Genomic DNA, 72,089 nt, shown 5'->3' with positions numbered 1-72,089 from the left:
TATCTTTTGCCACTTGTACTATACTCTTCTTCAGTACTTGAGTTCTTGTAGTCTCTGAATACAATATAGTATCAAAAAATTGGAATAATATTGCAAAATCTCTGGTCTAAATTATGCATTAGAAAATGTTTGGTTCTTGGTTTCCAAGAGGGCTCACACTATTGTTGGGCAGCCTGGTTTAATTTTGATTTAAGGTGAATCTTATGTTGAAAAGATCCAATAACTTAGTTGCAAGGATCCTAAGAACCCCAAGATGACCCATGTATTATAGACATAAAGGATGTTTTCAAGGAAAGAAACAAGATGGTGCTGGAGTAGGCGGACGTACCAACATCTACCTCCCAGAACCAAAGTGGATTACAAACTAATTTGAAGAACTGTCATCTGGAAAAACCAACTTTGGACTAAACTAAGAGGACTCTTCAACCAAGGAACACTGAAGAAACCACACCGAGACTGGTAGGAAAAGCAGAAATGCGGAGAGGGCTGCCCAGCTCCCCGGAGCGAACGGCAGCAGGGAGAGACTTGCGTGGCGGGAAGTGAGTTTAGCAGAGGGGGAAGAGTCCTGAGCCGCAGGAACAAAGCCCCAGCCTGCAGCCCCAGAGCCCAGAAGAGGCGTAAGGACAGTATTTAGCTGGAAACAAGTCAGGATACTGTGTGTGAGAAAGAGTCTGATTTCTCAGACCTAGGATCCATCTTAAAGGGACCGCGCAGAATATTTCTCTCACAAACACTCTCCTGGGGCTCCTGGGGATAGGGAGAGAGGATAGGGAGGAAGAGATTACACTCTATTCCTGTTACTCTGGAAGAGTAACAGGAAGAGAGTGTAATCTAGGAGGCACAGGGAGAAACATTTTGGGAGATAGCCACCTTAACCCCTGGGACGAGTCACTCCCAAAAGCTGAAGTGAATATTTCCCCCCAAAACAGCAATACCAGCAAAGGGAAGCAGGAGAGCAGACAAACAAGCTCCCCCGCGGCACTCAGAGCAGAGTCACATAGAAGGAGGGAGCTTTTGGGTCTACAGTAGTGAGTCTTAGGGTCCGAGCTGCAACGCCCCCACCCATGCGGCTGAGGGTGCGCCGGAGGGCGGGCGGTTCTGCTGGCAGGGGCGGAAGCCAGCTGGCCACCACTGGGCTCAGGTGAGAGCTCAATCTTGCCCAGTTGGGGAGAAGGGGACGTGCAAAAGTGGTCAAGCTCAGCTGCCGGCAGCCTGTAATCCAGCCTGCAGGAGAAGGGCCGAAACCCCAGAAAGGGTGGAGACCAGCCCCTGAGCAAGGGCACAAGAGCACAGCCTTGCCCCGCCCGTGCAACCCAGGCTTGCGTCCGACTTGGTAGCCAGCTCCTCCCGTGGAGGTGGAGCCAAAAGCCCAGAAGAGGCGGAGTTCCACTACTGAGCTGAGCTTGGGTACGCAGTCCTGCCTGGCGGTAGAGCCAAGGCTAGCAGCCATTCCTCGAGCAGGCTCTTCCTGCAAGGGCAGGGCGAAAGCTTGGAAATAGGCAGAAACCCGCAGCTGAGCAAAGGTGCTCGCCAGTGCCCTCAGGACCAAGCATAACGTCACACACGGGGGCGGGGCAAAGGCCAAGGCCACCAACACTTGTGCACCTGAGCGCGTGATCACAGCCACTCCCGTGAAGAGAAAATGCGGAGGCAGAGAAATACAACACAAATAAACCAAGAGAAATCCCCAGAAAAGGACCTAGGTGAATCAGATATAACCAAATTACCAGATGCAGAGTTTAAAATAACGATTGTTAGGATGCTCAAAGATATTAGAACAACCATAGATGGCCATTATGAAAACCTCAATAAAGAGATAACAAATATAAAAAAGGACATTGAAATAATAAAAAAGAATCAGTCAGAAATGACAAATACAATATCTGAAATAAAGAATACAATAGAAGGAATTAAAAGCAAGATGGATGAAGCAGAGAATCGAATCAGCGAGTTAGAGGACATGATAAATAAAGGCACAGAAGCAGAGCAGAAAAAAGAAAAGAGACTCAAAAAGTCTGAGGAAACTCTAAGAGAGCTCTGTGACAACATGAAAAGAAATAACATCCGCATCATAGGGATTTCTGAAGAAGAAGAGAAAGAACAAGGGATAGAGACTTTGTTCAAACATATCATAGTGGAAAACTTCCCCCAATTAAGGCAGGAAAACATTTCACATGTTCAGGAAGCACAGAGAACTCCATTAAGGAGAAACCCAAAGAAACCAACACCAAGACACATCATAATTAAAATACCAAAGCTAAATGATAAAGAGAAAATATTAAAAGCTGCTAGAGAAAAAAAGACTACCACCTACAAAGGAGCCCCCATAAGGATGACTTCTGACTTCTCAACAGAAAAACTTGAGGCCAGAAGGGAATGGCAAGAAATACTCAAAGTAATGCAGAACAAGAACCTACAATCAAGACTACTTTATCCAGCAAGGCTATCATTTAAAATTGAAGGAGAAATAAAAAGCTTTACAGACAAAAAAAAACCTCAAGGAATTCACTGCAACCAAACCAAGGCTGCAAGAAATGCTAAGGGACCTGTTGTAAACAGATCAAAGGAAAAAAAGAATATAGCAAAAGAGGAATATAGTTTTAAAGAAAAAAATGGCAATAAACAATTACATATCAGTAATAACCTTAAATGTTAATGGATTAAATGATATGATCAAGAAACATAGGGTAGCTGAGTGGATAAGAAAACAGGACCCATACATATGCTGTTTACAAAAGACACACCTTAAATCAAAAGATGCACACAGACTGAAGATAAAAGGATGGAAAAAAAATATTTCCTGCAAATGGAAATGAAAAAAAAGCTGGGGTAGCAATACTTATATCAGACAAAATGGACTTTAAAACAAAGACCATAGTTAGAGATAAAGAAGGTCACTACATAATGATAAAGGGAGCACTCCAAAAGGAAGATATAACCATTATAAATATCTACGCACATAATAGATATTTGTGAATATCTAGGAGCACCTAAATATATAAAGCAGACTTTGATGGACTTAAAGGGCGAGATCAACAGCAATACTATAATAGTAGGGGATTTCAATACCCCATTAACATCATTAGATAGATCCTCAAGAAAGAAAATTAACAAAGAAACAGCAGACTTAAAGGACATATTAGATCAACTCGATTTAATAGATATCTTCAGAACCTTTTACCCTAAAACAGCAGAATATACATTCTTTTCAAGCGCTCATGGTACATTCTCTAGAATAGACCACATGTTAGGGCACAAAAGCGGTCTCAACAAATTTAAGAAGATTGAAATCATATCGAAGCACTTTCTCTGATCACAATGGCATTAAACTAGAAATCAACCACAACAGAAAAATTGAAAAATATTCAAACACTTGGAAACTAAATAGCATGTTATTAAATAACGAATGGGTTAACATTGAGATCAAAGCAGAAATTAAAAAATTCCTAGAAACAAACGATAATGAGCATACATCAACTCAAAATTTATGGGACACAGCAAAAGAAGTCCTGAGAGGGAAGTTTATAGCATTACAGGCATACCTCAAGAAGCTAGAAAAAGCTCAAATAAACAACTTAACCCTGCATCTAAAAGAACTAGAAAAAGAACAGCAAGTAAAGCCCAGAGCTAGTAGAAGGAAGGAAATAATAAAGATCAGAGCAGAAATAAATGACATAGAGGCTAAAGAAACAATACAGAGGATCAATGAAACCAGGAGCTGGTTCTTTGAAAAGGTAAACAAGATTGATGAACCTTTAACGAGACTCACCAAGAAAAAAAGAGAGAGGACTCAAATAAATAAAATTAGAAATGAGAGTGGAGAAATAACAACTGACACAACAGAAATACAAAATATTGTAAGAAAATACTATGAAGAACTGTATGCCAAAAAACTAGACAACCTAGATGAAATGGACAAATTTCTTGAATCATATAATCTTCCAAATATCAATCTGGAAGAATCAGAAAACCTAAACAGACAAATTACAACAAATGAGATTGAAACAGCTATCAAAAAACTCCCAAAAAAGAAAAGTCCTGGGCCTGATGGCTTCACAAGTGAATTCAACCAAATATTCAAAGAAGAACTAACTCCTATCCTTCTCAAGCTATTTCAAAAAATTCAAGAGGAAGGAAGACTTCCAAACTCCTTTTATGAGGCGAGCATAATTCTGTTTCCAAAACCAGGCAAAGACAACACAAAAAAAGAAAATTATAGGCCAGTATCCCTGATGAACTTAGATGCAGAAATCCTCAACAAAATATTAGCAAACCGGATCCAGCAAAATATGAAAAAAATCATACACCATGATCAAGTGGGATTTATTCTTGGGAGGCAAGGCTGGTACAATATTCGCAAATCAATCAATGTGATTCATCACATAAACAAAAGAAAGGAGAAGAACCACATGATAATTTCAATAGATGCAGAAAAAGCTTTTGATAAAATCCAGCACCCATTCATGATCAAAACTCTCAGCAAAGTGGGAATACATGGAACATACCTCAACATGATAAAGGCCATCTATGACAAACCCACAGCCAACATCATACTCAATGGGCAAAATTTAAAAGCAATCCCCTTAAGATCAGAAACAAGGCAGGGGTGCCCCTTTCACCACTCTTATTCAACATAGTTCTGGAAGTCCTAGCCACAGCAATCAGACAAGAAAAAGAAATAAAGGCATCCGAATTGGAAAAGAAAAAGTAAAACTATCATTATTTGCAGATGATATGATATTGTATAGAGAAAACCCTAAAGTCTCAGTCAAAAAACTACTAGACCTGATAAATGAATTCGGCAAGGTGGCAGGATATAAAATCAATAGTCAGAAATCAGAGGCATTTTTATACACTAATAATAAACTGTCAGAAAGGGAAATCAAGGAATCAATCCCCTTTACCATTTCAACCAAAAAAATAAAGTACCTAGGAATAAATCTCACCAAGGAGATTAAAGACTTGTACTTGGAAAATTATAAAACATTGATAAAAGAAATCAGGGAAGATACGAATAAGTGGAGGCATATACCGTGCTCATGGTTAGGAAGAAAAAACATCATTAAAATGTCTATATTACCCAAAGCAATTTATAAATTCAATGCAATACCGATTAAAATACCAATGACTTACTTCAAAGATATAGAACACATATTCCAAAAATTTATATGGAACCAAAAGAGAACACGAATAGCCTCAGCAATCTTGAAAAGGAAGAATAAAGCGGGAGGTATCACACTTCCGGATATCAAGTTATATTATAAGGCCATTGTACTCAAAACAGCATGGTACTGGCATAAGAACAGGCATATAGATCAATGGAACAGAACAGAGAACCCAGAAATAAACCCAAAGCTCTATGGACAACTGATATTTGACAAAGGAGGTAAGGAAATACAATGGAGTAAAGACAGCCTCTTCAACAAATGGTGTTGGGAAAATTGGACAGCTACCTGCAAAAAAATGAAACTAGACCACCAACTTACACCACTCACAAAAATAAACTCAAAGTGGATAAAAGACTTAAATGTAAGCCGTGAAACCATAAGCATCTTAGAAGAAAACAGGCAGTAAGCTCTCTGACATCTCTTGCAGCAATATATTTGCTGATTTGTCTCCACAGGCAAGTGAAATAAAAGACAAGATAAACAAATGGGACTTTATCAAACTAAAAAGCTTCTGCACAGCTAAAGACAATAAGAACAGAATAAAAAGACAAACTACACAATGGGAGAATATATTTGACATTTTGTCTGATAAGGGGTTAATAACCAAAATTTATAAAGAACTTGTAAAACTTAATACCAGGAAGACAAACAATCCAATCCAAAAATGGGCAAAAGAAATGAATAGACGCTTCTCCAAAGAGGATACACAGATGGCCAATAGGCATATGAAAAACCGTTCAACATCACTAATGATTAGAGAAATGCAAATTCAACCACAATAAGATACCACCTCACACCAGTCAGAATTGCGCTCAGCAATAAAACAACACAGAATAAGTGCTGGCGAGGATGTGGAGAAAAGGGAACTCTCATGCACTGCTGGTGGGAATGCAGACTGGTGCAGGCACTGTGGAAAACAGTATGGAGATTCCTCAAGAAATTAAAAATCGAACTGCCTTTTGACCCAGCTATACCACTGTTAGGAATATACCCCAAGAACACCATAGCACTGTTTGAAAAGAAGAAATGCACCCCCATGTTTATGGCAGCATTGTTTACAATAGCAAAGATCTGTAAACAGCCCAAGTGTCCATCAGAGGACGAGTGGATTAAAAAGCTTTGGTATATATATATATTGTACTATGGAATACTACTCAGCCATAAGAAATGATGACATCGGATCTTTTACAACAACATGGATTGGCCTTGATAATATTATACTGAGCAAAAGAAGTAAATCAGAAAAAACTAAGAACTATATAATTCCATACATAGTTGGGCCATACAGATGAGACTCAGAGACATGGACAACAGTGTTGGGGTTACAGGGTGGGGGGAGGAGAGGGAGGGGGTTGGGGGAGGGGAGGGACACAAAAAGAAAAAAAAAAGGATGTTTTCAGAGATTTTGCTCTCACCTCCCCACAGAAGGTTAGCCTCAGAAAATAAAAATTCTGCCCAATCTATTTTGTGTTCCCCAGACCTCATACTCAGTCAAATTCTTCTTAACTTGTTCTACTATTTCTAGTCTTAGTCTTTGTCAGAAGTAAAAAGAATAGAGAGAAGGATAAAATACTAAGGGATTATAATTTTGTAATAATATTGAGCCTGCAAAGACCTAGGGCTAGATGAGTGGGTGAAAAAGAAGAAAAGGAAAAAAGAAAAACAATTAAAATTACTTAGCTTTTTCTTGAATCTCAGATCTTTCCTCATTTTTTTATAATTTTGGCAATGTTTTTTACTTTTCAAAACCTATTTCACTTAATTAAAATAGACCATTTGGTTCTTTAAACAATCCTGTGAAGGAAACAGGTGTTATTCCTTCTAGTATAGAACTTGGTTTTGAAAATTATTTTAATCAGTGGGAGTCCCCATTTCAGTAAATTTTTATAGGCAGCCACAATCCATAAAAATGATACTAGTGGAATTATTCTGGTTCAACTGAGGGATTTTGGTGGTGGATTGGAGTTGAATTCCCTTGGCCTCTCTCTAGCTTTCTCTTCGTCATCCTGCCGCAAACCGTGGAATACCTTTGTAGAACTAAAGCAATACTGAACCTGGCATTTTGATTTAATCCCAAACTTGTTGAAACAAATATGGTTTACTTGCCTGAAGATATCTTCCAGCTAACACTGCTCATTTCTAATCCAATTTAGTTCTTCCTTGTCTCTCTGCATTTTCTGTTTGCACAGCTGATGCTCCTACTGAATGTCATTTCAGACCTTTCCTCTTGGTAGACTCACATTTGGCATAAAATGACATCTTAGGTCATGATCAGCAGTGTTATCCATCCATTTATCTATCCACTATCCACTTTTTTATTTATTCACAATCTATCTAACCACCTTCTATCCTTTTATTTTTATAACTTATATCCATTCCCTCTTCTCTTTCTCCCCCATCCATTCATCCATGTTGTCAGATATAAAACATTAGAAAGAAAGGATAAGGTATTCCAAGATTATGGTATATATATCATAATACACATCCATCCAGTCATCCATACATCCATCCAGTAAAAAACACAAAATATCTGCCCTCATAAAGCCTAAATATCAGGTATAGACTATGACTGTCATTTGATTATATAGTAATAAATAAGTAGGTGTCTTCCATCACTGGGTAGAATGATGCATATATTTTAAAAAGTACATTAACCATAATTCTATTCCTATTTTCTGAGGCTTCTGTGAGGATTCAAGAGATAAAAGATGCCATCGGAACAAATACCACAATTAATGCTCTCAGTAGTTTACAGTTATGGTCCTAAACTAAAAAACCAAAGCTGCCTGACCAGGCGGTGACGCAGTGGATAGAGTGTCAGACTAGGATGAGGAGGACCCAGGTTTGAGACCCCGAGGTCACCAGTTTAAGTGCGGGCTCATCCAGTTTGAGCAAAAGCTCACCAGCTTATACCAATGGTTGCTGGCTCGAGCAAGGGGTTACTCGGTCTGCTGAAGGCCCACGGTCAAGGCACATATGAGAAAGCAATCAATGAACAACTAAGGTGTCGCAATGAAAAACTAATGATTGATACTTCTCATCTCCCTCCGTTCCTGTCTGTCCCTATCTATCCCTCTCTCTGACTCTTCTTTGTCTCTGTAAAAACCAAACCAAACCAAACCAAAAAACCAACAAAAAAACCCAAAGCTGACAACTGAAGTTCAGAGTACTAAAATTCCATAATGATCCTCCAGAGAGAAAGACATGGAAGAAAAGTTGTGCCCAAAATGATTTAGTCTAAATAAAAAAGAGAAATTATTTTTGGCTGTGATAGTTTCCTCTGTCTGTCTTCAGAATGGGGATGGTTGGCTATTATGGGTTGACAGATGAAACTGAAGAAAGCTATGAATTTACAAGTGGCTTTAAAACATGTTTATATGGTGATGGTAGGAGATTTGACTTGTGGTGGTGAACACACACAAAACAATATACAGATGATGTATTCTAGTATTGTACACCTGAAACCTATATAATTTTATTAACCAATGTCACCCCAATAAATTCAATAAAAATAAAAAAAAATAAAGTTGTGCAGCACAGGGAATTGAAGTGCTTTGTCTACTGCTTAGGATCACTGTTGAAACTTGGATACTTACAAATGCTGGGAAAAGCTTAGGAAATGAAGTAGTTCTGTAGGCTTCGTTTCAGGAAAAAGACCTGCCCAGACTCTGGATGGAATGTCTGATAGGAAACAACGTATTCCCTTGCTACTTGTGGAAATGCCACTTGATAATGAGTTTTGACCCAATTTCTTTCCTCATAACAGCATAATAATTTCAATCACTGGGGACACATTCTGAAACCTTTTTGAAAAAGTTGTTCTTCTCGATTAAACAAAAATGCTTCCTTAATCCGACATACACAGCATCCCATTTACACAGTACATTTTACTAATAATTCCAGTGGTCCTGGCCCCACAACAATTTAGATCAATTACTGTTTATGGTTTTTCTGCGGCTTATTCCTGGATATGTTACATTGTCATAAAATGCTATTTGCATAGTATTTGCAGAGCATCTATATATCTTCACCTAGATCAGTGATGGACAATCTTTGGAGCTTAGTGTGTCAAAATTCATCAAAATACCAAGCATAACTCGGGTGGTGTGTCACTTTGAGAAAAAACCCCATAATTTTGTGATATTTATAGTTTAAATAACAAAAATGTATAATTGTAATATATAACTGTATTTAATAAACCAAATACTAATTATTTAACTTACTTGCTTAGTGACTTCTTTGTTCATCTGTCAGTCGGTTTCTTTTGTTGGTCTTGATATTATTTAACTTGTGTGGGGTGCCGTGAACTAAGATAAGTGAGGGGGAGGGGGAATTCTTTAACTAACCTGCCTATTAGTGACTTTTTTGTTGCTGAATTTCATTGGCTAAATCTTCAATTGAAGGTTGGTATTTTGTACACTTCAAGCCCAAGCAAGCGCTACTAACTTCATCTGTCAATCTGGTTCTTTTGTTGGTTTTGATATTATTTAACGCTGAGAATAAGGTCTCACAAAAGTACGTAGCAGGAAAAATTGTGAGTAAAGCCATTGCTATATTTTTCAGGGTGCTAAAAGTGTCCGGTAATCGGTTCTAGGCACTCCAAATTTCCTGTTCATAGTGGCACTCCTCTTGATTCTCCAAGTGGCACCTTTCCAGATTCTCAAGCTTTGACCTCAAGTTGACAAACACCTGGGCCCAGATGCTGTCTTGAAATTCTGCAAGTTGCATCTTATGTAAATTAAGATGGCTGCTGCTATTTCTAATGGCGGGAAACGGCACCCATAGCACAGGCCCTCGCCTCTCCCAGCCTCCCCCTCACTTATCTCAGTAATGATGGTCAATTAGAAATCCACAACACCCCAGAACAGTAGATTGGATGATGATTGCTGTGGTTATGTGGTTGCTGGTAACGGCGATCACAGGGCCCCCAGAGATGCGTCCCCCTGTGGCATTCTGCTGCTCCCTGCTCCGTTGGTGGGAAGTGAGGTCAAAGATCCCCTAACGGCCCAACCGGAAGTCCCAGAACTAGACGCTCTGTGCCGGAGTTCTGTTGTTTTGGTCTACAGACATCTGGCACAGAATGTCTACACTACAGCAAATGTTTTATCCTTGGCTACTGCACCTGGCCATGCAGGAGCCGAGGATGAAACGTCCTTCTGGGCATGTGGCCTCACACTTCTCTGGTATGCGGCCGCATGCGGCCACGTGTCATCAAAAATGGCTACACGTGTCAGTGCTGACACTCGTGTCATAGGTTCGCCATCACAGACCTAGATTGGTTCCCTCACACTCCCAGGCTACTTTCAAGTCAAAATATAATCAATGGTATTCTTACGGCTGTTACTTCCTGACTGAAATTTGGTGGTGTTTTCATTTACTCATTTATTTTATTTTATTTTGTCTTCTCCTAATAACAGAAGGGGAAATAGGATAGAAACACTGAGCATTCACACAGTAAGAACACTTAAAATCATTACTTTTGGCCCTGGCTTGGTGGTAGAGTGTTGGCCTGGCGTGCAGGAGTCCCGGGTTCGATTCCTGGCCAGGGCACACAGGAGAAGCACCCATCTGCTTCTCCACCCCCTCCCCTCTCCTTCCTCTCTGTCTCTCTCTTCCCCTCCCGCAGCCAAGGCTCCATTGGAGCAAAGTTGGCCCGGGTACTGAGGATGGCTCCATGGCCTCTGCCTCAGGCACTAGAATGGCTCTGATTGCGGCAGAGCAACACCCCAAGATGGGCAGAGCATTGCCCCCTGGTGGGCATGCCGGGTGGATCCCGGTCGGGTGCAGGCGGGAGTCTGTCTGACTGCCTCCCTGTTTCCAGCTTCGGAAAAATACAAAAAAATAAAATAAAAATTATTACTTTTTTTTTTTAAAATAAGTTGTTTCTCAGAATGTACAATGATGCTCATTTCCGTAAAGGCTGCAAGGTCAAATTTTGAAAACATCCTCTAATTTTAATTTATATTTATTTGGAAGAAAGAATTTAAAAGGACAAAGGAGTACAAATGGAGAATGTCATCAGAACCAGTGGGATATAGTGGAAATGACTAGATTTGAAGCCAGATAAGAGTTTGATCCTGATGCTCTCATTACTTGTGTGAGTAGCCAAATCTCAACCTCTCACAGCCTTTTTCTCATCTGTAAAAAAGTGACAATTAAATGGGCCAGAAAGATGACAGAAGTGTTTTTTCGTTTTGCAAATAGATAAGAATAATGAATCAGATTGCTTTCATATTGGTTTGTGACCCAGCCAGCAAAAAAGAAAAAACAAACAACAAAAAAACCAGAATAAAGGATCTATACTATATATTTAAGACACAAAATGGCAGAACTGGATCTTGGATCTTGTTCCCCAGGAAAACTAGAGGTCACAGTTCTAGTGTGTGTGAGGAGTTCCCCCTTTCACTTAGGCCGGCAGTGTGAGGGGGTCACTTCTGTAATCCTGTTCTTACTTGGTTCTCTAGCTCTGTTTTTGGCTGCTTCTCAACTGCTTTGTATTTACTTTTTTTTTTTCATTTTTCTGAAGCTGGAAACAGGGAGAGACGGTCAGACAGACTCCCGCATGCGCCCAACCGGGATCCACCCGGCACGCCCACCAGGGGCGACACTCTGCCCACCAGGGGGCGACGCTCTGCCCACCAGGGGGTGATGCTCTGCCCATCCTGGGCGTCGCCATGTTGCGACCAGAGCCACTCTAGCGCCTGGGGCAGAGGCCACAGAGCCATCCCCAGCGCCCGGGCCATCTTTGCTCCAATGGAGCCTTGGCTGCGGGAGGGGAAGAGAGAGACAGAGAGGAAAGCGCGGCAGAGGGGTGGAGAAGCAAATGGGCGCTTCTCCTGTGTGCCCTGGCCGGGAATCGAACCCGGGTCCTCCGCACGCTAGGCCGACGCTCTACCACTGAGCCAACCGGCCAGGGCCTGTATTTACTTTTTGCTCCCTGCCTAGTGGATGTCAGCACCTAAAGTTTCTCCTGCATCTTTTTGCATGCCCCTCCCCCACCTTCTGGATAATCTCCTTTGAATATGATCTGACACAATTTGTCTAACTCAGCATTTCCATGGCTTCCACTGGCACCCACATCCAGAAAATACTCAATTGTATCTTCAGCCTGTACTCATAGTCCTGATGTCCTACTGGGCTCCTCTGCTTGCATATCTTAGAGGAAATCTAAAGGCTTTCAGTCCAAGCTCAGTCACTAAACGTAATCCTCTTCAAATATAATCCCTTTTAGTGACTGGAACCATCATTTTATTTTTTGAATCTAGAAGTTTGGCACTTTCTATACATTCTTATCTCCTCCAGCCTGGCTCCGGCTACCTCTGTTTCCACTCTGACTCTTACCCAAATTCCTTCTCTATTGCTGCTGCAGTCATTTGTGTAATATTCAAATTAAATAATACAATTTTTTTTTGTCTGAAACACTACTATGGTTCTTAATTACCCTAAGGATTAAGTCCATATTTCTTTGTAGGCCCCTCAGACCCTCCACAGTTGGGCTGCTGTCTTCTGCTTTGCGGTTGTGTTGCTGACTCCTTTGTGTATGGCAAATACTGGGCCAGTGAACCCAGTTCCTTGGACTCAGCATTTTTTCTCTCTCTTCTGAGCTCCCCCTTCTTTCCTCCTATTCTCTCTGCTTTAAATGCTTTTCTCTCTTTTATTCCCATGGCAAACTCCTTGTTTTCAGAGCTTACCTCAGAGTTTCTTGTTTACTAGACTCTACTTGGCTGATTTCTGTTTTCCTGCAGCCCTCCCAAAATATTTCTTTCATAGCATTTGTCTGGCTCTTCTGCACGTGCTGGCTAGTTTTTTTTTTACTCTTTCTCCTTCCATCTTCAGAGACTCTTCTTTTATTTATCCATCTCTGTCCCAAGCAAATTGCCTGACACATACTAGGAGCTATATAATACTTTTTTAAAAAAAGTAAATTTATATAATAAAATATTATCCTGAGACATGGTTTGCTTGCTTGCATGGTTGTTTTGCAACTGTGTCATTATTAACATTTTCTTTGTGATAAGGTAGTGTGCCCAACTATATACGTCAAAAGTCCATGTGGGAAGTAACTATGGGCTGTGCTTTTTTGTACGCTCTCATTATAAGCAAATCAAACTCTCTCTCTCTCTTTTTTAGTGAAGGAATGAATGAACATCAAGTGACTAAGAAGGATGCAAATAGACTATTTCACAAACTGGTCTGAAGCTTCAACAAACTATTGTCAGTCTCCTCTCCCACTGATGTTGTAAATAAGAAGACCTGAGAAAGAATTTTATCTCTGTTTATTCTCCAGCTCATCTAGTGCTGAAGCTGCAGAAGTCGATGCATTAGTAGATGAAGTAACTGATGGACTAAGATGGTATAATACAATAAATATCTGAGGAGGAGAAACACAAGTCCAGGGTAGTGTAGGCTTTGTTAATCAGCATTGATTATAAAGAAGACATTTGAAGCAATATCATTTCCAAAGAAGTGGTTGAACATACATAAAAGGAAACAGGTCTTCCTGAGCTGTGTTGACCAGGCTTTACTGGGCTCAGTTTGGGTGAGTTACAGAGGGGTCTCTGTAAAGCCAGTATCCATGGCCACCATCATAGCCACCTGGACTGTGCAGGTTCGCATTAGATTCGGATAGTTGGTAATGAAACAAGAGAGCCAAGAACTGGTGGGCCATCATCTTTAATCCTAGCTTGCACCCAGCAGGCAAGTAAAAACACACACTGGGCTCCAAAACCCACTCATTCAGTGCTCACAAAGCTACTGACTTATTCGAGTTTCCTACAATCAAAAGTTTCTAACCTCACCAGACTTATTCACCTCTGTTCCCCATCTCTTCTCTGCACAAACTCTGCACAAACTGGCTTCGCACTCAGCACTCCACCATCTTGGCTGCTTCTCCTGGCCACCTCCACGTGGCCTTTGTCTGCTCTCCTCTCTAATGCTAATCTCTGGAACAGAGAGAGAGAGAGAGAGAAAGAGAGAGAGAGAGAGAAAGAGAGAGAGAGAGAGCTCCCCGTCTGCCCTACTTTATAGTGCAGAAATCAAAACCTTTAATTCAATATACAAAATAGGGAAGTCTGTAATACAAAGTCACTTATCTGAGGCATGATAGTATTGCACCACTCCACATCAAAGAGGGTTGGAAAGGCCTAGGCCTAAAACCAAGCCCCAAGCTACAAGGATCCTGCCTGCCCACAGCCCGCCCCCAACACACATTAATATCACCTGGGTGACGGGCTTCCACTTAGGCAGCGCCATCTTTAACAAAGTGAGCATAATATATTTTATCTGCCCAACAGTCTCTGATGGTGAAAGAAGGCTGCCTGCTGGGCTGAGTTGGCAGGGAGCTGTGGGAGCCATTACCCAGAGCATAGACAACATAGATAATCCACATGGTAGGAACTGTTTTCACAGATCTCTTCAAACACAATTATGTGGATCAGAAAGAGAAGTTTAAGCTCTCACAACACCTTGACGTCACAAAACCATGAGTAAATAGAATTACAAAGTCAAAACGTGATTCAAAAGGAATCCATGTGATACTGTCTTTCTCGATAAACACTGCAGAAAGAAAACTGTATGATAAACCATATTGTTTCAACTTTCTCCTTAGGGATTTTATATCCCTATGTTTTTATGTAGAAAGATGGGATTAAGAAAAAGCTCTGCCACTGTGACTACTGAATCCCCGGTAGGGATGTGTCCACAAGGGGACTAGGCAGAGAGGAGCTGTGGGGAGCTGGGCTGGGCTGGCTGCATTTTCTGATGACATGTCCTGGAGTTGGAAAAGCTCTGCCACTCCATACTGCCTCAAGCAACTGTCAATTGCCTAAGATTCTCCCTCCAGGAATTGTTCCCTTGGGTTAAAGTATGTTTTTAGAAAGTTCAAGTTAAATTATAAAACATTAGCAGGGATGAGCAGCACATTACAGGCATAAAGACCTTAATGCAAATTTTCCTCAACGCATTTTACAAAATATTATTTTTAAGGAATATATGTAAATTAAGGGGTCTATGTTAAAATAATCTGGGTTAATCAGAAACAAATCCTCTTCTTCCTCCTTCTCCTCCTCTTCTATCTCTTTATCGTCCCCCTTTTTTTAATGATGAATTTCCCAAAGGAAAATGTGTAGAATGAATTTTCAGAAAGAGAATATAATCAACAGTCTTCAAAACTTATTTGAACTTGAAAAGCTGTTTATTTGTGTGTTCAGAGAAACACAGTTTGGAAAATCCTGTCTTTGTAACAATTAGGTTGTCACACTTGGGATATGTGGGAAACTAAGATTCTGAATCTGAATGAGGTAGGAGGTGCCAAGAATAGACCTGAACTTGTCTATTGCAAGAAAGCACTGGGCACTTGGGAGGGGACTCGCAGCACAGTTCAGAGGACTGAGGAAACAAGCTTTTCTTAGCTCCCAACTTAAGCCTTATGAGAGAAGCCAGAGAAATGGGTAAGTAGGAAAACACAGGAGTTAAGTATTTGTTAGGGACTTCAGTTGCTCGTCTGATTTTGAGCTCAGCTCAGTCACTGTATGATAAATCTGATCTGACAAGACCTGGTTTAGGGATGGGTTTGAATCTTCTCCAGATCAACAGGCCCTTTTGGGGAGCTGATTGACCTTAAGTTTCTTGGATTTTCATAGGCCTACATTCTTCTGAGATGGCTTTGGGATCCTAATGTTGCCTTTAAGATTGTAGGCTGTGCAGAAGACAGACAAGCAGTATGACATAATAAATAAATTATGAGTTTGGGCCTTAGGAAAAATAGGTCCTGAATTCCAGACACATGTTTAGTCTGAGCTTTGCCATTTGCCTGAGAGATGATCTTGATAAATTACTTTAACTCTCTTGCTTCAGTTCTAGATGAAATGTGAATATACAAACCAGGGTCTCAAGATTTCACCTATTAAATAAAAGCATTACACTAGATAACCTGTAAAATGATTTCTAGTTCAGAGGTACTGAGTTAGATTTTATATATCTATATTAATATCTGTATCTATTTGTATGTTTGTATATAGCACATGTATATGTATGTGCATATATATACATATATAAATTAAATGGTTCATCAAACAATATTTTAGTAATAAAAATATCTCTAAATTGCTCTGATGAATATACTTTATTCTGCTTACATCTCAGGTGTATTTTGAATAACTGTAACAAAAACACAGACTCTCAGAAAGAAAGAAGGTAAGATCTATTAAAATGATTTAAGTAAGCAGGGAACTTTTAAGGTTTAAGTATCTAAATGTAAAGTTTATTCTTTGACTAATATATAGCTCAATAATAAAATTCTGAGTGATGATTCTTGAAGTTTCTGATTGAAAACATTTAATTTTTTAGGTTTGACTTACCTTAAATATTTGTAATAATGGTTGTGTGTCTCAGCGTCCTAATTTTTGTTTGTGTGGCAATATTTTTGCAGAGCTCCAATTACAAATGCTGTCTCACTCATTTACAAATGATCTTATGAGATAAAGAAGGGTGTATTTGCATATTTCTATTTTGCTAGATGTAGAAACAAGGGTATATAACAGCAACTCTGTTGGAAACTTTGAAGTTAGAGATAGGACTTGAAATTAAGCCAAATAATATAGTTCTTCTGTTTTCCTAATCTTTGATAAGCCAACTCATGAGTAAAAACTCAGTGCTTTGTATTAATCATGAAGAAGATGATTATAAAAATATTGCTTGAATTTCTTACTTTGATCAATTCAACCTGCTTAGTCCAAGTTTCCCATCCAATTAAAAAAATAATAAAAAGACAAGAGCCAGATTCAGGATTCAGGCAGACTATTCTCCTTTCTTTATTCCCAATCACTTGATACTGTTGTAAAAACCTTAGAAAATGCTCATTAGAGTCTTCTCTCATTGCTGTTTCCAGTCATTATTTTCATCATACTACACATGGATTGTAGAAACAGTTTCCTAGGTTTATCTCTGTTTTCAGCTGCATCCTTTCCAGTTTACCCTGCATACCATTACCGAGGTAATATTCCAAAGATTCCCCTTTTGTTTGGTCACTCCCCTCAAGAACTTTAGCCTAAGCCTTCCGTTTGATTTTGAGGCTTTCCGTATGTGAAACTTGTTTTAGTCAGCCTGGGCTGCCATAACACAATGCCATAGGCTAGACATTAAACAATAGAAATTTATTCCTCATAGTTCAGGAAGCTGGGAAGTCTAAGATCAAGGTGCCAACATGGTAGGATTTATCTGAGGCCTCTTCTTGGCTTGCAGGTGGCACTATCTCTCCGAGTGTTCACATGATCTCTTTGTAGGGAAACAGAAAGCTCCAAGGTCACTTCTTATAAAAGCACTCATCTTATCAGATGAGGGCTCCACCTTTATTACCTCATTTAACCCCTGTTACCTCCCAAAGACTCCATTTTCAAATATCACCACATTGGAAGTTGGAGATTCAACATATAATTTTTGGGAAGACACAGAAGTCAGTCTATAATGAGCTCCTTAGTGTCCTTGTTACATCCTGGCGAGATAGGCCGCAGCAGACACAAAGTGAATTTTATAAGTTTTATTGCAGACCTGCACAGGGACTGCAGGCAACCCATGCAAGGGAGCACTGCAGCCCCCCAAACCTGCGCAGGGACTGCAGGCAACCCACACCTCCGAAGAGACTGGAGCACTGCAGCCCCCCAAACCTGCGCAGCCAACAAACTGTGCAGGGACTGCAGCCCCCCAAACCTGTCAAGGGACTGCAGCCCCCCCAAACCTGCACAGGGACTGCAGCTCCGAGCTTCTAAAATGGCTCCTTTTTATAGGGTGGCTGTCTAGGATGAGCAAGCATCATACAGAAGCTGATGTGGCTGTTAGTCATTGGCTAGGGAGGTCGTGCGCAGTTACGGGGGGGGGGTATTACTCAGTGGAAAATTTCAAACATAAACTTCTGATAAGGGTCTCTGACTCAATGCAGGATGTTGCTGAACTCTTTGTTCTCAGTGTCACAGGGACCTTGTACACTCTTGGCAGCCCCAGCATGTCAGTACTCCCTGAATCTAACATCCTCAGTCTCATTTCTGTTTCTCCTGGGTGGGTACCCCCCTCTCCAGTTTTCTCACTACCCCCTTCCCCATGCCCAATGATTTTTACCTTTATGCTTTTGCATCTGCTGCTTCCAGTCCCCTCTCCCTCGATTCCTTTCCTACTCCTCTCATTCAGACTTTCTTCTTCCCTCGTACTTTCTCAAGTTGCACCTGTTGCAAAAACCACTTTCTAATCTTCACCAATTCATACTAATAGCCTTTTCCCATAAACTTGTACAATAGTTACACCATAATTTAGCACTTAATCTTTCTATAATTCTTTTATAATATTGGTGAAATATCTTATTGGGATTTATACTGTATAGGCTGTTTTCATACTTATAGTCTCATGTGAGACTCTCAAAAACTCTGTGATATAGAAATTATTATAATATATATTTTATACATAAGATAATTGAGGCTCAGTGAGGTTAAATGACTTGCCATGGTTATAAAGCTAGTAAGTCAGATTCCAATGCTATTTTCTGACTCTAAGATTCGTGGTCCATCAACTCCTTCCTTACTCCATCTCATTAATCTTTATACAGATTTTCTTCTTTCTCATTTATTTTAATTTAGGTCATCTTGTGTTCTATGTATCATTATAAGCTAAATTTAATTCTTTTTGGGGGGTGGGCAGAGAAGAAACCAATACAAAATTTCCTTGAGGGCCCTGGCCGGTTGGCTCAGCGGTAGAGCGTCGGCCTAGCGTGCGGAGGACCCGGGTTCGATTCCCGGCCAGGGCACACAGGAGAAGTGCCCATTTGCTTCTCCACTCCTCCGCTGCGCCTTCCTCTCTGTCTCTCTCTTCCCCTCCCGCAGCCAAGGCTCCATTGGAGCAGGGATGGCCCGGGCGCTGGGGATGGCTCTGTGGCCTCTGCCTCAGGTGCTAGAGTGGCTCTGGTCGCAACATGGCGACGCCCAGGATGGGCAGAGCATCGCCCCCTGGTGGGCAGAGCGTCGCCCCATGGTGGGCAGAGCGTCGCCTCATGGTGGGCGTGCCGGGTGGATCCCGGTCGGGCGCATGCGGGAGTCTGTCTGACTGTCTCTCCCTGTTTCCAGCTTCAGAAAAAATGCAAAAAAAAAAAAAAAAATTTCCTTGAGGTAGTTGAGTGTTTATTTAGATTGAGTTTCTTCCCATTAAATCATTAATTAGGTAATTCTTTGATAAATCGTAGTCTCTCCATCTAATAAATGAAGAAACTGATAGAAACAAGAACTTAATTTCTGCATTCTACTTATGAGATTAGAAAATAACTATATTTTCAAGTAAAAATGTAAATAAGAAGCTCTTGGCAAAAGTAATGTATTTATTAAAAACAATAATAACAACATATTTTTGTTTTGTTTAATTGCAATGCATGGAACTAATTTCTCCAGTGCCTGATCTCAGAATATTTTGGCCTCCCACACAGAAGATGAACTCTAAGGTTGTAGTCATTAGGTGGGGGCTGAGGGAATGTGAAATAATTTAATAGTGGAAACCCACCAATCACACCTGACCCCAATCTGTCCAGACATAAGTGCAAAGAAACCGCTTACAAATTCTTTTAGAGTGATACCAAATCAGAAACATTTAATGTGCACTGAAAAAAACCAGGTTAAGAATCAAATTCAGACATGTAGAGGTGTGATATCTATAATGAGAGCCAAGTTAGAAAAGGGTTAGCCCTTAAAATGGCCAAATTAAACAAGACACAATTGAGGGTAACTCATCCCTCTAGGCACCTATAAACCTACACGTGGGAACTTTTGAAAATGAAGTTAGCACCGATTGTGTCTTATTTTGCTTGGCTATTTAATGGGCTAACCCTTTAGGAATTTGGCTCTGACTAGAGATATTGCACTTTTATATGTCTGACTTCCCTCCTCAACTCTCCTTTCTTGATGTATATATATAATTTTAAAAATCAGATATGGTGTTACATTGTTAGGTTTAATAAGAGTTAAAGATAAAAACAAAATATGAAAAAAGATCAAAATATGTTGAAATAACAGTATAATTAGACTGCCAAGGACACACTGCTTTCTTTCTGGTCTGCTTCACAATTAAAGGCTGAATTGCATAGTACTGGTTAAGGTCAACAATGAAGCTGCTTGGGGAAATTCTTAAACCTAAGCAAACTAATTTACTGCCTCCACTCTAAGAGGCAGTCATGCTTAAAAGGGAGAGCTGAGTAAGTGGCCACAAGGAGGCACGTGTTGAGAGTCACACAGTAGACAGATAAATGTAGTTAAATCCTAAGATGGCTCCTGTCTAATTTGTTCAGTGTTTGAAGCTAATATATTGTGTGTTATTACTGAAGAGCTGGCAGTTCCTGGGGCTGTGTGCATAGGTGGGAAAGAGGATCTTGAGAACATTTTGAAAAAATTGCTTTCAAGGGTGTTTTCCTACTATGTTCTGTGCTGGACCTGTCAGCAAACTTCTCATGCTTTGAAGTTGTAAATTTAAACAGCTACTCACCAATGCAGTGCTGACTGCATAGATTATCAGGGAAATTTCATGGCATTTGATTAACTTGTTAATTTTTATTGCAATGCAATAAGGAAGGCATCTCTGCTGAAATCCCTTAAGCACCCAGTTCTGAGCCATTATCCCAAGTGACCTCATATTGAAATGCATTTATATAGAAAACTATATTTGGGGGCCCATAACCAAGTAATGATACTTTACAATGCTTTTAACAAGGCATTCAGTTTAAAGGAACACAAAGTTCAATAGGTTAAGATAAATATTTATACTCTTACGATATTTGAATTTAGGTCCTGCAAATTGCTATTTTCCCTTTTAACATTTGTTTCTCAGCATTGCTATGCCTTTGTGAGAAATGGCCTGACTTAATTTTTGTGGTCTGACTTAAAGTCTTATTCAGGGGTTGATTCTGACACAGAGCTGGTGGAATGGTATTTCCTACTGTCTGACATTAGGCAAAATTCAACATGCTGAGCTCAGGAGAGGGTGTCATATAAATGTGCATTTTAATTCTTGCTCAACCCTCTGCTGTGCAACTAAGGGTAATTCTCTTAAAAATTTTCTGGCACATTTTATTTGGCAGTTTAATGCTGAGGTAAATGTTGGCAAAAGAACTAACAGCTTCTGTTCCAGCTTCCCCATGGTTCTGTTCCAGGTCAATCCCAGGATTCTTGCATAATCTGAGAAGTTTCTGCTAGTCTCCATCATTGCTGGTCAAGGAGACCTCTGGGATGCTTCCTTAGAACTGTGCTAAACCCATGTTCATTAGATGACTAACTTGGCAATCTATTCTTCTCTGTGGAAATTTCATGGATATATCTATCCATTACTGAAATTCCTAGACGAAGACACTATTTTATGATTTGACCAGTCACTTTTTTGTGGGTGTGTGTGTTTTTTTTTTAGAAAACTGAGGCTAGCTTTGCTAAGTGTCTGTTCTATTAGACTTTGTCTATATTCCCCAGGACTCACTTCTAAAAATCAAAGGCCTCTTTGAAGTTGCTCAGTCTATTGAATTACTAAATCTTTACTTTTCTCTTTCTCTAAACCCCCCGCAATTTTTCTAGTGTCACTAATGGTCTTTATAACTTTATAATTGGTTTCTCGTTATAAGAAAACTGGTGGTTATGTCAAAAGGTACGTTGATAGAGAATTATATTATTTTGGAAAGACTCTTCATGTAGAGTGATGAGAAGCTAAATAAAATTTTATGCATTCATCAGATATTATACAACTGCTTTGTGCAAGGTGCATAGTAGATGAATATTTACATTTATATTTTAGAATAATCTAGATATTATATATGATTGATTGAAATGTACTTTATTTGGGCAAACATTGTGATTCAACTTATGTGTAAATGGATTTCCTAGGAGAAATGAATTTATTGCTTGCATTTGTGAAAAGCAGTTTTGATTTAGAAGAGACAGCAGAAAGAACATTTTTCAAGGAGGATTAGGGTGGCAAAAAACAGTGAAATAGAAGTTTAAAAGGGCAAAATCAAGTATGTATTTATGGCATAGGAACTATAGCTAACTGACTTTAGCTAAGATACTATATTTGATGTCTTAAAAATGGGAAGAGTTAGATAATGATGTTGGAGAGGTGCTCTTATAGAATACCTTTAAAACCATTATCAGGAAGTTAATTTGACCATATCAAATTGTTAAGAGGTTGATTTTAAACTCATGCTCAGATCAATCTTCTGGAATAGCAATGTTTTGTCTCTTTGATTTGCTAGTCTATAAATATAAAAGATAACCTATAGTATTCTAGAGAAAGACAATTGATATACTCCCAATGCTTTTTGCACAATGCCTAGAATATAATGTTTGTTCAATAAATTATAGTCATGTTCAGAAGAAGAGATCTAGAGTAAGTTTACTTCCTGGGCATAAGAAATATTTGCACATACTTGTAGTTGATTGGCTATTTCTCTTTCACTGACTTAATTATACTCTTCATATTTTGAAATCTCACTCTTAATCAATTTATAAAAATAGAAACTTTTCTTAATAGAAACTACCTTTGAGCAGTGGTAAACAAGATGTTAAAGTCTGCATAACAGAGAAACAAATTATGCATAGGAATTGTGTGCAGTGACTTAGAAAGAAAAAAAAAAGACAATTTTTAACCATTCTTGATTCTTTAATTGTTTTGGCATGTGCAAATCAAAAAGTCACTCAGGCATGCGAATTTCAGCATCCCCAGAAGACTGCCACTTGGCCGTTCAGATCCCTTTATAGTATACCTCCACGCTACAGAAAAGACTTCTCCAGCACAAAGCTAGCAAATGTTGTTATATTTGAAATGACTCAAGGTGGTTTTGAACTTTTCCACTGAAATGTATGTCATGGGTGAAAGACTTGAACCAGGACTGCAGTGAACCGTAAAATCATCTCCAGAACCCAGCAAATTGTTCATAACTGAGGTTAGATACCCATCAAGGATTACAAAGTGATATTTGACAATAAAGACTTATGTAGTATCATTAGTTTGGTTCTTTAAGACTGAACATGCATATTATAAATGTTTCCTTTTTTTTTTTGTTTTGTTTTTATTGCCTTCCCATACTTTTATGAGTTTGGAAGACAAACTTCAAAAAACTAGTGATAAGAGTCAGTAAATTTTCTTCAGAGAGTTTAGTGGGACAGTTAAGATTTCTTAAACAAATAATTGTTTCTTGCCACAGACATGGCTGTTCTTTCAGTTATGGATGGAAGGAGACTACTAAGAGCACCACGACTATGACAATACAAAAAACAATACTGGAAACAGCTGATGATGCTCACATTTTACAGATGCAGCAACTGAGGCTGGTGAAGGATGAACAACCAACCCAGTGTCATACTGCTACTTCTAGTACATGACAAAGCCATAATTTGATTGCAGGTCCTTTAGCTCTCTAGACCAGGGGTAGTCAACCTTTTTATACCTACCATCCACTTTTGTATCTCTGTTAGTAGTAAAACTTTCTAACCGCTCACCAGTTCCACAGTAATGGTGATTTATAAAGTAGGGAAGTAACTTTACTTTATAAAATTTATAAAGCAGAGTTACAGCAAGTTAAAGCATATAATAATAATTACTTACCAAGTACTTTATGTTGGATTTTCACTAAGTTTGGCAGAATAAATCTTTATAGAACAACTTACTATAGTTAAATCTATCTTTTTATTTATACTTTGGTTGCTCCGCTACTGCCCACCATGAAAGCTGGAATACCCACTAGTGGGTGGTATGGACTAGGTTGACTACCACTGGTTTAGATGCTGAAGACAAAATCACTTGTTCAGCATTAACTGGTATTTCTAAAAGAATCATTTTATCTTACACAACACATACCAATTGACTAAGATTCAGAAAAGTGTTTAATTTTCAGATTTGGTTATCTCATTATTCTCTGTTCCCATAGATTTTATTGTCCTCATTATCGTTTGGCACTTCCCAAGGCTTGTTTGGTTAGTTTTCTTTTTCTTTCTCCAAGCCTTATATAGTTAGGGCTTGATTAATATTTGCTGAATAATAGTATACAGTCATGTGTTACATGACATTTCAGTCAACAACAACAGACTATACATGTGATGGTGGTCCCATAGGATTAAAAGGATGCTGAAGAATTCCTATTGCCTAGTGCCATTACAGCTGTCATAACCTCATAGCTCAACACATTACTCACGTGTCTGTGGTGATGCTGGTATAAACAACCTATGGTGCTGCCAGAAGTATAAAAATATAGCACATACAATCAGGTACAGTACATAATACTTGATAGTAATAATGAACAACTATGTTACTGCTTTATGTATTTACTATACTACACAGTTTATCACTTTAAAGTGTACTCTTTCTACTTACAAAAAGTTTGCTGTAAAAGTGTGCCGTGTTAAGCCTGCAGTGGCCTCATATATCTCATGTTTACCACATTTCTTAATTGCATACTTCTTTCTTGTGCATGACTTAATCTTATGCTGTTTTGTAGATTTAGTGTAGCCTAAGTGTACAGTGTTTATAAAATCCACAGTAGTGTTCAATAATTCCCTATGCCTTACCATTCTCTCACCACTCATTCACTGACTCACCAGGGCAACTTTCAGTTCTACAAGCTTCATTCATGATAATCGTCCTATACAAGTGTACCATTTTTTAAACCTTTTATACCATATTTTTATTGTTTCTATGTTTAGATACACAAGTTCTTACCATTGTGTTACAATTGCCTCCAGGGCTCAGGACAGTAACATGCTCCTTGGTGATAGCCAGAGAGCAATAAGCCACACCATATAGCATATATGAGTGGTAGGATATACCCAGTGGTGGGATTCAAATAATTTAACAACCAATCCTCTGCCCTAATGACCAACTTAAGTATTAAAAAACAATATACTGAAAGGTAGTTTATTATTTTGTGCATTTAATACTTAAATAATAACAATAAAACAAGTATACAAAACTAGATTATGTTATAAGAGTTTTAAAATATTAATAAAAATATTAAATAATACATGACAGAAACAATAAAACTGTTATTTAGGATATTTCCATATTGCTTCTTGATTGGCCTCCTAACATGCAATTTTTTTCACCTATGGACAGAATTAAACTTTACTACTGGTGCTTAGAATACACTGTTACACAGATGAACATTAAAAAAGAGTAAGGAATGTAAATTTGTGATTTCCATATTGAGAGAGAACCCTGATTACAAGTGCCATTCTAACAACCAGTTCACCAAACTCAACAAAAATTAGGTATCTGGGCCCTGGCCAGTTGGCTCAGTGGTAGAGCATCGGCCTGGCGTGTGGGGGACCTGGGTTCGATTCCCGGCCAGGGCACATAGGAGAAGCACCCATTTGCTTCTCCACCCCCCCTTCCTCTCTGTCTCTCTCTTCCCCTCCTGCAGCCAAGGCTCCATTGGAGCAAAGATGGCCCGGGCGCTGGGGATGGCTCCTTGGCCTCTGCCCCAAGTGCTAGAGTGGCTCTGGTCGCGGCAGAGCGATGCCTGGGAGGGGCAGAGCGTCGCCTCCTGGTGGGCAGAGTGTTGCCCCTGGTGAGCGTGCCAGGTGGATCCCAGTTGGGCGCATGCGGGAGTCTGTCTGACTGTCTCTCCCCGTTTCCAGCTTCAGAAAAATACACACACAAAAAAAATTAAATTAGGTATCTGTTCTGCCGAACCGGTGTGAACCAGCTGAATACCAGTGTTTTTCAACCACTAGAGCTAGTCCACCAGAAATTTTCTACTACCTAATTGTGTGAGAAGTCATTTTCAGCCTCATCACTAGTAAAAAACAAAGAAACCAAATGGATGTCAATGCAATGCTTTGGCTCTCAAAATTACAACCTCAGTGTTTTTGCAAAAAAGCAACAGCAGATTTTGCACTAGCTTTACTTGAATTAAATATTGCTCTCTAGAAATTTCAGTTGTGTTTTATTAAAAATATATAGTTTTTTACTGTTTGGTTACTTTAAAAAATTTTTATTTTATAACATTATAATGAAAAGATAATGCATAAAATACTAATAATGGTTTTTATTTCTGCATAAGCCATCCCAGAAATAATTCTATTTTCACCTATTCTTAAGTGTAAAAAGGTTGAAAACCACTGGGATAAGACCATCTAGGTTTGTATAAATACAACAGCGCATTTAGTTATATCATTTTATGTATCAAAGTTTCCTGGGAAACAAACAAGCATTTATCTAGGGTTCATATAATCCTTGGAAAGAGGTACAAGTAATGAGAGCAGTTACCAAAGGAAGAACTGTATAATTATGCCTGTGGGTGTGTGCATGTGTCTAATTACTACAAGCAGGATCCTGATATTTAAGGTAAAGGTGTTTTTCACGATAAACAACTCTATTCTTGCAAAGGCAAACTGTAAAGGAAAGAGCTTTTGATTGTGACTCTAGTATGAGTTGTCTGTCTTACTGAAGCTTGCTTACCTTTGTTTATTATATTCACTTTTGACAATTCAAAAAAGGCCACGTGTAGTAGTTAAAATCTATTCAGCAGCTTCATTTCCCAACACAATCTGCTTTAAATACCTCGTCCCTGCCCCACCTCTTCTACAACTCCCTTTTCAAGGACTCAAGCATTTTATAGACTTGTAAAGAACTGTATTATAGCTGCTGATGATGATGATGACATCAGTCATACACCTGAAGTTCTGTTCATTCCATACTCTAGCTTATCTCTTTTTTTTATGACTTTTTTTTATTGTCACTGGGATTACTGAATCATAAAACTAAGGGAAAAATTATTCCATTTGAAATTATCTTTTATATTATTTGGAGGTTGAACCTATATTTTGAATCTTCATAACATATTGGCTAACCAGTCATACAAATAACTTTGTGTTGTATCACAAGGCATTAGAGTATTTCAACCTTTCTTGCGTTCTCCACAACAGTAAATAACCTCCATGGGGTTGGAGATATTAATACTCAATCCTATAATCTTAGCATACAAAGCAGTGCCTACCTCATAATGGGTGGTCAGTAATATTTGTTAAGTAAAAGTCTACGAAAACCTATTATTGAAAATAGCAACATGTGAAACATTTTGCTTCTCCAATTTTTCTCCACTTACTTCGCTCCTTCTGTCTTTTCTTTGACTTTACATGATCCCCTATACCGGTGTGAGTGAGCATCTCCAATATTTATTTCATGGTTCTATGATCTTCATTGAGAGTAAATAAATAATTTGTCTTATTAAATTAGATTTAATGGCTTTACTTTTACAATATTAATGACTCTAATGTCTACATTTTCAACTCTGATCTCTCATTTAAGCTCCAGTTTTATACCTCTAATTGCAATAAGACACTACTACTATGAAGTAATAGCTGTCCTCCAAAGTTGTATCCATTAACCTAATTCCATTCTTTTTATCAATAGCATTTTCCAATTAAGGCTAGTTTGAAAATCTGGAAGAATCTCCTAATCTTTCCTCTTTTTGATTCCCTAAATCCAAATCAGTTAAAATTTTAGCATTAATTCAAAAGCCTCCTAAATCCAGCCTTTCCTCTTTGTTTTCATTACTATATTTCAATACTGGTCCTCATTTTCTCACATCTGAACAGTTGTATTAGCCTTTTGGTTTCCCTTTCTTTAGTTTATCTTTCTTCCCAAATCTGGTGTACCTAACACTTCACTGCATAGTCAACGAATCTTAGGAATCAAAGACTATTTGTTCAATGAATGAATGAATAGATTAAGACATTATCATAATGTGCCTTTGATAGTTAGTTCATAATAGTCACTCCCATCCCAGTACATCTCAACTCAGACTTCAAATCTGTCTATAATCTGATCCCAATTTTTGTCTACTCTTTCCAACTACCTCACTATCCCAGGTAGGTTTTCCTAACCAGGTCAGAATCAAGTTTCTCTAGCTCTGAAAACTACCCCTCATCCCACATTTTACAAATGCAAAATTTGCCCTATTACCTCCATGAAGAAACGTCTAGAGTGACTCGTGCCCCTCATTAGCCATCCATCTTCTCTAAATTCCTATAACATTTCCTGTACAACAGTAGTAAATTTTGGCATTCTACTCTGCAACATTACTTCATTATTTCTTGCACATATGTCTTCTTCCCTCAGCAAGATTTACATAATCCTGGAAGACAGATACCATGTCTTAAGTTCTTTGGTTGACTGACTACAATGATGTAAAGGACTAGGTATTTTTTTTTAACTCTCTACATACTTTATCTTAACTTTGTATACTTCCTGTGGAGAATAAAAATAAAAAGGAAACAAATTTTAGAATAGAACAAATCTACACATAACAGGCTCTTGAAGGAGAGAAAACTCAAGTTCTATACCAACTGATTAACATGAAGCATATAACTCAAGAAGACGTTTATTATTAAAGCTTTCTAAATACTTACATTTATAGCCATGAAATGGGAAAAGTTTTTAAAAATCATAATTAGAAAGAGAATAGTTTACTTTTTTATTATTGCTTCCCAAAATGCCAAAATTGACTTACTGTTTATTTACAGTCAATTGAAATGAAATATATATATTTACTCTTGTTCTTATATAATAAATATCTAGAGAAATTTATTCAATTTGAGGGTTTCCTTTATACTTAAGAATAACAAATCTGCACAACCTGTGTTTAAAAAGCATCCAGTAATAATATCAAAAGAAAGACAATAAATGGAGAGAAAAATCAGATATCAAAGAAAGTACCATATAATTTTATTAAGGATAATTGTCCCTGCAACTCAATAGTTGGAAATGCTCTTATCAGATAAGTTTCATAGATAAGAAGAATGACTGAAGATAAGAGTTTATTTTTGACCCTCCAAAAGACTAGCAGGCATTTAGTAAAGTATTAAAAGTAATAAAGGAAATAACTCACTTTTTTTTTCCTTGCCTCAGGAAATACCCTGCTGTTTATGGAAATAGTTCTCCAATCTTTATCCCCTGTTTTCTTTGATAATTATTTCAGCGTTTATTTGGCTTTGTTGCTTAATAATAAAATGAGAATGTTTCAGGAACAATCTCAGACAAAAACACTGCTTTGTGAACAAAACCACCCGCAGACCACCCTGTGAGGGGAATTGTGTATCTTCTTCCTCTGCACACTGCTGCCTCTTCCTGCCAGGTGCTCATTCTGGGTCATTATAAATTTCTAGTCTTATATCACTTCCCCAGGAAACTTATTCTACAAAAAGGCCAATCCACTCAATATTTTACTATCGCTTTACAAATGTACTTTACTCCACACCTTAATGGGAACCCTTCTGTAACCTCCAACATCTTCTTTTCACCTCTCCCCTTATTCAAATTTCACCCATCCTTCAAGGTCTCACTAAAGTTCCACATCTTCTGTGAAGCCCTCCCTGATCACATTTAAGTCTTTGGAAACACTGAAGAGCTGCAACATTCTTACACATGCTTTGTCTTCTCTCCTCAAGTAGGTCTGCATGCCCTGTTAGAATGACACCATATTTTATATTTTCAAAGACAAGTGATTTAGGCCGAAAACATGAGCTTAACTTGTTTATAATGCTTACGAGTTCTTTTAACTCTTTCCTCCACTTTCTTGTGTGGAGTTCCTGTTATGTTTTCTGCCTCTATTTTGGTTAGTTTTGTTTAAACATTTCTTATCTCCCTGACAAGAGTATAAGCTTCCTAAGAGCAGGGCTTTGTCTTATAGTGTATAACTTATCCATGAAGACGAGCAGTTTCATACATGTAGTAAGAAATAATTGGAAACTCAATAAACATTGTTTAATAAATGCAATACAATGGTCTAGAGCAGTGGTAGTCAACCTGGTCCCTACCGCCCACTAGTGGGTGTTGCAGCTTTCATGGTGGGTGGTAGCAGAGCCACCAAAGTATAAATAAAAAGATAGATTTAACTATAGTAAGTTGTTTTATAAAGATTTATTCTGCCAAACAGCGAAAATCTGATATAAAGTACTTGGTAAGTAATTATTATTATATGCTTTAACTTGCTGTAACTCTGCTTTATAAGTTTTATAAAGTAAAGTTACTTCCCTACTTTATAAATCACCATTACTGTGGAACTGGTGGGCGGTTAAAAAATTTTACTACTAACAGAGATACAAAAGTGGGCAGTAGGTATAAAAAGGTTGATTAACCCTGAAGTATGAGAAGACAATGTATGGGAAGTTTAGAGACCAAAGGTAGTAAAACTCTTTATAAAAATTTTGGTGATTATTGGGCAGATAAAATATATTATGCTCACTTTGTTAAAGATGGTGCTGCCCACGTGGAAGCCCGTTGCTCAGGTGATATTAATGTGTGTTGGGGGCAGGCTGTGAGCAGGCAGGATTCTTATAGCCTAAAGCTTAGTTTTAAGACTAAGCCGTTCCCACCCTTTTTGATGTAGGGTGGTGCACTCCCATCAAATAACTTGGATAAGTCAGTAGCTTTGTGAGCACTGAATGAGTGAGTTTTGGAGCCCAGTGTGTGTTTTTACTTGCCCGTTGGGTGCAAGCGAGGATTAAAGATGATGGCCAATCAGCTTTTGGCTCCATTGTTTCTTTACTGACTGTCCAAATCCAATGCGAACCTGCATAGGCCAGGCGGCTATGATGGTGGCTGCCGCTATTGGCTTTACAGTGATTCATTCATGGCTCTTTATGTCATGACAACTAACACTTGGCTTTTAAATTAATCATATAACACTTCAGCATTTCATTGACACAATACATTAAGATTTTCTGGCATAATAAATATATTACTTTTGGATTCTAGTGAGGTCTAGTGAATAAATATAACATTTAAGCATGTTCCTAAGAACCTAGTCTAGATTCACTTGATAAACTGGATGAGCTTACTGTTAATAAGTTTGTTTTGTATGACTGAGTTAATAGTGAGTGCTTAAAATCATACCTAATGCGTATTTACTCAATAGTCAAAGAATAGTCTGAGTGATGACTTTATATGTAGTTGAAAATCCAATATAATAAATGTGTATTTGAAATCTTTATAAACTATTACTACACATTAGAATTATATAATCTTAATTTTAATTTTTTAAATCCCCCTTGATCAATATATGGCAGGACTTGTTTTATTATAACAAATAATAGTGTAATTACCCTTTAAAGAAATTTATATGGACTGGGAGAATTAATAAAAATTATAATGGAGCTGTGTACAAGGTGAAATATTTCAACACATAACTTGGCAGCAACTATTTGGATATTAAAGAAAGATCCTGTTTGTTTATATGCAACTTCTGAGTTTATGACTTTTTATCAGTAATCTATCTTTTTTGTATTTATATAACAATATTTTATTACTATTTATATAATATTTATTGTTACAATAAATATTATCTTTTTTAAAATAAAAAATTTTAAATTAATTTTAATTTATTGTATTTAAATGGGTTCAAGTGTCCCACTAATATAACACCCTCATCCCCCACCCCCATGTCCCTATTCATACCCCCTTTGCTCTCCTCCCCTTAACTCGCTCCCCCCTTCCCTCTGGGATTTGCTGTCCTATTATCTATATCCAGTCATCTATCTTAAAAGAAATTCTTATTTAAAAAAAATTTAATTAAATTTATGGGGAGATATTGGTTAATAAAAATTACGTAGGTTTCAGGGGTATAATTCTGTAAAACATCATATGTATATTGTATGATCTGTTCACCACCCCAAGTCAAGTCTTCTTCTATCACCATTTATATCTCCCCTTTACCTTCTTCTTCCTTTCCTACCCCCTTTCCCTCTGATAATCACCATACTATTGTTTTTCAGGTTTAAAAATATTTTTTTTTTTGCTTATTCTCTTCATCTTTTTTACCCAGTCCCCTCACCCCCTTTCCTCTGACAGCGGTCAATCTGTTCTCTGTATCTATCAATCTGTTTCTATTTTGTTTGTTATTTTGTTCATTATAGCCCACATATAAAAATCATAGGGCACTTGTTTTTCTCTGACTGGCTTATTTTACTTATCATAATACTCCTCCAGGTCCAGCTATGCTGTCAGAAAAGATAATATTTTATTCTTTTTTACAGCCAAGTAGTATTACATTATGTAAAAGTACCATAGCTTTTTTATCTACTGATGGGCACTTGAACTGCTTCCAAATCTTGGCCATTGTAAATAATACTGTAATGCACATAGAGGTGTATATATTCTGAAAGTAGTGTTTTCAAGCTTCTTTGGATATATTCCCAAAAGAATTGCTGGGTCATCTGCAGTTCTATTTTTAGTTTTTTGAGGAATCACTATACTGTTTTCCATAGTGGCTGCACCAATCAGTATTCTCATCAACACTGCATGAGGGTTTGCTTTTTCTCCACATCCTCAGCAACACTTGTTTGCTGATTTATTGATGGTAGCTATTCTGGCAGGCATGAGGTAATATCTCATTGTGGTTTTAACTGGCATTTTTATGATGAATAGTGACATTGAGTATCTTTTCATATGTCTATTAGGCTAAAACATTTTTTTTTAACAGGGACAGAGAGAGAGAGAGTCAGATAGAGGGATAGTTAGGGACAGACAGAGAGGAACAGAGAGAGATGAGAAGCATCAATCATCAGTTTTTCGTGGCGACACCTTAGTTGTTCATTGATTGCTTTCTCATATGTGCCATAACCGCGGGCCTTCAGCAGACTGAGTAACCCCTTGCTCGAGCCAGTGACCTTGGGTCCAAGCTGGTGAGCTTTTTGCTCAAACCAGATGAGCCCGCGCTCAAGCTGGCGACCTTGGGGTCTCAAACCTGGGTCTTCCACATCCCAGTCCGACGCTCTATCCACTGTGCCACTGCCTGGTCAGGCTAAAACAATATTTTAATGCAAGTATTGGATACTTGATCAATACCTGTTTCAATTTTGTTGAAAACAAAAAAAATGGAAATACCTATTTTTCAAAATGTTTCTCAAACTTGAGCTATTTAGATTCAGTTTCTAAGAAGTACACTACAGAAGACTTTACTAGACTTATCAAATAGCTTTTAAAGCCTTTAACTCTTTGCACTTTAACTCAATATTCTCAGAGAGGGTTGGGAAAAAATGGAGTAAATTTTCTTACTATACCTTGACAAATAAAATTTTAAATCAGCTTTATTAACAGTGTAATTTAAATAGAATAAAATTTGACAATTTTAAGCCTACAGTTCTATGCATTTTGACAAATGCTTAAAGTTGTATAACCACCACCGAAGTTATAATATAGAACATTTCCATCATCCCCAAATGTTTCCTCATGCCTTTAGTAGTTAATTCCTTTGCAGGTTTCTGGCTCCTGATCTTTCTGTTACATATTTTACTCTAGTAGTTGGGTAAATACCTAGGAGTGAGAGTGTTAAATTATATGGTTAGTATTGTTTAACTTTATAAGAAATTGCAGACGGTTTTTTGAAAGTAACTGCACTATCAGTAATCTATGAGTTATAGTTGATAACCTCAACAATACTAATCTCATCAGTAATTTTTTATTTTAGCTATTTTATTGGACCTACCATGGTACCTCATTGTACTTTTAATTTGCACTTATCTAACTACTAATGGTGTTGAGCGTCGTATCATATATTTATTTGTCATTGGTATGTACTTAATTTTCTCCAGTAGCCATTCTTTGAAGTTTGTTAAAAGTTTTTGCTCATTTTTAAAAAAATTAAGTAACTTACCTTATTATTGGGTTGTAAAAATTTTTATATATTCTAAGTCTGTAATTTTCAACCAGTATTGGTGTGCTGCAAGAATTTTTAAAACATGTGATATCTGACTATTTAGTCAGGGGCAGTGACCTCTTTTCCCTTGGATTGCCACATTAAAAAATGACTATAGTCAACACAACAATAGCCACCTGGTGTGAATGCCCTGTCTTGAACCATAAATATTAATACATAGTTCATATAATAGGGTTGCATCTTATTGGTTATGTCCATAATAAGGTTTCAGCTGATTGGTTAATTCTTGGTACCAGAAATCCTTACATGCAAATATAGGCATCTGATACACTTTACAATTTTACACCATGTCCTTGGGTGATGTGCATCACAATCAATCAAAATGATACCTATTTGTTTTGTCAGGCCAACAGAAATATATTTTTTGGTGTGCCACAGGATTTTAATGATTAGTTTATGTATGCCATGAAATGGAAAGGGTTGAAAAGTGCTGTTCTAGATCAGTTATTTGTATAATGTGATTTTGATATTATCACATTTTTCATATGTATTTTTAAAAACTTGGAGCTGCAGATTTAGCTTATTTATTAATGAAAAGTGTCCTTCATTTTTTCTAATTGGCCAAGCAAGGGCATTTTTCAAATCAATCAGCCAAATCAGACTTTCTGTCAGGAAAAAAAAAATGACTTTATTTTTTAATTCTAACCAATACATCAATATGAGTTCCTATATTAGTCCCCTCACATCTGAATATCAATTCCAAGATAAGTAAGGTTCAGACATTTGCCACAAATTTGTCATCCCTTGGTTGGAAAAACAAAGTGTGCTTTTTCAATGTGTCAGATCAGTGCTTGTTCCTTTGCTGGCTCTCTTAAGATCACCCTCAAGAGTAATATGCTCAAGATACAGTTTGAGGGTAAACAGTTGAGGATATAAGTGCCAGCATGTTAGTGGAAAATTGCCTTTACTCCCATCCACGTTATAGTATTTCTATATTCAAAATATTCCAACACAGATCAAAATACCTCATTTTAAAATTCTTTAAGAAGTATATATATACCACCAAAAGAGATAAGAGGACTACCTCAAACACCAATATTATGCATTTTTTCTTTAGTTGATAATTAAAATCTTTTCTTCTTGAGCCAAGGAACCGTAATAAGATTAGGGATGGCGAGAGTAAGGTGTTCCTTTTGTAAGAAATAAAGTCCTGCCACAAGATGATGGGGAAAGAGAACTCAGGGCAACTCAAGTCTTTTAACCATGCTAATTTTGGGAATGTATATACATGGAAGTTGGTGAAATGGAAACATATTTCCTATCTGGTTTGTGTACCCTAGGACAACTTCAGGAGCTCCCAGTACTATCCACAATACAGTTTGATGACTTTTTTTTTCTAAAATAATGTGGATTTTGAAGGGGAAAAATGAGTGAGTCACAATAGAATGTCAAATATTTCAAGGAAGCTGTTTCTTATTGGAAGAGAGAGTTTCCTAGATGGGGAAGAGAGTGATGTCTTTGAGTAGTCAGATGAGGTTCATAACCTGCATTTCTTCAAGTCTTGTTAATGAGAAATTTTAATGCTCTCTCTTCATTTTTTTATGGGAGGTAGTGTTATTTATAAATACATATAATACTTTCATTATTATTTTAAATTAGCTATCATCATCACACCATTTTTAAGAGTTTTTAACTACTGCTCCCCTAGAATGGTTTTCTTGGGAACAACCTCAATCTGTATCAGTGGGAAACCTAATTATAGAGTATTTAATTAAGAGTTTCTTCTAAGAACTTTTTAAAAAAATGTAATATTTGAGAAACTTCACTGTTTTTATATCCCTAAAATTGAATAATAAAGAGACCTTGACAGTTGTTACAAAGATTCAAATAGACCAAACATTACAAAAATTATTTTTATTTATTTAACGTTTTCAAATAAAATATTTGTTTAATATGATATTCACAAAGGCATTAAAATACATAATTTATTTGGCTTTTCAGAGTCATTTAAAAATAGCTGTCATTTTATAAAACTCAGCTAGTTTTCTTTCCTCTAGCACATTAGGAAAAAAGCAACACTCACAAGATACCACATCATGTAAGAAAGCAAAGTTCTGTCTCTCGCACATATCTTGATCAACAGAGAAGACAAACCTTCTTGCTGCAGCTGCAAGTATCCAGGCCCTTGACTTTGGGTGTGTGGGAATTCTGATATAAATTCACAGTATGTCTTTTGTGTACCTGCCTGCTCTCTATTTGATGTAAAAAGTGTAGGAGGTACTTTATGGATAGACTGAAAGCCTTCCTTTTGCACTGTGGGTAGCATATTCTTTGACCCTCTCTAATAAGAAAATCTGTACTACCTTTACCTTACTATCCTTTAATAAAAAGTCCCCAGTCCCTTGTAATATATTTGTCTAGTGATAGAAAAATATACAGGTCTTATTCAATTGTAAATATAAATCTTACTGATCTTATTCAGTTGTAAATATAAATCTTGTATAAAAAGGTATGAATGTTACAACATTGCAAAGCAGAATCCCTCACCCTTCTAATTGAATGCTAACTTGAGTTGATACTCGTGTTTCTGTAATGCTGAGGTGCACCAGCACATGTGAACTCACATTACCCAAATGCAGAAGAGCCTTTGGAGCCAAAGCTTTTGAAAGGGAGTCAGTGAGGCAGTAAAAATGTCCAAATGGAAAATGGAACAGAACCTCTGTGAACTGAGTTAAAATGTGCCCGTATCTTGCTACAGAATGAGGGCAATTAAATTAGACACTATAATTGAGAACTCAACACAGCCAGTTGTTTCCCTCTTGCCATAACACTCTACTGCCATTGAGCAAATCCTTCTTGCTTCTTGTTGTTCCACCTACTTACCATATTCAGGAAACTCACTAGGCAATGCCCTTGCTAATCTGGGACCGGGGCATGTCCTCATCTTTCTCACATACTGTTTAATAGTCACTTCCCCATGGCTCTCTGACTTCATTCTTCTATAGCTATTGTGCACATCTACTTGACTCTGGTCATGCATTGCAATGGGTTTCTGTTATTTGTGCTTTCCCATGTATTAGCCATAATCTCCCACTGAATTGAATTCATCCCACTGGAATAATGGGGTTTCTTCTGATCCCTCTACTGTCTTTGTACCTCTTGCCACTCCATGATGCTTCCTGTGCAGCTTCATACGAACTGAGTATCTGTCATCTTAGCCAGTGTGACCTGCCTCATACAGACAAATATTGAGGAAGTCCCTCTCCAGAGTTTAAAGAGCACCTTCCTAAATTCAAGCCCCCCCCCTTTTTTTTAGGAAAAAGTCTAGTGGGTATACAATATCACTGAATATGGTTGTGATTCTGATTTGGTTACTGGGTTCTGTTTAGTAACTCTTCTCTTATGTTTGCTTTTGAATTGTCACTCAGTGAAGTGAAAATTTTTGTTTTTAAATATAGGAAGTCAGATATACTACTCACAAAAATTAGGGGATATTTTTCAAAATGAATATGAAGTGATAAAATATCCCCTAATTTTTGTGAGCAGAATATTTGCCCAGTTTACACTACAAAGTTATATAAATAAGTTGCAACATTTTCAAAATAATAATAGTATGTCAGTGGAAGGCATTCATTTCATTCTTTTTACAATCATAAATACTGGAGAAAATCTTAATCACTATAATAAGAATTCACTGGATTTATTTTAACATACAAAAAGGCAGGTGCTCATCTATGGTCTCTGAGATTCTGGGTAAGAATTCAGTTCAGGAGTTACAAGGTTCTCAGTGTTACCTATGGCAGGTTTAGTCTGAGATCCGAAGTGTTTTTTGTTTTTTTCTGGCATATTTTGAAGACACAAAAATATTTATATACATATAAATATTTGTCACATTAAAGATTTGGACCACCAGTCCCTTGGTACCAAAACCAATAAATATATGAATTCAATTGGAATTTAAGTTTTCACTTTAACTTTTTTCTGCCAAATATTCCCTCAAAACAAATAATTAAATATTTTTACAGCTGAAGTACAGTCCTTAGAGTTCTTCTTCTTTGTCCCCTTTCATGATTGAAATCCTTCGTTCACCTTATAGAGAGATGAGTCTGAGACAGTGTCGCCATTTTTGCTCTGTGGAAATTCCTCATTGTTTTTTCCATAACATTTCTTATATGACACATAAACTAGAAAAGATACACAGGAGGTTAAGAAAGTTTTGTAATAATTAGCTGTAAAATTATTTTGTATAATGATTATAAGCTATGGCTCAAAAAAGCAGTGTGTACATCCAGTAGGCTGGAGGCTACTTAGAGGAATCCCCATTCCTAGTTCCATGGACACTGTTGGTAAGAAGAGTGCCTGCACTTCCAGAAGACCTACTACACAGCTGTACAGGATACTTGCTCCCATGACTTATCCAGGTGGTACTCACCAATAGCAACAGCAGTACGCATTTATTCCCTACCTACCATCCCCAGTTAATGTGCTAGTCCTCAGTAATTATGTTACATGCTAATGCTAATGGGTGATGTCCAGGACCTTGGTCTAGTGGTTTGTGTGGGAGGACTTGAGCAGAAATAATGCTTCATCTCATCCGGCCTTCATGCATTCCTTCCCTATGAGGAGAGGGATTGGCAGATTGGTGATCAGTCTTCCCGTCTGCCATGGAGCTTCTAGTCCCTGGTGGCAGCCATTTTTCAGCATATTTATTTATTTATTTATTTATTTGACAGAGGCAGGAAGAGAGGGACAGGAACAACGCACTGCTCCTGTATGTGCCCTGATCGGAAATTCAATGGCAACCTCCATGCTCTGGGACAATGCTCCAACCAACCAAGATATCTGGCCAGGGCTTAATTTTATTTTTCTTTCCAGCATATTTTTTAGATTGGCTCACAAAGGCAATCTGCTGTATAAGGAGGCACCCACAGTTTACGTGTGCATAAGTGTGTGTTATGTGTTCATGTGTGAGGCAGTGGGAGGGGGCATTGTGAACATGCCCTTTTGGTCACAGTTTTCAGCCATGTTCTCTAATTGTATTATCTGTAATAAAAGTGCTATTTTGCTATCTAAATATCTTATTTTTTCTACCTCTTAATTGGTTCCAAAGTCTACAAGGGAAGAAAAGTTTTTATTTACTCTCACATTCCAGTCCTTCACACATAAAATTATTATAACAAGATTGTCTACCTCCTAGGACACTTGTGAACATTAAATGGGTTTAAAATAGTAAAGTGCCTAGCATGGCCCTAGGAGAAGAGTAAGTGCTCAGCAAATATTAACTATCACTATGATATACAGCTGAAAAAGACAATGTCTTACTTCAAAGATCTTAATATTTCAAGATCAGTATCACCTTGGGCTGGTCCCTACACTCCTAGTAATATATTAGATTTGAAGCCACTGAGATATTGCACCTAGTGAATTGAGCTTGTGCTTAATTAGAATATCCCAACATTTTTATTATAAACACTGTTGAGCTGGGATGCCTTCAACTTATATTTATGCAACTGATTTTATTTAACCAAACTATTGTTTATTATTTTCATTTTCTCTTCCCTCCCTCTGCCCCTCCCTCCCTCTGTCCTCCCTCCCTCCCTTTTCCATCCCTTGTTCCTTTCCTTCCTTCCTTCCTTCCTTCCTTCCTTCCTTCCTTCCTTCCTTCCTTCCTTCCTTCCTTCCTTCCTTCCTTCCTTCCTTCCTTCCTTCCTTCCTTCCTTCCTTCCTTCCTTCCTTCTTCCCTCCCTCCCTCCCTCCCTCCCTGCCTTCCTGCCTTCCTTCTGTCTTCCCTCTCTCTCTTGCTTTTTTGGTTCTAAAATATATTTAGAGTTCTAATACTTTAACTATAATGTTTCCAAGCATTGCTTATACTTAGTAAAGATGACTTCTTTGTTTTCAAACCAAGATGTGGATTCAATCGGAATACAAATTTTGCTACTAACACTGTAGGAAATTATGAGGCCAATACTAGTGCCTGCCTTTCCATAATTCCTTCAGCTTATCCATGAATTCCTTTTAGTTATTCAACTAGAAAATCTACTTAATTTCTCTATCAATGAATGTACTTTTTCTGGCTTATCTAGTAGACATCACTAGCTAATTATTTGGAAAAATATCAAGGTGTACCAAATTGGGTATATCTGTATCATACAAAAAAACAAGGTAATTAGGCCATGGATCCCTGTCTTCTGCATCAGTGATAAATCAATGGAAGGTTTGCAAAGATTTCAGAGAGGCCAAGACTATAAAGGTAGACTCTGTTTCAAGAATGACATTGAAGATACTGGTGTAGAGAGTGATTAGCACCCACAGGCATGTTGAATATCTATTAGAATAAAAATATAAAACCAAGCCCAAACAAAATTGTACTTCGGGCATTTTATAATTTAATATTCACATCATTTGTGTCATTCACCTTCCTCATGCAATCCCGGTTAAAATTCCAAGAAGTTTAAAAAGTTTTTGTTTTTAAAAAAAAGATAGAGTTTTAAAAAAGAGCTTGAAGATCTTTGGTCCTTGGGAAACAAAATGTAGAAAAAGTTTCAACTAGGTGAAGGCCAGCAGGTGGCAGGGGCTAATGGGTCAAAGCTACATCAGTGTAAAATTAAAAAATCAGATTTGCTATTCCTAGTACTTAAAATAAAACACGTTTGCTTCAATGTTTCAATTAAATGGGTATTTAAACAAATGTATGTATACATAGCATTTTCCTGATAAATATCTTGTATTTACAAAGCATATCAAGGCAATATTTTAAAAAAGAAATGACCAGTTTAGCGTTCCTGGAAATATGTAGGAAGGCACGCAATAAAACGGTTCTAACAAGTTAATATGCCTCCGTAGTTATTGAGGAAAAGGAAGTCAATGGAGAGAACTGACCTCCAATATTTTACACTGAAACATTGTCTTTACTAGACCTTTTGGTAAAAGTACAATCACTTCATGTACAGCTGGGAAGTCATGTTAATATTATGGCTTTTCTCACCCATTTTTTTTTCACTGCCAGACAAAAAGCAATTAATTTAATTTAGATAATTCATGAACAGAAATAGGTTATTTTTTAAATAACGTCATATTAGTAACTTCAGGATTTCTCAAAGAACATTTTAAAATGTGATTGGCATTATTCCTTACTTCCTAGGAAAATCCCTGCGAAGGCGAGCTGGAAAATGCTGTAGATGAGCGGGAAAGTGAACACCTGATTCAGCTCCTCCAAGGAGAAGGAGAGCTGGACAACGGTGGAGCACAGCTGCGTGTTCTGCATTCCTGTTTCCAAAGCAACTGTTCGGCACCTGAAAGAAGGGTTAAGAGAATATATGTTTTTTTATTGCGTTATTTTGTTTGTTTTGTTTCGCTTTATTATTGTATTATATTAAAAGCAGATATAATGAGAACGAGTATTATATAGGTTACATGTATATCTTCTTTTTTTTTTCTTCTTGTATTTTTCTGAAGCTGAAAACGGGGAGAGACAGTCAGACAGACTCCCTGATGTGCCCGACTGGGATCCACCCGGCACGCCCACCAGGGGGCGACGCTCTGCCCACCAGGGGGCGATGCTCTGCCCCTCCGGGGCGTCGCTCTATTGCGACCAGAGCCACTCCAGCGCCTGGGGCAGAGGCCAAGGAGCCATCCCCAGCGCTCAGGCCATCTTTGCTCCAATGGAGCCTCACTGCGGGAGGGGAAGAGAGAGACAGAGAGGAAGGAGAGGGGGAGGGGTAGAGAAGCAGATGGGCGCTTCTCCTGTGTGCCCTGGCCGGGAATCGAACCCGGGACCTCTGCACGCCAGGCCGACGCTCTACCACTGAGCCAACCGGCCAGGGCTGTATATTTTCTTTTAATGTATATATATATACTTATTCAATATATTATTTATATTGAGTAAATATAACATATAATATATTATAGTATATAAATAAATATAGATAAAATCTTGCCCTAGTCATCTTTTAAGATTGTTATGATGGATATAAAATAGATATAAAACTTTGTAAACTTTAAAGAGCATATGCAAACAAAGCAACAATTTATTGTTTTCTTCTTTACACATTTAAAAAAGCAAACAACCTGGAAATTATAATATAATTTTGTCCAGTAAAACAAAGAATACCAAATAGTTTACTTTTCCCTTGAGCAGTGAAATCTATCTATAAACCATCTATATATTTATGTATACATATACATAGAGAATATATATTTATATTATATTTAATATATATTTAATCAATATAAATAAAACTACATACTGAATAAATATATTACATTAAAGGCAAGTATATATATATTTATATATATGTGTGCATATATATATATATATATATATATATATATATATATAAAACTAAAAGAAGCAGTTCATTTATACTAATGTCCCATAAACGGCAAAGGGGGTTTATTTCACTCTAGGCCAGAAATTTTTAACGAGTGTGCCACAAGAAATTCTAAAATATGCAATACCTGACTATTCAGTCAGGGGAACTGACCTTTTTTTCTTAGACTGTCCAATAAAAATTGACAACAGCCAATGCAACAATAGCTATATGGTGTGAATAAAACAAAATTATACCTACTTTTTTTGTCAGATTAATAGAAACTATAATATAGTTTTTTGGTGTGCCTAAGAATATTAAAAATTTGCCTGACCTGTGGTGGTGCAGTGGATAAAGCGTCGACCTGGAAATGCTGAGGTCGCCGGTTCGAAACCCTGCACTTGCCTGGTCAAGGCACATATGGGAGTTGATGCTTCTAGCTCCTCCCCCCTTCTCTCTCTCTCTCTCTCTCTCTCTCTCTCTCTCTCCTCTCTAAAATGAATAAATAAAAAGAAAAAAAAGAATATTAAAAATTAGCTTATGTGTGCCATGAGATGAAAAAGGTTAAAAATTGCTACTCAATTCCATTATGTGTATAGTTACAGTGCAGAGCATGGAGCAGGGTTTGAGAAAATAGTCAAGATAGAGTATTTGTTATAGTTGTTTTATTGTTAAATTGGTTTTGTTTTTAATCATTAAATTTTTTTTAATTTTTTTATTTTATTTATTCATTTTAGAAAGGAGAGAGAGGGAAAGAGAGAGAGAGAGGAGAGAGACAGAGAGAGAAGGGGGGAGGAGCAGGAAGCATCAACTCCCATATGTGCCTTGACCAGGCAAGCCCAGGGTTTCGAACCAGCGACCTCAGCATTTCCAGGTCGACGCTTTATCTACTGCGCCACCACAGGTCAGGCCTAATCATTAAATCTTGATCAAAAATCCACAAGGCAGCTGTTACTGCCCTCATTCTACAGATGAGAAAAGTCAGAGAAAGAGTTAGTGCCTGGCCTGAGGTCCCATAGCTGGTAAGTGTTCAGTCAAAGTGCAAAACCAGGTCAATCTGACTCATGTCACATTTTTTCCATTGTTCAGGGCTACTTGTCTCTATCCTAACCTCACATACGTACCAACCTTTTCTTCTGCCTATTGATTAAGATGGGCTAGGAGGAGAGGGAATGTTTTCACTCAGTATAAAGCCCATAAATGCTCAACCCTGTTCTAATCGTCAGTACCTTGGAATGCTGAGTTCATCTCATTGCTGGCAGGAGGAACCCTAGTATATTACAAGGCCAACCTCAGTGTTTATGTTGAAGTTACTTTGCTTAGAGAATAAAGATGCAAGACAACTGAAGAGCTCAACCTGCATTGTATAGGGAATGGTAAAGAAGAATTTCAGCAAAATACTAATCAGTATTTTCTTTCTGGGAACTTTGCATAATTTAGGAGTGAATGAGTCTGTTTAGAATAACAAAGTTTTAGAAATAGGATAAATTTTATAGGTGAAAGATTTTAAATTTGTCATCAGTATTTAAAGCTATTATGGGTTAAATTGTATCATCCCAATCATAACCTTATTTGGAAATAAGGTCACTGCAGATAAAGTTAGTTAAGATAAAGTAGTTAGGGTACACCCTAATCCAGTGGTCGGCAAACTGTTGCTCGCGAGCCACATGCAGCTCTTTCGCCCCTTGAGTGTGGTTCAAAGGCCAGCTTGGTAGTACCCTAACTAAGTTAGTAACAATGTACCTACCTATATAGTTTAAGTTTAAAAAATTTGGCTCTCAAAAGAAATTGTTGTACTGTTGATATTTGGCTCTGTTGACTAATGAGTTTGCTGACCACTGCTAACCCAACATGACTGGTGTCCTTATGAAAGAGGGAAATTTGGACACAGAAACATGCACTGAAGGAAGACAATGTAAAGAGAATTGAGAGAAGATGCTAATTGACAAGCTAAAGAGAAAGGTCTGGGACAGATTCGCCCTCACATTCCTCAGAAGAAACCAATGCTACTACACATTGGTTTTGGACATCTAACCTCCAGAATTATAAGACAATAAATTTCTGTTGTTTAGGTGAGCTCATGTGGGGTACTTTGTTACCAGCCCTAGCAAATGAATACAACAGCTATTACAGTATAAATATTCCCAGTTAGCTTTATCAAAATACCATACCTGTGCCAGGGCTGACCAGCTATCCTAGCCAGAAAAAACCCTAGAGAGTAACCAGCCACAGGAAATATTGTTCCTATAATCCATAGTTTGGGAGCGATGATCCAGGCAGATTGGTACAGTATTCCCCCAACCACAGCTATGAGCACAATTAGGAGTGCACCTGTGATGGACCCAATCTGGAAGAAAGACACAAGTAGACCCAACAGTTGTGATAAAGTTACCTCTCAGTGAATTCTTCACCTGATGGCCATGCCAGCCCACTAGAAATGCTGGCTTTTCCCGCATTTTAATTTTTAGGAAAATAACAAGACATACAGTGCCTGTGCTTGATTAGCCTGAAGATGTTCTAGCTTGCAAATGATCTCTGTCAGGGAGGAAGAGAACCCACCAAATAAAAACTAGAAGACTTGGCTTCCAGATTCCACCCCTTCTTTTAATAAATCATAAAACCTTGCTGAGTTTTAGTCCTTTCATCTGTAATTGAGTATAAAATCTTGCCCTAATCATCTTTTATGACTTTATAATGAGAAAATGGATAATCAACTCTATAAAAGTTAAATGCATATGCAAACAAAAGCGACTGTAGCTATTGTTTTCTCCCTTTGACATTCAAAATAATTAGATTTTAGACTTTGTTTTTTGGTCCAGAGAAACAAAGAACACCAACTAACTGATTGTGTTTCTCAATCAGTAGAATATATGTCTATGTCTATATCTATATTTATATATATGTATCATCTATGTATAAATCTATAGCATCTTTATATCTATGTTATCCAGCTAGAATATTGGTGAAGGAGAATGAATGGTTACACATTACTATATATGTCACCTAATAATTACTAGATACTGAACTAGCTATATGAATACAGGGATAAGAAAGATATAATCTATTTTTTAAGATCACTGTATAGATATATTTAGTTATACAAATCCACATAACAGAGATAAGAGCAAAGTGCTGTGACGTACAGAGTAGATGAAACCAAGATGTAGTAGTTTAGTTGGGTATCTCAGAGGGTGAATAGAAATTAGCTCTGTAGATAGAGTAGGGAAAGGTATTCTAAAACAGTGTACTGTATATCTAATAACTTTAATGCCTTCTCCTCCATAATTAGGTTTATGCTATAATGAGAAAACCAATACAGTAGCTGAAAAGACTCATCATTTCAGCTCACACTGTGGAGCATTTGACTGTGTAACCGATGGCATGGACCACTTACCTTAAGTATGATCTTGGCTTTCTGGGGCCATTTGTGATTAACAAACATTCCAACAGAAACAGGAATAACAAGAGCAACTAAAGACGTACCTAAAAATGGCAGAAGAGCAATTTGATCAACATGACACACAGCACAAGAAAAGAAGAAAACAAAATAGTAAGCATCTTGAAAAATATTTAGGTAATACATCAGTCTCCCTTCTTAAATACACAAAACAAAATAAAAAAAAAAAAACACAAACCTCTCCTTCTTTATCCACTTCAGTAAATAATGTAACATTGATAATATTGATATAAATCCTTTACCTAAATCTTAGGTTAATTTTAGAGTTCCTTATACTGCCAATCACTCTATTTCAGTTTCCATTTGTCAGAATCTTGCCTTATTTGGTTTGGATCTTTATATTCTGGAAAAATATCTTTTTAAAGTGTGTGTGTATTCTTGGAGACATATAGATAGTATTTTATATCTGCCACTTTATGGTAGTATAAATAAAATAAAAAGTTCAAATAACTTCAGGCTTTTGGTGGGTTAATGACTTCTGGTTAAGACTGACTTTGGTTATTCAAATCTAGGGCAGAGAAGTGACAGAATAGTTGAAAAGCATGCTTTAAATTTTCTGTCAGATAATACATTTGGTGACCTCTCAATTAATTATAATTCTTTGCAGGATTATGCTCACCTAGCCAGATAAAATAGATATACTTCAATTTCACCATTTTAAATTTACTGCTGATCTCAAGACCATGTGCTTTGCTTCTCCATATCATTTAACACCTATTTGTGCAATAGCTGCTTTTATATAATATAGCACCAACAACTTCTAACTTCACATGGGTCATTTCTTTTTCCTTTTAAATCAGTGTAACTGAATAATGAAATTCTCTTTTTCTTTTTCCTTTTTTTTTCTTAAATGAGAAGTGAAGAGGCAGAGAGACAGAATATCACATCGGCCCAACCAGACCCACCTGGCAAGCTTCCTATGGTGTGATTCTCTGCCCATCTGGGGCCATTGCTCTGTTGCTCGGCAACCGAGCTATTTTAGCACCAGAGGCAAGGCCACAGAGCCATCCTCAGCACCAAGGGCCAAATTTCTCTAACCAAGCCATGGCTGTGGGAGAAGAAGAGACAGAAAGAAAAAAGGAAGAGGGGGAAGGGTAGAGAAACAGATGGCTGCTTCTCCTGTGTGCCCCAAGCTTCCTATGGGGTGATTCTCTGCCCAACTGGGGCCATTGCTCTGTTGCTCAGCAATCGAGCTATTTTAACACCAGAGGCAAGGCCACAGAGCCATCCTCAGCACCAAGGGCCAAATTTCTCTAACCAAGCCATGGCTATGGAAGAAGAGGAGAGAGACAGAAAGAAAAAAGGAAGAGGGGGAAGGGTGGAGAAGCAGATGGCTGCTTCTCCTGTGTGCCCTGCCTGGGAATTGAACCTAGGATATCCACACTCTAGGCTGACACTCTAGCGTTGAGCCACCTGGTAAGAATTCTGAAATTCTGAAGGCAGAAGTTGCTTAATATGGAGTAGATTCAACTAGGACTGGAAAATGGATTCTAAATTCCAGGTCTGTAAATGTTAATTAAAAAAAATATGATAGTGAAAAAAACATAAGTGATTGTAGCCTTCTGGTGTTTAAGGGTACTAAGAGAAGGAAAAAATAGAAGTAGAAAAAATGATAATTGGTAGAGTAAAAAGAATATGATGGAACAATGGCTATCTAAAAGAGTCACTTATACTACAAATATTGATCGATTTACGACCTGTGTAATTTATGACCATTTGACTTTACAACCACAATCGCTAGCCATGACTGCTCCGCATCTGGCAGCACAAGCGTTGCCCAGCTGGGTGCACGACAGTGTGGACCAGCTTCTGGCAGCACTACCATCTCTGCATGCACCATTTCAACTGTTATCCCAGACTCAGTACAGCAATTTGTGTTTTGTGTCTTGGATATTTTTCATCAAACCCCTGACAAGATGTCTACCAAGAGGAAATTGTCTTTGCAAATATTAAACCAGTTGTACTGGAATGCAGTGTTTTACTTAAACCTGATGAATGTAAAAATAAGAAACAAAATGGTGTAGAGATGATATAAATGGCATAAAATGAACAAAGAAAATTATGATATATAACAATAATGAAAGAAAATTATGATAAAATATGACTTAAAGATTTTTATAACATCATTTCATAGTACTGTACATATAGCCTACCGAACTTACAACCAAATCGTGTTATGACCAGTCTGTCGGAACCAATTGTGGTCGTAAGTCGAGCACTAGCTATATAAATAAGGTCTTCAGGTTACAACAGTCTCAACATACGACATTTTGAGTTTATGATTGATGCTTACTGCCATAAAAACAAAAAAATTGAGACATAAATGTTTCAGCTTATGCCATTAGCATCATACTTATGGACTACGTGAGCAAACTAGTTTGATTAGAAGAAGTCATCAACTTTTCAGACTAGCCTGGAACAATTCTTTAAGAAGGTAGAGAGGCCTGCAACAGATCCTGTACCCTCTACATCAGCTGCTTCTCGAGATGAAACACCTGCAGTGCAGGTAGAATCATCTCCAGCGTCTCCTGCATGTTCCTTAGGCAATCCTGATTCACCTGACCCAGTATCTCCAGCACCTTCTGCAGGTTCTCCTGCCTCTCCAGCTTCCTCCTCCCAACAGGTCACTCTCTGCCACCTTGCAATGTCCCTTCCAGTGTGCAAGCCAACCACAGGAATAAAGGTAAGTAATTCTTTTTACACTCATTTTTTTGGTCATTTTTTTCTGTTACTGTAGTACAGTGTACATACAGTACAGTATATTTATGTCCTTTTCCTTTTTCTATGGCTTAGTTGTGTTTTTATGTTCCAGATTATGATTTTACAACTGTGTTAGGATAGGTAAGTGACTTCGGCTAGGGTGTGTTCTGACTTATACCAAAATTTGGGTTACATCACTGACATAGGAACAGAACTATGTCATAACCCAAGGACTCTCTGTACTGGTAACAACCCTCAGGAAAATCCCCTTTGGGTATCCTTATGTCTTGCTACTTTAGGAGAGGATTTCTTCCCCTGGGTCTCCAGACTATCCCTAAATTTTGTGGTGTGTAGGACTTGAATTAAAACATCTTAAATATGAATTGATTGTATTGTGTGGTAGCTTAAATCTATGTGCAAATACTGTGCTTGGAATGTGTGTGGTTAGGTTTTGGTAACGTATATTTTTAATGGTTAGATCAGTGAAAAAGAAGCTCATCCCCATACTTGGCCCCTCTTGCTAGAGGCTTTATCTTTTTGCAACAGCCCAAAGCTACTGAATAAAGAAGTAAGGAGGACCACCTGCTGAAATCTATAGCTGATTTCCTCTCCTGACCATATGAAGCCCGGTAAAATTTTCCCAGGACATGAAGTTGACTGGAAAAGACACGCAAGTGGTGGAACTTGGAGCCATACAGTATCTGAGAGGAAGATTATTCATAGACTGTGGAAAATGTGCAAATCAATTAAAATCTCTGAGCCTTGGTTTCTAGGCTGCTGAAATGGGTAAAATTATGTATTTCTCACGGTATTATGGAAATTAGGTGATGTAGTAGGTACATGGTTTGTGGCACTCTCAAATGCGGGGTAGAGAGGAGCAGAACAACAGCAGTGTGTCTTCAGTGGTACCAGGCGTAGGAGCTGCCTCCTCCTCCATCCAGATGTCAGCGTCTGGAGGGGATCGGCACGTGCTGATTGAATCCTCTGAGCATGGTGAGCACTATGTGGAACCGGGGCCAAGCAGTCCCGCCCACGGAGTAGAGTGGAGGGCAGACTAGGGGCCATTTCCTGTCACATGGTCATCTTGAACAAATTAAACAGTTACCCTGACCCTTAACTTCCTCATCTAAAAAGTAGTAATAACAACTTATGAAGTAATTAGGTTGTTTGTTTTCTATATGCAAGGATTAGAAAAACCAATAGGAAAGAGGTTAGGTTGGACATAGGCCTGGGCAGAATGGAAAGTAAACAGTGTTAATATCTTTGTTTTTCAAACTTTTTTTTATCTTTTCTTTCTCTTCTATTTCCTACTTTCTTTAAAAAAAATTTTTTTTTGCCTTTTACTTATTTGATGACCCTTGTCTGCATTATTAATTACTCTTTCTCACTTTGCTTTCTTTCAAATTTTACTCGCAATAAAAGATGTGGTATAAGTCATACACACCATCGTAAGCATAACTCATATTGCTACAGGGCATTTTTCAGGAGAAAATGCACTCCACAGAATATTTTAAGGCTTAAATTCTTTTCTTAAATAATGAATAATATAGAATTAAAGCTCTTCATTTTCCAGACAGGTTTTTTAGGAGGTCTACAGTGTATACCACTCAAGAAAAGTGCATTCTCTACCTCTGAGGGAGGTGTCCTTCAATAGAGCAGGCCAAGAACTCAGCAGTGTAAGCACAGGCAGCTGGTTGTGGAGGCCCATCCTCAAACCTGTTTGCTGCAGGAGTTTATGGCTGATATGGAGTAGTTTCCAAAGCATCAGTAGAAGGAACTTGTACTTGGAAATCCCATACTGAGCATGGTATGTCAAAGGAAGACCACTTAAAAAAATTTTTTAATGTGTTTTATTTTATTTTATTTTATTTTTGTTTAATGGCCATGGGAGGAATGGGGAGAGAGAAGAGACTGACTAATTAAAAATATTGCAACACAAATCATCCCCAATCAGTATTTCTAAAGTTTGTTCTAATTCAGTTGTGTAGACTACAAATATTGTTTTTTTTTAATTTATTTATTCATTTTTTAGAGAGGAGAGATAGAGAGGGAGAGAGAGAGACAGAGAGAGAGAAGGGGGGAGAAGCTGGAAGCATCAACTCCCATATGTGCCTTGACCAGGCAAGCCCAGGGTTTCGAACCGGCGACCTCATCATTTCCAGGTTGACGCTTTATTACAAATATTGTTTTGTCAGAGAAAACAGTCTTCCTTAGAAATGGAAGGGATTTTAAGTGCTGGCTGGTCTAGCTTCCTATGCCAATAAGAATCTCTTTTACAAACATATTGCTGAGTCACCATTTAGCCTGTGCTTACATGCTCCCTTCAATGGGACACCTACATACTTCTCTGAGGCGGCTCATCAAGGAGATGTTTATCCTCAAGATCAGGTGAAAATAAATTATTCAGCATGTAATGTACCTGGTGACTGGTACTGATGTACTATTTCACCTACATCTCCTTTTTTATGACGATCATTCTATCAGAAGTGCCTGGTTTTGACAGACCAGGAACCATCTTGCTCTTGACACCACGATACACCAACAACTTAGTCTTCCACAATTATTTATTGTCCCAGAAACAAGAAAAAATGCTCTATTAGAATAGAGGTGAATATCTGGGCATTGAAGTGAGTGCAGACAGAGTCATAAGTAGCCATTTGACTTGGAGCATGACACACAGATCATGCCAGTAAATCAAATTCTGAATCAAGATGTAGCTCACAGTTAAGTGTTATAAACAATATGTTTCATCTGGTAGGTTCCTATTGCTACATTTGTGATTGCTTACTGGGTGTCCTATTTTTAAATCATTAGTGGACTGATTTTTTTGTATTTTTTCAATCTAAGTTTCTGGGAGCAAACTCCTGTTCTTCAGAACTGGTTGCACTGTGGGTTAGGGAAAGTATAGTAACCTGTCCTTCTCAGGTCCAGACAGCTGTGGCAGGGGAGTCTTTAAATCGGCCTCTCTCTCTCTGGTGTTTTCGATGGAGGAAAAAACAGGTTCTCCCATGGTGTCAAGGTTTGGAATTTAGATTCTATCAACTCTAATTCAAACACAGCAGTGACTTGTAAGGAAATCTTAATTAGGCACAAACTGCTGCTGGGACAAGAGGCAAATACTAGCTGGGTCTGAGCTCAGCTTGAGAACCTAGCCGGGATAATCAGAGAGTAGAGAATAATATTCAGAAATCTTGCAAGGGAATGACTTACCTATGTTATCATAGGGAATTATGATCCTCCCAGAGTCGACCCACATTTTGGTATAGATTAGGAGGCACAGCGGCATCATTCCCAGGGCCAGCAGTGTGGAGCATGTGGTCATGCTGACGCTGAAAGGAAACGGGCAGGTTGATACAGCCACCTGAGTTTTCTCGGGGAAAGGTTGTTTCATTTTTCAATTCATGATTAAAAAGTTCTACAAAAGACTGTTTCAACTAGCAGCAGCATCTGATCTGACAGACAGAAATATACATGCACCCCTGTTTGTGTAGGCTTCATTCAGCCTTGGGCAAAATGGTGAGATCCCTATTTGGTGTCTTCCTATTTTGTCTTGTGCCATCCCCTCTCTCCCTGTTGGTTCTCAAGAATCACTGAAGATCTTTAATGAACACTTAAATTCATTATTAAACAAGATCCGAGGTGCTTGAATGTGCCACCCTTTGAACCTTCAATCAGAAAACGGCAAAATATTTATACAGAAGAGACACCAAGGGGCTTTGTTATGTCTATTTTCATTGGTACAAGATGGGCTTTGCTGGCCCTTTGGAGGAGAATGTATGTACAAGAGATGAAGCTTCAGTATATTTCCTTTAAGAGACAAATTGCTGCCCGTTATGCCCATAGCTTTAGAAAAGAAGTTGAACCCCCAAAACGAAGAAAACATACAAGCAGGCAGGGTATGCCGGGATTCTACTTCAGCTAAAAATGATCAAATGTGTATTCAAAAGGCCAGGGGCTCGCACATTCCTCCAGGGGACATTTGTGTTTCAGTGAGCGGACCTGGCTAAGTGAGTGGATATTGACTTTTGACATGGAAGGATTGATAGGGAATGATGTTATTTTCAGCATCGTGACAGTGGATGGAAGAGAGGTTTTTGGGTAATAGGTCTTTCTGCTCCCAGTAAAGTGCTCTGTGTGCGAGGGAGATTTTTTTGCTCAAGGAACAGAGCCTTAATACCTGGTCTAGACACTGAAGCCAGACACCGCCTGAGTTGGAAGCAGGCATGGCCACTTACTACATGACTTTGGGTAATTTCCTTCTCTTTGCTCATTTTCTTATCTGTAATATGTAGATCATAATCACTGCCACCTCATAAACTATGAGGACTGACTAAACCAGTGAGTCCAGTACTTAGAATACTGCAAGGTGCTCACTAATAGCTGATGTTATTTTATATCCAACCATAGTGTGTGCTATATTGCAACATAATCCTAAATCAGGCAATCAGAGAAATTTTTTTGAAAGACTTTCTCCAATAGCTGTAGCATTGAAACTATCAGAATAATAATTTCATTTTGGTTTGTTTGTTTATTTTTTATTGATTTTAGAGAGAGGAAAGGAGAGAGAGAGATAGAAACATCAATCTGTTCCTGTATGTGCCCTGACCGGAGATCAAGCCAGCAACCTCTGTGCTTCAGGACAGTGCTCTAACCAACTGACTATCTGGGCAGGGCAAGTGATAATTTCTTAAAGGTATTATATGTTGACTTGGAGGAGGATGCTAAATTAGGAATACCACCTGCCTCCCCTCAAAAAAACAACTCACACAATCATTCTATACAATGCTAAGCTAGAAGTGAGGAATTTTGTTTCAATGCATCAAACTTAGCACAAATTTGGCAAAATAAAAGGTGGGGGCAATATTTACTAAGGGACAAAACTTCCCTAATAATTTTTTTTAATTAAAAAAAGAAATGATCTCGCTTAAAATGTATTTTAAAGAATTTGGAAAAAAAAAATACTTGTCTCAGTAGAATTAAATTAGTCTAACAATAATTAATGCTAGGGTGTATGAAAAACATTTCTAAAAAATTCAGTTGATTATAGTGACAGGTTAACTTAATTTAGATACAAAATAGGTTGCTAAACAGTCCTACTATACAACAAATTAATTTGTTATAAATTGTACTTTGTCCTGCTTAAAATTAAAGTACTGGGGTTTCTTAAAGATTTCCCCCTCTCTCTCTACCTTCCTCATTTTAATGCCATTCTTTTATTTTTATCCTTTATATAAAGAAATAAATTAGAATGGATTTAACGTCATCCGATACTGAAGTTAGCTTTCCCCCAGTGCCCTGCTCTGCCTTCCCCGGTGAAGAGGATGACGGTGGTGGTGGCGGAGGAGGGCAGTATTCACTGCCTGGGTCACAGTGAAAGGAAGCCTGAAGAGTCTTGTGTTTTAAACTAGAACAATTTTTGGAAGGTATTAGTTTCTCTCCTGGTTTTTCTTTGAAATTTCCTTGTGAAAGCTTTATTCCAAGCTATTGCTCAGACAGGCTCTGAAGTATTATCATGGTTTTGAGTTGAGCAAAGGCAGTTGCTTAAAAGCCACAGGAGAGACAAGATGGGTGGGTGGAGAATGTGGCTTAGCTTTCGTAGTGAGACACCCTGACAGTGAGGTGTTGCAGGAGACGAGAGGAGAGATGGTGGGACGTTGGTGCATTTGAGCTATTATGAGAACACCATCAACCCCTCAAAAGGAGGTGGAAACAATTCTCAGATCAATAATTTTGAGAAGCAATGTATGGGAATTCATTAGTAAAAGAAAACAGTCATTTTACATAAAAGAAATTTGAAGTCCAATATAAAGCACATAGTTGTCAACAATAGAAATACTACCATGAGTTTATATCGGAATAAGAGAAGATGTAAGAAAAGAAAAAAAATCCTTGTCTTTAATTCTTGGCTGTAGCTCTATTCATCACCAGGAAGAATTATATTTTCTTTTTGGAAATAAAAGCAATAAATAAGATTTTACTGAATGTTGAGGAATTTGATGAAGTCAATGATAAATAAGAAATGCAAAAGTCTGAAATCACATTAGAAGTGAAACACCACATTTTAAAGATCAAAAGGAAAGTGTATAGGTGATGCTAGAAAGTGAAGATATGGTAAGTTATAGAAATAATGTCACACAAAGGCTGAGAGTCTGGACAGGGATAAGTGAATAGGTCTGGGTTCGAATATTGACTCTGACATATACTGACTCTGTGACCTTGGTCAAGGATATGAGGCTAAATTTTTATTTCACATGCAGAAAATAATAGCACTGACCTCAGAAGATTATTCTGAGGATTAAACACAGCAATGCATACCAAGTACTTACATTGTATGTACCTAACCAATATTAACCAGTAAAATCAAAAGAGATGCTACATGCGAGAAACAACACTTGGTAACTTTGAGGAAAAATAAAGGAAAGATCAGATAGTTTTGGGTTCGTTCTTAAAGAAGAACTGGACATTTCGGTAGTTGAAATGAGAAGAACTGCTTTAAATTTGTAATAAATTTAAGGGTCAGGGATCTTGAACAACTACAGTGACAGGAAGATGAACAATATAACAATATTTCGCCACAGAACAAAGGATGCAGTAGGAAAATCTAAAAAACTTGAATCTAGAAAATAATGAAAGGGAATGTAGAAAGTGTATGGCAGCAGAAAACTGGAGGAATATGAGAAAAGGATGTGGAAGAAAAGTGAGAAGGAAAAGTCCTGGCATAGTATAGTCAAGGCCATTGTGAGGAAACGAAAGATTCAAAACCAGGGACTCCCTGGGGTTAAAGCCAACACAAGAAGGTGGGATGTCTCTGTGGCCCCTGGATGGTGGGCCTGGAACTCAGCAAATACACCGGAAAATCTCACCATTATTTCTCCCTGAAAGAATTTATGTACAATGCACTCATTGAACAGGTAGAACAGGTAAGAATACCTGTGCACTGATCAGATTCTCATAACTTTCTATACTGGAGTGGAGGAGGAGGAATCAGAGAAGGGGCTGAAATATCACCTATTGTATTTCAATGAGCAAGGTCTGTTATTTTGTTATTTTGTGTGTGTACATTTTGTTGATGTGTATGTAGTTTTATTCTTTTCTTCTTTTTTTTTTTTGTCACTAGAGATTTCAAAATACAATGGTTTCCCAGGTTTGGAAGAGATAGGGTGAGGGAAAGGTGATCTGGTTTCTTCCCCAGCAGCCACATCCAGGAAAGCTAAAGCCAGCTGGAGTTGTTTTGCTGGCCCTGTGTGGTATCTGTTCAATGAGTGCGGGTACCTGCTGTAAGGTCGGTGGATAGAGGGATGGTCACGTGAGGAACCCAGGCCCGTGAACTTTGGCTAGGACTGCCCACAGCCAAGCGCGCCAAAAGAAACTTCCTAGGAGTCCTTGGAAAAAAAGCGACTGACTGTCAGCCAGTGAGATTTCTCCACGTCATATTAGCCCAACTTCCCTAGAGGGACTCCTTTTTAAATTTACCCACGGGTCTCTCTGTGTGCAACTTCCCTGACCTCCATCTTTTTTTTCCTCGGGGCCAGGGAACCTTGCCGGGCGGGATGCGCGCTCTGTACTGAATAAAGCCTTTTTGCTATTCCACACTTCGTGGCTCTGAGACCTGTTCCTTCCTTCTCGGCGGGGAAAAATACCTTACACCTGCTGGTATCAACGATCACGTGACTGCCACTGCTAGAGTTCAGGTGGGAACGGAGAAGGTCAAGTTCCGAGAGGACAGAACTAGAAATATAAATGGTAGTAGGGTTGTCTCTAAACAGTCAAAAAACTTCAGTTTTCCAGTGTTCACTATTATAAAAATAAAAAGTGATGGAAAACTTTCCCAATAGCTGATGTACTCCTCTCTTAATTGGCTTTAAAGAAATGTTTGAACAGTTTTCCCCTAACTATACATTGCATGTATAGCATTATCTTACCTAGCAACATAACATAACCTCCTCTTAATGATAATGGGTCATTATGGTAAACATTACTTGCTCCACTAAAATACATGTCTTGTGGGTGACTGTGCTTGTCCCTAAAATAAACAACGTAGAGACTGCTATACTTGATGTGATCCTCTTTATTCTAAAGGCATTTTGATTTTTTCTCTTGAGGTAAAACTTTTGGGACCACTTGATGCTGTGGGTCTCAGGCTTGCCTCTCTAACTTACTCCCTTCCCCCATTTGTTTCTCATCCTCTGGGCTGTGAAATAGCATAATAGAGCGTGAGAATTGGGAGAGTAAGTAGGTCCTGTGTGAGGAATGTTTATGAGATTAAGTGGGATTTACTTGGGGTGTGCAAAGTCTTTTATTAGGTATTGTTCGAGTTCTAGTAGGTGAAATTGCTAGAGAGGTTGCCATTGGACTGAAGAGGTGTTGGTGTTATTTTGAAGACAAGGGGGACCTGTGGAGTGTAAACTTTCTGGAATGAAAATTAAGTTTTTCCAAGCCATCCCTCCCGTTATGGGGCTTATTCTGACTTGCTGAAGGATAAGTTTTCAAATCCTGCTTTTGGTTCTTATTTCTTAATATTATTGTTTCTTACAGGTATTGCTAAACACTGTAGACTAGATTATATAATCATCTCCTGTTTCAAGAGAAATAAGATTTCCTTAAAACCCCAGAAAAGTGTAACTTGGAGCATTTAGTTTAAGGTTTTACAGTTTTAGCCAGTAGAAGAGAATTGCTTGCAATATCCAAACAACTCAGCATCACACATACCTTTCTATCTTACAGAATGATTACATGTATGGTTTTATGCTGAGATACAAGACTCTTCTATTTTGTTAAAAAGTTACAAATATAGCCGATCCTTGAATCACTGTTAGGTATGACCTCCTCCCACCTCCATACAGCAGAAAATTCATGTATAGCTTTTGACTCCCCCAAAACTTAACTACTAATAGCCAGAAGCTAACTACTATTGACTGGAAGCCTCATGAAGAACATAAACGGTCAATTAACACATATTTTGTATGCTATATATTTTATATTCTATATTCTTACAATAAAGTAAGTTAAAGAAAAAATGTTATTAAGAAAATTGTAAAGAAGAGAAAATATATTCACAGTATTTACTGAAAGAAATCCATGTTTATATGGTCCTGCATACTTCAAACCTGTATTGGTCAAGGGTCAACAAGTGTTATGTCAGAGCTGTTTAGTGGAAGTCAAGGCTTCATATTCAATTTAATTCACTCCCGTCAACTAACTTTTAGAATTCTCAGCTTTGTGTGCCTATGTCCAAGTCAAACCAAGTTGAAGTCGAAAAAGACCTTACTACTATACGGTGGTTCATAAATTAACTAAACACAAACAGCATGTTCCATACTTTGTTCTTTCTTTGCAGGACTTTCCTAAAGGAAAAAAAAATCTGTTGCTAGGAAGATGCGGTATTTTCTTACATGAAAAATATGCACTATGAAAGTATATAATTTGTATGGTATTTCTAAAGCACCTGGTGAAATTAACACCAGCTGAGATGTGGTGGCTGGCTTCCAATTGCTTACTAGGTAGTGGATCAACCTGGAATAGTTGTACATTTTGCAGTGCTTAGATTTCTACACTTAGAGTTTCTCTCTTCTGAGTATAGTATCTGGTGATTAACAGAGCTGAGTTCCTAGTGTACAATGTTTAATAAGCACACATTACATTAACATCTGACTGCTTTGCCGAAATGCATACCTTTCAGAGGAACTGAGGAATTGTGAGGTAGGCAAAAAGACATTTATTTGTCTATTCTACTTGCAGCATTAAAATTCTCAGTCTCGTCACATTAACGCTTCATCTTCTTTCTATTAGTTATTTTTTTTCCTAGTGCTAGTTCAGACTGTGCAAGATGAATTAGAAAAACGTTGTAATGTAGATTACTTTCTGGGAAGCAGAGAAGTCATTTTCTGTTTATTTTATAGTCAGGTAAGCATAATTTAAAAAAAAAAAAAAGCTGCTGGAGGTGTTTTTTTTCTTTTAATACCAGTGGAAGTGAAACAAATGTACAAATTATTTCTTAGTCATTATACCAAGAAAAATATTGTCCAAAGATCACGCTGTGTTTGGTGGAGTTGACTATTGTCTCATCATAGATTCTAATGTTTAATGAACAATTTGATTTCATAATTGCATTCAGAGCTCCTAATCACCTCAAAGAAGGTTTTCTTTTCTTTTTTTTCCTTTTTGATACTGACAAGGAAAACTTTCTCAGTTGGAGCTCCTGGACCATGGAAAAGATTAAAAAAAAACAAAACAAAAAAAACTTTGAATCTTTTTCAAAGTTAAACATCAATTATCTAACTCCCTGTTAACTGAGTTAGATTAAAAAAAACACAAACATAAAATATAACCTACAAATTTTAATATACAATCTCAGCTGTGCAGGAAGGTGAGGAATGCATTTATTTTCTTCTGTTTAATTCTCCAGTTGTACCCTAGCTCAGTGGCACAACAGATGGATATTCACAATGCCATAAGCTTCTGAGAGATTAATTCAATGTAATTGCAGTACATGAAGGTTTAGATATCTTACCTCAGGTCCATGTCGCCATCAACCCAATAGGCCAAAATATTGGAGGCAGTTCCACCAGGACAGCATCCCATGATCAGCACCACCACGGCCTGGACCGGGAGGATGTCAAAGGCCACTGACAGGATGAATCCTACGAGAGGCATGATTCCAAACTGACAGAGGAAGCCAATACATATGCCCCACGGTCGCCTTATGTGTCCCAGGAATTTCTTGATTTCCACATTGCATCCCATAGAGAACATCACCATAGCCAATAGAATGGTCAAGACGGTACTCAGGATCACACTTAGAATGGCATTAAAATTGCTGGGAGATACCACACAAGATGAACCATTGCAAACTGTTGCAGTGGCCAAACAGCTCGTTGAATTATTCATTGCTGGATTTTGGCTCTAATGGTCACAGAAATCCACAGAAGTACCAATCCTCCGCTTCTCGCTGGATAAGTAATGCCTACTGCAACCACGTCAAACTTTTAAACCCTTTCTAAATGTGTCATTTGGTGTCTCTTTCAAAAGCCACCTCAGAGAGGCAATAAAAAACAATAAATGCTAGTATGTCAGTTTCAAGAGGTAACATTACAACACAGCACATATCATGAATCATAGAAGTCCTGCCAAATTATTGGTCCAGACAGAGAATTATAATTAATCATTTATTGGCATGGTAATGGACCATGCCATATAAAAAGAGCTGTGTTAATGTTTAATGCTGGGGAGGTTTGTTGCATAATTTCAGTTAAGTGACATTCTGATATTACAGAACATTGGAGAGGTGAAGCTGTAAGAAAGCATGTTATTCACTCATCTTCTTTAAGTAAAGGAGTTGGGGGCCTCGGGTCCTGAAAAGTTGAGTACCCTGTACCAAGTTAAATCACAAAATAGTGTCAGACCCTGAACTGAAACTGAAACCTCCAATTTCTTCCTCCCCTCCCTTCCAACTGAGACAGATTACTGTATCAATCTGTCTGCTCCTACTGGTCTGTAGTGTTCATAAAGTATGCGTAAGTTCAAGAAACTTGTGTGGCCTGATGCAAACCTATGGGAGGGTAACACGGGAGGATAGAATGTTTTCTGTACTGTCTGATGGGAGGGCAGCTGACCACCCATTATTTTGAAGAGAACCACCCTTAAATTACTCACACACCTAATTATGTATGTGTTGCCATGGTAACAAAGTGCTTTATAGATAGTGACAACACAATTATTTAGAGGGATGAACCTCAGAGGATAAGGTCAAAGTGACAGGAACTTTTTGTGCTTGGAGTCAGGAATTGGAATTAGAATTTTTTTTTTAGAGAGAGAAGATAGTTGGAGGTTGCAAAGAAAGTTGATTTTTGTAAATGTCAAATAGTCTCAACCTTATTATGGGCAGAGTACTGCACATGGTGTATAGAAAAGATAAAAAAGAGGTAGAGGAGGGATTGTTCTTGTTCTCAGGAGTTTATAATATAACCATTTAGTTAGGATGCAATATAGAACCGAAATTGAATATTTTGAGGATGATTCACAATTTATAGGACCAATTCTAATACATTGTTCAATGTAGTCATATTAAATCAAGTAGGATTAGCATCCTTATTTTACAGATGAGGACTTGAGAGTTAGGGGAATGAAGTATTTTGTTCAAAGTTACCCGGCTGATAACAGGAAATACGGAAACTCAGTTTGGCTCGGTGTTAGAGAAATACCTTAGAACAGAGTTTCACACGAGTCCCCTGGAGGCCTTGTTAAAATGCAGATTCTGATTCTAGCAGTCTGCATGGGCCCCAGATGTCTGAATTTCTGACAAGCTGAGAATTGAGGGTGATAATGCTAACTCAGGGACCACACTTTGAGTATCAAGGCTTTAGAATACCAATGCCAGGGTGACAGCAATGATCAAAACTGGTGAAATTGAATTTACTGGTCACAAATGAAAGAGGCATTTACAGAACAACTCAATATGGAAAATTAATCTTTTGCATATTGAGTAGACAAGAGCTGTTGTCAGTAAAGTGGGCCATCAAGCAGAAGCATGAATGGAGTCAAAAGTCCCAGCTGCTGGGGGCATAGGGATGTTGTCCCTTTAATCTGGGATTCAGCTGCTGGGAAAACCCTGAGCCATCTTAGACTTGACGGTGATTCTCACTCACTGTTGAGGCAGTTCCTGTCGCAGGAGTGCCTTCTCAGCTGTCAGGCTCCGCTGCCTGCCTTATCCTGTGTGGGTGGGCTGCCGTTCACTCTATCTGGCTCGCTGCCAGTCCTTGGAAGATCCTCCTGTCTCTCTCATCGCCCTTTCCACTCCCACAGCTATATGATTAGCTAGGTAATTCCCAGAAGGGTTCTCCACACGATGACTTGGCCCTGCCCTGCGGGCCCTCTCCAAGCATCTCCTGGGACTGACCTCTGACCCACTTCTTGGCTCAGTTGCCAGTGGGCCTTGAGTCAATGAGCTAAAAGCGCCCCCTGCTGCTGCTCCTGGGCTCCTATCAGGGCTAGCACTCCCTCAGAGCCCGGGTGAGGCTGAGCGCAGAACTGCGGAATCCAGAGCCTGACCCATCTGTAGTCTTGAGCAGTTTTCAAAGCAGCTGCTCTGCTTTAACGTCAAACATTACTGAGAATCCAAAAGCTGGTCCAGGACCTACCCACAAACAAGCCAGCTCCAGTCTGCAAAGGGAATTTTGAGTTGCGTAGGTTGGAGGGAGCAATTTGGTGTTTCCCAGGGTGGCCTTCAGGTTCTGGCCACACTGTTTTTAGCCTTTTGTCCACACTCCTGGAATAAGGAGAAAGCGGAGAGCAGATAGCAGGCTCAGAACTAAGCTCTTCTCAAATTTCAGAAGGCTTGCTAAGGAGATTTGAGGCTCCCAGGGGCAAAATGCTTTGCATATAGACAACTTGCAAATGAGCAGTCTGTTTGACTAGACAGAGTGCTACAGTTCTGGTTTTAAAAATGTGCCAACACATTTCTAATTTTCACATTGTTTTTACATAAATTTGCACATTAGGCTCAAGAGGCCTTACATTCAAGTATTGGAATGATTCACAGTTAATTAATTTCTTTAACTTCAGCTGCATGTAAATGCATGCATCAGACCAGGATATATGGAAAATATCTGAATATGTTAAAAAGATTATTTTTAATTACAACACAGTATCAGGGGACAGATACACTCCTGAGTGGGTCATCAGGAGGTCGGGGTTTGATTTCCATTGTCATCTTTCTCAATCTTTTCTGCTCAGTTTCCTCATGTACTAGACTAGACTCAAGTACAGGCCATGTTTAAGGAATTAGCAGCAAATTTCTGCTCTTGCCCTGCTGGGTACAGACACAGCAAGTTGTGGGTCAATTTGACCTCTCAGGCTTCCTTATTGTTTCTGTGTCTCACTAAGGAGGAATAAGGGTTTAATAGCTTTTCGAAGTGTTTGCCCTGAAGCTCACAGGATAAAGGAAGAGCTTTCTGTTTTCTATTGTGTTCCATCAGGGATGGCTCTGCTCAGATCAGCAGTCATTTGGGATTTGAATGATTCCATTGAACATTTCCCTGTGACTGAAATGATCTCTCCTTTTTCCTTTTCCTTCTTATTGACTGAACTTTTACAGAGCCTAAAATTCCCACAAATAGAGTTATTATTTGATGTCTCCACTGACCTTCTGAGAGGCAAAAATACCCTGGGGAGAATAGTCTACGAATGACTAGCTGTCCATTTATCTGAGTGGCATTAAAGGAAAGAGGCAGCAAAGTATTAAAGAGAGAAGTGGTGTTTAAAGAAGGATTTAACTTTTACTGAATGCAGGAAGTACTGGATTTGGATTCAAAAGATAGAAATTCTAGGTCTACTTCATTAAAAAAATTCTATGCCAACTGTTGAGGCTTTTATGAATAAATGTGAAGCATTAAAAAAGTATGGAGGATGGTATAACCACTTTCAAAAACTATTACAGCTAATTATATATATACATCCCTTAAGACCCAGACATTCTAGTCCTAGGTAAAGATCTAAACAAATCCATAACTTGAGTTTTCAGAAAGACAAAAACTAGAATATTCATAGTTTTAATGTTGAATAAAACCAGGTGTTAGACCTTGATCCCTGAGTTCATCTAAGGAAAGGATTCAGAGCCAAGGAACTCAAATGCAAGCATATGCTTATTTAGAAAGTCACAGAGATAGAAGAGCGAGTCCTGGAAGAAGCGAGCCAGCTAGGCTGTGTGGACTCAGGAAACAAGTTGTGGAGGCAAAAGAAGAGCCCTTGGAGCTTAGGGGAGAAAAAAGCAATGAAAAGGAGGAAGGAGAGGGGGAAAGGAATGGGTGTGATAAAGAGAGAGAGGGAGAGAGAAAGAAAGAGAGAGAGAGAGAGAGAAAGAAAGTATGCATTGGGTCCTTCATCTTAAGGGCTTATGTCTGGAGGTCTCAGGGGAGGATCTCATCAGCTTTCCAGGAGTGTCTCCTCAGAGGATCATGGTCTCTACTGATTGGTAGATGCTGGAGTAAGGGAACATTAGTCATTGCTGCTGGTCCTGATGGCAGCCATGGTGCCCCCATGCTTGGCCTTACTGCTTTTCTGGCCCTGAAGCTGAAACACAGTGGGACCAAGATGTTATCACAAATTTGACTGTCTCTGTGGTCAACAGACCTGAGGCTTTGATCCTAAGATTATTTGAAGTGGGTCAGAGCTTCGTTTTCTCGAGAACTTACTGCTTAAGGGAGAGTGGCCATGCAAGGGCTTGCATGAGACTTTTCTCTGGACCCCTGGTACCTCCACAGCAGGTCTTCCACATGACTAGTAACATGCCAGGAGAGGAAGGGTCAGGGGAAAGTCTAAATTGCATGACCAACCAAATGCACAGGGAGGAAAGGTCACCCAAGGGGCAAAGTCCCTCCTACAAACCTTGTTTGCCTGTTGCTAGGAATTGGGGGCTTTCCACTTTGGTGACCTTCCATACCTAGCTTATCATTTTTATTCTATTCATTTCTGTCTATCTGCCTACTATATCAATAGTAACCCCATTCATAGTAAGGCTAAACTGGAAACTACCCAAATGTCCATCAAGAACAGAATGGGTAAATATATTGCAGTCTATTCACACAGTATAATTCTATACATAAATTAGGATGAATGATCTACAAAGACAAAGTTAATGTTGAGTGAAAGAAGCTCAACACACAAGAGCATATATAAAAACAGACAAAGCTAATCTATGGCGTTGGAAGTTGGGATGGTCTTTATTCTTGGAATGTAAGAGAGAAAGAGACTGAAAGGGTCACAAGTATGCCATACTTCAATATAAGTTTAACACACACACACACACACACACACACACACACACACACACCTGGTTTAATAAGAACAGACTGGGCAAAGATATATATTCTGGCCGAGGGAAGGTAAGAGACAGAAAGATAACAGGAGACTTGAGAAGATGGCATGGGAGAAACTGCAGTAGGAGCGGGATGCGAGGGGAGGGAAAGATGAGGAGGGAGCGTGGAAGATGAATATTTTGACTTAGCCATTTTAACAAGGGTTGGTTCTATTACCTGGCCTATGGCTTAGTAATTTTGTTGTCAAACATTTTTAAATGTCTAAAAACATTAATCCCTGTAAATCTTTAATAAGGTACATTTTGATTAATCATTTCTAGATAAACTTTCAAGCAAATCCTCCTAACAGAAGCCAATGTTTGTGTCCTTTATGGTTCACTAGTAACCCATAAACTTAAAGTGGAAAATTGATTTATAGGTTTCGCTAGCCTCTCCAGCAGCCTGTTGTGAACTTGATACATTTTTAGTTACTTACATTTTTGAGTTTCTATTTAGAAACTTGATGAGTAATAAATTTCTAGGAGTTCCTGACATGCCTGTGTAGACTGTATTATTGCTTTCAACTTAATTGCTTCCTACTCTCTTGTGAGTGGATTATATAGCCATACCTGTTGCAGTTGACTTGCAGTGCTTCCCTGGTGAAGGAGCATACCTTAAGCATGGGTGTCAAAGCTATGAGGATTGCTTTGGCCAAGTAAATGTTAGTAAGAGTGAAGTGATGGGCACGGCACTTCTGAGCAGAAACTCTTGAGTCATTGTGTGTTTGCACCCCATTTTCCCCCACTCCCCTTTTCCTTTTGCCATGGGAATGGCAAGTTCTAGGTAAGAGCTGATCCTTCATCTGTTCTAGGAATGAGAAGACACAGGAAACAGATCGACATCCTTTATCTGTTCTAGGAATGAAAAGACACAGAGAATAGATTGACAGCTGCCTACAGCCAGTAGAGAATAATAGTTTATGACAGGGGTCCCCAAACTACGGCCCGCAGGACACATGCGGCCCCCTGAGGCCATCTATCCGGCCCCCGCCGCACTTCCGGAAGGGGCACCTCTTTCATTGGTGGTCAGTGAGAGGAGCCTAGTTCCTACTGAAATACTGGTCAGTTTGTTGATTTAAATTTACTTGGTCTTTATTTTAAATATTGTATTTGTCCCCGTTTTGTTTTTGTTTTTTTTTTTTTTACTTTAAAATAAGATATGTGCAGTGTGCATAGGGATTTATTCATAGTTTTTTTTTTATAGTCCGGCCCTCCAATGGTCTGAGGGACAGTGAACTGGTCCCCTGTGTAAAAAGTTTGGGGACCCCTGGTTTATGACATGGTGAGGAATGTAAGATCACCCCCATTTTACAGATGAAGTAACTGAGGCTTGGAGGAATTGAGCCATTTGTGCAAGATCACACAAGCAGTATGTGGAAGACCTGGGAGTATCATCTCCAATTTTTAAAAAATTTTTTTTTGTGATGGAGTGGGATGTTCCTCAGAGTCTTGGATCCATTTGGGCAAGGGTTGGTATTAATCAGACACTAAGTGACAGACACGAAGTGGCAGGAAACAAAGGTGAGGACAGATTCTTAGATACTTGAGTGACATGTGAAAAAATTTGGACTTCTTCCTACATAGGAAGAAGCTGATCCTTCATCACAATGGAATTGAGGAGCAGAAATAAATCTGAGGTGATACCGTATTTTTCGCCCCATAAGACGCACCTGAGCATAAGACGCACCTAGGGTTTTAAGGAGGAAAATAAGAAAAATAATATTCTGAAGCAAATGATGTGCTCAAATATTTAATAAAATATACTACAATAATATTTCAGCAATGTAAACTCAACAGCAGTATTAATAACCATCAGCAGTGTTATTATATTAACAAATGAGAAGAGATTTTTAATGTTCAAATACTCTTCTAGTTGTCTGGGAACACGCAGCAGTGAAAAAAAAAATGAACATTTGCTCCATAAGATACACGGGCATTTTCCCCTCCACTTTGGGGGGAAAAAGTGGGTCTTATGGAGCAAAAAATATGGTAATTAAAATTAGAAACAAAGAATGATTGAGAACTAATTGCCTTGTTAAGGCAGAAGGAATCAAAGATAGATTTAAATTTCAAGTTGCAGTTTGATAAGCCTGCCTTGTCCTTGATAAAGCACAAGGAAATAGGCTTGCAGTAAGTAAAAAAGACAAGTAAGGCCAGTCATGGGGGGGGGGGGGGTACATGTTTAATATGAGTTACTTTTGGGACATTTAGGTAGAGATAGCTCATTAAACAGTAGTTTATAATTTAAATTTGACTTCTTAATTTTTGCAGCTGATACATATTTATGATAAAAGATTTAATTAATGCAAGCAGGTTTGAAGAAGAAAGTAAAAATATGTCCAAATCCCAGATGCCAGAAACGACCTTTGTTAATATTGAGTGTTACTCTAGATCTGTTTCTGCGCAGATCAACAGAGAGAAGTGTAAGGTCTTTCTGTGTGCATAGAAAAGTTTACAAAAATGAGATTATGTATGCATACTCTTGTAAAAATTAAATTGTGTTAAAAATATTTTATGTGCTTAATAAAAAAGTATCGAATAAAGGAATTATAGAACTTCTGATAAATATTGAGAGGATAGTATGTAAAACATAGGATATTGAATGCATTTAAAAACACCTCGAGTTTTACGCAATTTTGACTCAGTAGAATAAAAGATAAGAAAATTAGCATTCTTACATTTTCCCCTTCCTGACTTCCAACTTTCTAATTGTATTAGTTCATATATGCTGAGCACCAACTATGAGCCAGGGAGGATTCTAGATGTTTGAGATACCTCAGTGAATAAAATGGAAACAAAACTGGATTCTTACCCTGTGGAGTTGATATTATTTTCCGAGAGAGATAGAAATTAAATGATGAAGGGAAATTATAATAACTTAATGAATAAAAAATAAGTAAAAATAGAACAAAGGGTAAGAAGGAGCAAAAGTGTCAGGTATGGGAGTGAGAGAAGAAGGTTGTATTCTTAACTAATTCATCATAAAGGCAAGATTGTAGAAAAGAGGGAGTGGAGTGAGTTGTCTGACATAACTGGTTTAGGCACTGAAAAGCTAGATTAATTTCTTAGGGGCATGTCTGACAGTCGTAGGAACAGTGAGGAGCACAAGACTGCTGGGATGGAGTGAGTGGAGAGGAGAGGAATAGAAGAGGACAGATGTGTACAGAATGGCAGAGCCAATCAAATAGAGCCCGATAGACTACTGTAATGACTTTGGCTTATATTCAAAGTGAAATGGGAGCCATTATGAGTTACAACATCCTTTATTTCAGTAAAATTATTGTAATATTTATATTCTGCTTCATAATTATAATTTTCATAAATGTTTAGTTTTATAAAATGAATTTAGTGGTTACTATCAATCATTCTATATTTCTGTTTTAGTTTTCTAATGCTGTAAAACAAAATATCCTAAAACATAGTGATTTAATACAATAATCATGCCATTATCTTCCATGACTCCGTGGGTTGACTAGAACATATAACACGGCCCATTTACATGATGGCTGTTGATGCTGGCTGCTGGCTGGAAGCTCAGTAGAGCTACCAACTGGGGCAGCTATACGTTGTCTCTCCATATGGCTAAGGATTCTCACAGCATGATGCTTAGAAAGAACATCCCAAAACTTTCTAGTTTTTTTAAAGTCAAGATCTGGAACTGGTACAGTGCCATTTCTACAGAAGATTCCAGTAGGGGAACCCCCCCCCCAAAAAAAAGGTATATTTTTCATTGGGGAGAATGATAAAAATAATTGTGGTCAATTTTAATTAAAATTTTTGATTTTCTTTTTATTTATACCTGTATTTTATTGATTAGTTTCATATAGAAAGGGTCATGGCCTTTGCACTCCTTGTTCTTTCCTGTTTAAAAATGTTTATCTTTTTGCCTTTCTAGTGGAATAAAAATTTTACTAAGGAACATATTCTTGTTTCGTATTTCTTCGGACTTTGATGGACATTGCTGTGTGGTCTTCTGGCATTGAATGTTGCTGTGGAAAAGTTTGAGACTGGCTTATATTTTTCCTCCTTATAAGTAGTAAATTTTTATCCTGCCTGAATACTAGAAAAATTTATTCTTGTCTTTGAAGTTCAGAAATCTAATCAGAACATCTAGGTTGGTCATATTGTATCAACGTATCTTAGAACATTATTTGCTTAGATTCAAATATTCCTCTTTTTGTCAAGAAAGTTTCCTTATAGTTTATCTCTGAATACTTTCTTTGTTTCATATTTTAACTTTTATATTTAAGAAAAAATTATTTAATTTAGAATAACTGTCTTGGCACTCCATTTCTGTTATTTACTCTCCAATTAAAATAAATATTTCCCCACTTCTTTTTCATTTATAGTGATTATCTCAAGTATTTTATCTGTTTGATTCCTTGTCATTTTCAAATTATTTTTTTATTATGGAAATAATATATTTTTGTCCTCAAATTGTTTACTTAATTCTGTAATGTACAGTTTCATTCAATTCTGTATTTTCTGTCATTTATTTTATTGAATTTATTTCAGTTATTCTACAGTGGAAAGTACAGGCAATTTCTTTCTGTTCCTTGAGTTAAGTTTTCTTCTAGAGTAGGTTCTTTTTTTTTATGTTTTTTTTTTGTTGTTGTTTTTAAATTTAAAATTTTAAATTTTTTTAATGGGGTGACATCAGTAAATCAGGATACATATATTCAAAGATAACATGTCCAGTTTATCTTGTCGTTCAATTATATTGCATAACCATCACCCAAAGTCAGATTGTCCTCTGTCACCTTCTATCTAGTTCTCTTTGTGCCCCTCCCCCTCCCCCTTCCCTCTCCCTCTCCCCCCTCCCCCTGTAACCACCACACTCTTATCAATGTCTCTTGGTCTCACTTTTATGTCCCATCTACTTATGGAATAATGCAGTTCCTAGTTTGTTCTGATTTACTTATTTCACTTCGTATAATGTTATCAAGATCCCACCATTTTGCTGTAAATGATCCGATGTCATCATTTCTTATGGCTGAGTAGTATTCCATAGTGTATATGTGCCACATCTTCTTTATCCAGTCATCTATTGATGGGCTTTTTGGTTGTTTCCATGTCCTGGCCACTGTGAACAATGCCGCAATGAACATGGGGCTGCATGTGTCTTTACGTATCAATGTTTCTGAGTTTTTGGGGTATATACCCAGTAGAAGGATTGCTAGGTCATAAGGTAGTTCTATTTTCAGTTTTTTGAGGAACCACCATACTTTCTTCCATAATGGTTGTACTACTTTACATTCCCACCAACAGTGGATGAGGTTTCCTTTTTCTCCACAGCCTCTCCAACATTTGCTATTACCTGTCTTGTTAATAATAGCTAATCTAACAGGTGTGAGGTGGAATCTCATTGCAGTTTTGATTTGCATTTCTCTAATAACTAAAGAAGATGATCATCTTTTCATATATCTGTTGGCTATTTGTATTTCTTCCTGGGAGAAGTGTCTGTTCATATCCTCTTCCCATTTTTTTTATTGGATTGTTTGTTTGTTTGTTGTTGAGTTTTATGAGTTCTTTGTATATTTTGGATATTAGGCCCTTATCTGAGCAGGTGTTTAAAAATATCATTTCCCATTTAGTTGGCTGTCTGTTTATCTTGTTATCAGTTTCTCTTGCTGAGCAAAAACTTCTTAGTCTGATGTAGTTTATTAAGCAAAGCTATACACTTGTCACAAGGCACAAGAAGTGGGCAACTCAGCTAGCTTGAACACCCCTCCTGTTGGGGTCTTAGGAGTTATATACTCTTAGCTTCAAGGCTTTGTTTCCCTGTTATCAGGGTTGATAGATGAACTTTTATGGTCCCCCTTTGTAGTTTTTCTTGTAACTGTTGGGATACCTGGTTATCTTGTTTTGTCCAGTCTGAGGATTGTTGACTCCCTCATTCAGTGGATGAGATAAACCCCTCTTGTTCTCCTTCCCGTTTTCCTGTCCTGATAGCTGTCTAGTCTGCCTAACAGAATCTTCCTCTGAAGAGGTTTGTTTTTTGACCCAGTGGACGATTAAACTACCAGCTTATTACATTGAACTTGTATGGGCTTTTCACTTTGCATGTATGAATATGTTGGCTTTGCACTTAGTCTAATCTTATGGGTAGACTCTTAGTCCCTAGGCACAGAAATAATTCTTAAGACATGACTATACTTTGATTTTAATAGAAAACCCGAGGTAGTTATAAAACCCCTCTATCTGAGGGAACTCCAATCCGAAGTTGTTTCATCTCTGGTGGGCAGAAGCTGACATTTATCATCAGCTGCTCCAGACTTCCAGCTGTTTCTTTTAGCTTCTCTCTTTGGAAGCCGAGAATTTGAGAATCAATTACGTAAGGAATTGGGGAAATGTTCCTGAGATTTCTCCCTTAATATTTAGTTTCTTTGGCAATCTCAAACCTTTTTTCCTCTGAGATCATAAGCCTGTGTGGCTTTCTGCTTTATTTCCACCACACCACACAGTATGGACCAACAGCTGCCTTCAGGGTCAAAGCTTTGTAATTATAGCTCTCACTAGGGTAGTTCTTTTTCATCAAGGGTCAAATCTCTTTTGGTTTCTTCCTGCCTTTGGTGACTATTTATTACCTTCAAATAGTTTTTTGTTAAAGTTTTCCCCAGAATTTATAATTTGTGTTTGCAGAGGATGAGTTCACTTTGAGGCACTCTGCCATTACAGGGAACCAGAAGCTCTTTCCACTATCCAGGGCCATGTGGAGACAATCTTCCTCTGGTTCCTCCTATACAGTTTAGCGCCACTGGTAGCAACCAAACCAAGCCCTTCTGCACTGTTTTACACAGTCCTTCAAAGATCAAACACAACCCAGTTATTCTTCACTTTCTGCCTGTGGACAGGGAACAAACTAGTCCCCTCCAATAAATATTTTTTGCTTTTATTTCGAATCTTTACTCAGGGAAATCTGCCAGTGATGCAAACACAATTTATATTTTAAAGAAATGATTGTTTTTAAGCAAGAAAAACAGAGGAGAGAGACAGAGAGAGGGACAGATAAGGGCAGATAACCAAGAAGGGAGAGATGAGAAGCATCAATTCTTCCTTGCATCACCTTAGTCATTCATTCATTGCTTTCTCATATGTGCCTTGACTGAGGGTCTACAGCAGAACCAGTGACCCCTTGCTCAAGCCAGAAACCTTGGTCTTCAAGCCAACAACCTTTGTGCTCAAGCTGACCACCATTAGGTCATGTCTATGATTCCACACTCAAGCCAGTGACCCCACACTCAAGCTGGAGAGCCTGCTCTCAAGCCAGATGACCCTGAGCTAAAACTAGTGACCTCAGGGTTTTGAATCTGTGTCCTCTGTGCCCCAGGACAATTCTCCATTCACTATACCACTGCCTGATCAGGCTGAAACGATCTTTTTAAAATCTCTTCTTTGGAGAAAAGAACTTAGGTATTTTTTAAGAAATAAAGTATTCTTTGAGAGTATTTGACATAAAATGTGTGTAAATGTTTATGACATATTAAGTTATCAAATATAATTTATAGAATTATATAATGTCTACCCAGATCTATTAAGGTATCCCTTGTGAATTAAATTAATGAATAAACATATCAAGGAAAAGATTGATTTGGTGATTTTTAGGCAAAAGTCTGAAAAACTGGGGCCTAAAACCCTATAAATTCTTGACTATTGTATAAAGGGTGAAGATAGAGAGAGGTAGATAGTATTAGAAATTGGGTCATGTGATTATGGAGGCTGAAAATGTTACTTTCTTGAGAGAAAATATTTAATCAAGAGACAAAGTACAGCAAGTAAAGGAAGAATTTATTGGTTGCACAGGAAGAAAGTTAAAGAAAAGGGGACCTTGGAGACAGGTTCAAGGGTTTAGCCCAAGACCAGCTGGTGCTGCCCACTGCTCCCCTGCTTACAAGTCCATGGAGTCCCTTACAGCTTAGGAGAAAGAGAGGGACAAGGAATATACTCC

The 72,089-nt window shown here is 38.1% G+C and overlaps 1 protein-coding gene across 1 annotated transcript; it reads right to left on the bottom strand.

Annotated features, from left to right (window-relative positions):
* Positions 1–35,724: 35,724 nt before the first annotated feature.
* Positions 35,725–59,315, bottom strand: SLC10A2 (solute carrier family 10 member 2). Its single transcript, XM_066383576.1, has 6 exons — positions 58,802–59,315; positions 51,502–51,620; positions 45,529–45,617; positions 44,306–44,481; positions 40,960–41,117; positions 35,725–38,009 (listed from the first exon to the last, which is right to left on the bottom strand). The coding sequence occupies exons 1-6, from the start codon at positions 59,176–59,178 to the stop codon at positions 37,891–37,893; spliced, it is 1,038 nt and encodes a 345-aa protein (XP_066239673.1). The 5' UTR covers positions 59,179–59,315; the 3' UTR covers positions 35,725–37,890.
* Positions 59,316–72,089: the final 12,774 nt, after the last annotated feature.

Source organism: Saccopteryx leptura, chromosome 4 (assembly GCF_036850995.1).
Source record: "Saccopteryx leptura isolate mSacLep1 chromosome 4, mSacLep1_pri_phased_curated, whole genome shotgun sequence".
NCBI classification, from domain to species: Eukaryota; Metazoa; Chordata; class Mammalia; order Chiroptera; family Emballonuridae; genus Saccopteryx; species Saccopteryx leptura.
This window is presented reverse-complemented; position numbering and strand designations above follow the sequence as displayed.

Excerpts from the sequence above, each read along its gene's own strand:
- SLC10A2 (XM_066383576.1), bottom strand. The coding sequence starts at position 59,178 with ATGAATAATTCAACGAGCTGTTTGGCCACTGCAACAGTTTGCAATGGT. Across the intron at positions 51,621-58,801 it reads GATGGCGACATGGACCTGAG|CGTCAGCATGACCACATGCT; the intron begins GTAAGATATCTA and ends GTTTCCTTTCAG. Across the intron at positions 44,482-45,528 it reads AAGCCAAGATCATACTTAAG|ATTGGGTCCATCACAGGTGC; the intron begins GTAAGTGGTCCA and ends TCTTTCTTCCAG.